General features: G+C 40.1%; 7 protein-coding genes, 1 pseudogene and 1 gene segment (V, D, J or C); 7 read left to right on the top strand and 2 right to left on the bottom strand.

Moving 5' to 3' along the window:
• The window catches only part of LOC139324734 (olfactory receptor 6X1-like), a 966-nt gene extending 761 nt beyond the window's left edge, over nt 1–205 (top strand). Inside the window, exon 1 of the mRNA XM_070954475.1 lies at nt 1–205. This exon is cut by the window's left edge and continues 761 nt beyond it. Coding sequence (XP_070810576.1) covers nt 1–205 — 205 coding nt within the window.
• Nucleotides 206–5,695: 5,490 nt separating this feature from the next.
• Nucleotides 5,696–6,637, top strand: LOC139324364 (olfactory receptor 6X1-like). Its single transcript, XM_070954077.1, has one exon. It carries the CDS (start codon nt 5,696–5,698, stop codon nt 6,635–6,637), a length of 942 nt encoding a protein of 313 aa, XP_070810178.1.
• Nucleotides 6,638–12,546: 5,909 nt separating this feature from the next.
• On the top strand, nt 12,547–13,488 carry LOC139324363 (olfactory receptor 6X1-like). Its single transcript, XM_070954076.1, has one exon. The coding sequence runs from the start codon at nt 12,547–12,549 to the stop codon at nt 13,486–13,488; it is 942 nt and encodes a 313-aa protein (XP_070810177.1).
• Nucleotides 13,489–20,772: 7,284 nt separating this feature from the next.
• Nucleotides 20,773–21,723, top strand: LOC139324362 (olfactory receptor 6X1-like; annotated as a pseudogene).
• Nucleotides 21,724–27,010: 5,287 nt separating this feature from the next.
• On the top strand, nt 27,011–27,961 carry LOC139324361 (olfactory receptor 6X1-like). Its single transcript, XM_070954075.1, has one exon. It carries the CDS (start codon nt 27,011–27,013, stop codon nt 27,959–27,961), a length of 951 nt encoding a protein of 316 aa, XP_070810176.1.
• Nucleotides 27,962–39,611: 11,650 nt separating this feature from the next.
• Nucleotides 39,612–42,701, top strand: LOC139324676 (olfactory receptor 6X1-like). 2 transcript variants are annotated; one of them, XM_070954409.1, is made up of 2 exons: nt 39,612–40,543; nt 42,635–42,701. In XM_070954409.1, the coding sequence occupies exons 1-2, from the start codon at nt 39,630–39,632 to the stop codon at nt 42,699–42,701; spliced, it is 981 nt and encodes a 326-aa protein (XP_070810510.1). In that variant the 5' UTR covers nt 39,612–39,629. The 2 variants fall into 2 exon arrangements, with proteins under 2 accessions (XP_070810510.1, XP_070810509.1); XM_070954408.1 differs by lacking the exon at nt 42,635–42,701 and having other exon boundaries at nt 39,630–40,568.
• An 11,846-nt stretch (nt 42,702–54,547) lies between these two features.
• Nucleotides 54,548–55,597, top strand: LOC139324360 (igW heavy chain V region W26-like). The segment is given in 2 exon segments: nt 54,548–54,596; nt 55,287–55,597. Coding segments are annotated over 2 exon segments (360 nt in total).
• A 1,828-nt stretch (nt 55,598–57,425) lies between these two features.
• Nucleotides 57,426–58,358, bottom strand: LOC139324752 (olfactory receptor 6X1-like). Its single transcript, XM_070954493.1, has one exon. It carries the CDS (start codon nt 58,356–58,358, stop codon nt 57,426–57,428), a length of 933 nt encoding a protein of 310 aa, XP_070810594.1.
• Nucleotides 58,359–63,139: 4,781 nt separating this feature from the next.
• Nucleotides 63,140–64,090, bottom strand: LOC139324359 (olfactory receptor 6M1-like). The gene has a single exon (XM_070954074.1). It carries the CDS (start codon nt 64,088–64,090, stop codon nt 63,140–63,142), a length of 951 nt encoding a protein of 316 aa, XP_070810175.1.
• Nucleotides 64,091–71,713: the final 7,623 nt, after the last annotated feature.

Below are 71,713 nucleotides of genomic sequence, written 5' to 3'. Positions count from 1 at the left end.
CGTCTTTTTTGTCTACCTAAGGCCAACAGTCAAGAACTCTTCCTTCAGGGTAATGAAGGTTGTCTCTGTTGTCTACACGATGATCACTCCAGTGCTCAATCCTTTCATTTACACCATTAGGAACAAGGAAGTGAAAGAGGCTGTTCAGAAAATGATAGGAAGAAAGATTCCAGCTCTCCTCTGTGTTAGAAGGAACGAGAATTGATTCCATTTTTAAAATACATATATTTTTATTTTTTTTAGAAACATATCAATCAATGCATGGACAGTGTGGCACCTGAGTGTCATACATTCTAATATGAATAAAGCTTTTAATAAAGGGTGATTTGATTAAAAGTTAGAACAAGTGATAGAAATAAGAGAAGGGGGAATATTAGAGTACACACTTTTATATAAGTCGATGCAGATAGAGATAAAGATCCAAGAGAAGAATATGGGAGGCAAGGCAAAAAAATAAAAAAGCATAGCAATTTTTTTTGGGGGGGGAGGGCTTTAATTTATATGCCACCCTTTTCCAGAGACTCAGGGTGGCTTACAATGCATTAAGCAATAACCCTCATACTTTTGTATTTATACAAAGTCAGTTTATTGCCCCCACAATCTGGGTCCTCATTTCAATTAAAATATTGAAGCGCGCAAGAGACGATGGATAGATGATTTCTTCTTTTTGTTATTCTGATTTACTTTTCTTTTTCTCTTGCTTTCTTTTCTTTCTTTAGGTAGGTGACATGACTAGATGTTAAGTAGGATAGAAAGAAAACGTTTTTTTTTAATAAAGATTGACATGATTAAAAATTAGAATAAGAGATAGAAATAAGAGATGGGGCAATATTAGTGTATACACTTTTATATAATAAAATAAAAGCAATAATGAAAAAAACAAGGAATAATTGGACAATGACAGACTGCAATTTAATATAAATTGGTATTTCTAATAGAAATATATAAGTTGACTGAATGTAACAACTATGATTAATTCTTCTAGCTTTATTCGTATTAGAATGTAGGAATTGAATCCATTTTCAAGGGGATTTCCTGAAGATGAAACAAAATCTAAACTCTGAACTCTAAGTTCTAACCTTACGTTTCTTTTGAAAGATTCCTCTATTTGTAGGCATTCCTTCCAGTTGGGGGGAAATGTCGGAAATATGAATCAATATTGTTGAAATATTTTACCATGCCTGTCATAATAAAGGAAGTGACGAGTAATATCCAAGTGGAAGGAAACAAGTTATTTTCAACTTGATGGAAGCTTTGTACAGTGTAAACACTATAGAACAGGGATGTCAAACTCAAGGCCTGGGCCAGAGCCAGCTCATGAGGTGCTGAGATCTGGCATGTGGGGCTGCCCTGGAAACAGAGAAAGATTGGCCCGCGGTGCCTCTGCAGCAAAAACGGGCTTCCGAGCTCCATTTTCAGCTGTGATTGCCTCCGGAAACCTTCTGCAGGTGGCCCTTCTGAGCTCTGTTTTCCCTGGCAGAGGGTTACAGGAGGCTGTCACAGCCAAAAATGGAGCTTGGGAGCTCGTTTTTGCTGGCAGAGCACTTGGGCCACCACACGGTGCCCCCAACATGAGTGATGTTGAGCTGGTCATACCCACCCTGGCCATGCCCACCCCGGTCCCCAGAGGTCAAATACAACCCTGATGCAACCCTCAATGAAATCGAGTTTGACACCGCTAATGTAGAAGATAAAGTTAGGTACCTTCAATCAGTTGGGTTTCAAACCAATTCATATCTATCAGTGATCTTTGAGTCTGGAGTCAAACATTTTTTTTCCTTTTACTGTGAGGCTAATAGAAGATGAAATGCCAAGATTTTAACATGCTGGTTCATTGAGTGGAAGAGACAACCCCACCCCCATCTTCAGTGCAGATTAATTAAGGGAAGGTGGGATTGGGATATAAGACTGAATGTTTCTTGACAATGAATGACAAAATTATATACTACACACATCATTGGATGATAGCATCCCAATGCAAAATGTCTATGGAGATTCTCAATCTCCAGGTCATGTTTGTCCCAAAGGTGCTTTTTCAAGAGGCAACTGGACTTTCTGTTTTTTCTTGGAAGACATTTCACTTCTTATCCAAGAAGCTTCTTCAGCTCTGGCTGGATGGTGGGGAATGGAAATTAAACAGTCCTATCTCAACAGAGGAGGAGGGATATGACATCATCTATCTCCAATCCATAACACAGTCCTTTCAATATCTCCAAGAAGGCTGCACCCCCATTTGCACCACTACAGTGATCCAGATGACACAGATAAACATCCAGATGGCCTGAATGACTCTCTAAAAGAATGCAAATGATCAGCTGTCTGCAAGGGGTATAAATCCTTCCATTCCCCACCATCCAGTCAGAGCTGAAGAATCTTCTTGGATGAGAAGTGAAACATCTTCAAAGAAAAATCAGAAAGTTCAGTTGCCCCTTGAAAAAGTCCCTTTGGGATTCCAATGCAAAGGTAATAATTTTAGTGCCCTCGTAATTACAAGCAGATATGCTTTCAGGTGAATTAATTAAAGCCCACAAATCTTAAAGTTGCTAAGTCTAAAAAACACCTCACAAGAGTGTACAATGTCTAACTCCCTACATGATCTTGCCACTACACCATCCCACCTGAAAAGGATTTCAAATCTGCAGATCCTAAAACACTATGATAAATATCTTCACCTTGAATTCCATGGAAAAATGAATGGGGGATGAAATGGAAAGTTGAAGAAAATCATTATTGGATGTCATCTTCAGTTTGTTCCTTTCCTCTTTTATTGAGTCTTTGAAGAGCCTTAGAAGTTTTGACAATCTATCTATATAAAAAAGGCTGCATGTATGTATGTTCCAGCATAACTCTGGAATGCCTTGAGCAATTTCAACCAGACTTGGTATGCAGATGACTTACCATCTGGAAACAAATACTGTGGGGGTGAGACACTCCTGGGGTGTATGTCTGTGTCTGTGTGGAACGCCTGGGCCATTAAGAAGAGCAAGTGCGGCATCCTAAAGCAGCAATTGTTTGTGATGTCATGGGAGGGGGAAGGGAGATCCTCAGCTGTTAAGGACTGTGAATGTGGTGTCCTAGAGTGGCAATTGTTTGTGATGTCAATTCCTTTGCAGCTTCTTCTGGAAAGGCAGCTGTGATTTTCACCCTCCAGTGGAGCAATGGGGAAGTGCCTGAAGGATTGTAGACAGGGTGGGAAAGAGGAGCACATGGGAGGAGGAAGGGAGAGGGTAGGGATAATGGGCATGGAAGTAGGTGGAAGAAAGGCCCCTCTCAATGGCTCCCTGTCAGACAAAGGCTTCATCTATAAATACCCGGGCAATGGTGGGTTACCATCTAGTACTGTATATACAAAACTCAGTTTCTGAGAATGGCCCTTGGAAGTTGGTCCAAATAAAACTGGGCATGAATCATGCTGATTCCAAATAACCTATTTGGGTCATAATCTATGGATAACTATGGGAAACGAGAGACAAATTCTTCTAGAAATTGTATCTCAACCTTCTGTACACAATAAAGCATCTGAGAAGGTTTTACACTTTCATCTTTTTGCAGTTGAACAAGAATGGGAATTAGACCAACCATAAAAGAGTTGCAGAGTTCATCCTTGTTTGAGTGCCTCCAGAGGGCCTCCTATATTGCATTGGCACTTGACTTCGATCCAAGGCACATGAGTCTTGAGCATATTCTAGATACGCTGCATGGATCCTCATGGGAAATTAAAGGAAAATATTCATAGACACTGTTTTCCAAGCTTCCGTAGAGGAGAAGTCAATAAACCTTCTATGATGCAATCTGCTAGATGCTCTTTAAATGTTAATGAAAATATTTCTCAAGAAGACTACCATTTTCCCCTGAACACCTGATGCATCATTTTCTATGGTTATTGAAAACATTGTCTTCGTAAGTGGATGGAATGTTGGGATGAAGGGTCTTGTACTTGGAGAAGACAAGGCAGGTAATGAAGTAAGAACAAGTCAAGGTAAGCATGGAAGGATTTTAAGGTCCATGATCTATAAGACCAGGATATGGAACAGAATGTCACCATAAAAATAACTAGCCTTATACACACATCAACACCACACAGACATACACATACATAGAGAAACATCTTGGCTTGTCTTTCTATAGTCCTTTAGTTACTTTCATATTTCTATCACACCCCATGTTTTGTTTTTCAGCATTTTATTCCTCTCTTATTTAGATAATTAACAGTCTCAACAAAGGTCCTGCAATGATGTATGGAACCCTGTTAATCCAGAATTCCCAAGTTCTCAAATTCTAATTTATATCAAAATAGTTCAACTGTAGGCTACTTCTTGCAAGGATGTCATTATATTTTTAAGATTCCCCAAATGACAAATTTTCAGCAGTGACAAATTTCACACATGACACTAATTTCTAACAGTCTTTCTTTGGTTGTGGCCTCAGGTATTTTGGGATTCCAGTTATGGGGTCTTTAGAAATCATAAGCGATAATTAAATATTTATATAGAAATGCTTCTTGGTCGCTCAATAGTGAAACACTGGTGAAGTGGGCACAGCAATACCTGCATTTTCTGTGACATATGAGAACAGTAAATCTTCCTCCCCCTGTCCTTACCACTTTTTATAGAGGGACGATCAAGAGCATCTGGTCATATTGCATTACAGTGTGGTTTGGAAACAGTTACTGCTTCGGACAGGAAGGCGATGCAGGGAGTGGTCTACCCAAATATGGGAAGGAGCATACTGCTTCCTTTCCTCTTTCAGCCTCAATCCAGGGGTCCTCAGGCAGTCTCTTCCATGACAAACTATTTTGTGTTGTGTGTGTGTGTGTATGTGTGTGTGTAGATATGTAGGTACGTATGGGTGTAGGTATATATATGTATGTATATAGCATATACAGTGTAGGATATATCTGTGTTATGTATATGTATGGGTAGATATATACTTCTTTTGAGAGCAGGCAGCAGAATTTCATTTTTAATGAAATTAAAAAAAATCATTTTTAATGAAATTATAATAGTAATGACAATAAAGGTTATCCTATCTTAAATCTCATCTCATCTCATCTTACCCTATGTCTTATCTTGTCCTGTTCTGTCCCATACCACCCCACCCCACCCCACCCCACCCCATCCCATCCCATCCCATCCCATCCCATCCCATCCCATTTTTGTCTTGTCTTGTCTTGTCTTGTCTTGTCTTGTCTTGTCTTGTCTTGTCTTGTCTTGTCTTGTCTTGTCTTGTCTTGTCTTGTCTTGTCTTGTCTTGTCTTGTCCGGTCTCACCCCATCCCATCCCATCCCATTCTATCCCTTTCCATTCTATCTCATCTCACCTCACCTTACCTCACCTCTTCTCTTCTCATCTAATCTTATCCTATCTTATCATCTTGTCTTACCTTGTCCTGTCCCGTCCCGTCCCGTCCCGTCCCGTCCCGTCCCGTCCCATCCCATCCCATCCCATCTCATCTCATCTCATCTCATCTCATCTCATCTCATCTCATCTCATCTCATCTCATCTCACATCATCTCATTTTATCATCTCCTCTCCTATCAGCTACCATAGCTACACATAGCTTTTGATATCTTGATGTTAAAATTAACTCTTGTGTTCCCTCTGTTGAATTCCGAATACTAGTTTCTGAATTAGGAGTTTACAAATTTGGCTAAATCTTGATTCCACATTTTCTCTTTTTGTAACAGAAGAAGACCATGAATTTGACCAATTGCGGAAGAACAACTGAATTTATTCTGGTTGGATTGCCGTGTGTTTTGGGACTGGAAAGTGTGATGTATGCCAGCATCTTTCTACTCTACATCCTGTGTCTGATGGGCAATGGGCTCATCATTATGATGGTAATCACGGACCGCCATCTCCAGAAACCCATGTATTTCTTCCTTAGCAACCTTTCTTTCAAAGACATTGGACACACTACAACCTTCATACCCAAGCTGTTGCTCAATTATCTCTCTGCTAACAATTCCATCTGTTTTTATTGCTGTTTAATACAATTTTTCTTCTACTTCCTTTTCGGAGTCACTGAATTTTTCATCATCACTTTGATATCGTTGGATAGATATTTGGCCATTTGCCATCCTTTGAGACACCCCACTATCATGACTTCAAGGATCTGCCTGAAGCTGTCAATATCAGCCTGGTTTGGAGGATTTTTCTCCATAATTTTCCAGGTAGCGATGATTGCAAACTTGCCCTACTGCACTTCCAACATTATCAATCATTTCTATTGTGATGTTGGACCCGTGTTGAAGATTGCAGGAGGAGATACACGTCTGATTGAAGCCCTCGGCTTCCTTGTTGCTGTGGTTGTGGTTGTGTCCTCCCTGGTTTTCACCCTCATTTCTTACTTCTTCATCCTCTGCACCATTCTTCGAATGCCTTCAACCTCCAGACAGCAGAAGGCCTTTTCCACATGTGCTTCACATCTGGTTGTGGTCAGCCTTTTGTACGGGTCGGTCTTTTTTGTCTACTTAAGACCGACTATCAAGAACTCTTCCTTTAGTATGACAAAGTACGTCTCCATACTCTATACTTTCATCATCCCCGTGCTCAATCCTTTCATCTACACCATTAGGAACAACGAAGTGAAAGATTCTGTACATAAAATGATAGGAAGGAAGTTTCCAGGCCTCTGAAATCCTTAATTACCTCCAACCCGAACCCTTTGTTAAAAGAAATGGGAAGCAATTCCATTTTCCAACAAATTTCTTGTTTATGAAATGTAAACCTTATCTGTCTTTTGAAGGACTCCTGCAAGTGGTGTGTTCCTTCACGTTGGGACGTGCCAGAAATATCAATCAAGATTCTTATATTTTTAGAATAGAATAGAATTCTTTATTGGCCAAGTGTGATTGGACACAGAAGGAACTTGTCTTTGGTGCATAAGCTCTCAGAGTACATAGAAAGACAAGATACATTCATCAAGAATCATAAAGGACAACGCTTAATGATAGTCATAAGGTACAAATAAGCAATCAAATCATACTAGGAAACAATCAATGTACATCGTAAAGATACAGCAACAAGTTATAGCCATGCTATATTTTGAAGTTGGGGAACTTTAGAAACCGAACAAGTAAACATGTAAGTAAATAAATATTGAGTCCCTTTTTCTCCATAATATGCTTTGTGTCAACTCTGAAGCGAACCTGACTGGGCCCATTTTGAAGGCTGCAGGGTGGCCATAGTACAAAGAAGGGATAGGCAGCGGGGACATAGTTAGATGGGGGTTTTGTAGCCAAAACAAAATAGTTTCGTGTGGGAACCAAGGACATTCCAACAGGTGGCTGGGGAGAGGAGGAGTCCAGTTACCAAGCAACCAGCCAGCACCTTGATTGGACAACATGACTGATTGTTTGAGGAAAGGGGGAACTCTCACTTTTAAATCAGGTGAAAACCGCAGGAACTTTCAGAGTCGCCTTTCACCAGTTTGTGCCAATATGATATCTTCAATAAAATTGTTCTTTGAGGAACTTGTTTGTCTCAGAGTTCTGCTTTCTATGGAGTAATTACTTGGAACCCGGAACGCTTTGCTCATGTTGCACAATTATGCTCTTTTTCTAAATTATTTGTCTAAAGTTATGTATTCTTAGCAGAAATGGAATCCAGAAACTTGTGGGATAGTAATAGCTAATAATGAAGAGGATTCCCCGATTCCCCCCCCCCCAGTTTCTCTTATTTTCTCCTTTGGTGCATATTTGATATCTTGTTTTCTGGATTGGAGAACAGTGTTTCAAATAATGAACACCACCAAGAATGATATCATAAAATCCCAAAGTTGGAAGGGAAGATTTGGGTCATTGTATTCCACCCCCTCTCCATTGACTTTGGTACAAGAATCCAAACTTCAATATCCCAAAGAGATATTTAAATTCTGTAGTTCTGAGATAAATACAAGCACTCATGAAGAGACCCAGCCTTCAATGCAGATGAATTAAGGAAAGGTGTGAATGGAAAGTTAACACTAAACACTTTACAATCACCTACATTATAGGAGATAATAATAATAATAATAATAATAATAATAATAATAATAATAATAATAATAATAATAATAATAATAATAATAATTTTATTTCTATACCGCCCTTCTCCCGAAGGACTCAGGGCAGTGTACAGCCTATTTAAAAACACAGACAAAACAACAATATAAAATTTAAAATAATTAAATAAAGTGGCTCAGATTTAAAACCCCAATAAATTTAAATACCCCAATTTAAAACTATTATGTTGATAGTCCGGCCTGGCGGAACAACAGGGTCTTCAATGCGCAGCGAAACACCCGGAGGTCAGAGATCTTACGAATTTCTGGGGGCAGTTCGTTCCACAGGGCTGGGGCTCCCACAGAGAAGGCCCTCCCCCTGGGCGTCACCAGCCGACATAACTTGGCTGATGGCACCCTGAGGAGACCCTCTCTGTGGGAACGGACTGGTCGGTGGGAAACTATTGGTGGCAGAAGATGGTCTTATTTACTAAACATCACTGGATGATAATATCCCTATACAAAGGGCATGATTTTAGCAGCCTTATAATTACAACCATTTAGGAGTGGTGTGGCGGCCTAGAGGTGGAGCTCTTGCCTCACAATCAGGAGGCCTGTGAGTTCGATCCTAGGTAGAGGCAGATATTTCTCTCTCTGGGCACTATGGGAATATATCTGCTGAACAAAACTCTGCATTGACAAAAGGAAGGCATCCGGCCAGTAAACACTCTGTTAGCTCCATTCAGCTGCCCCGCAAGGGATTATGGGGTCATTAAATGATGATAATGATAGTTACAACCAGATATGCTGTCAGGTGAATTCTGGGACTTAAAGCCCACACATATTATAATGGCCAAGTCTGAAAAACACATCACAAAAGTATAAAATGTCTAATTCCCTAAATGATCTTGCCACCACACCTGAAGAGGATTTGAAATCTGCAAAACATCAGGATACTACGATTAAAATCTTAACCTTGAATTCCATGGAGAAGTGAATGGGGAAAAAGGAGAAAGTGGAAGGAAATCATTATTGGACATCATCTCCAGTTTGTTCCTTCCCTCTTTTATTTTATTATTTTTTTTGTAAATATTTTTTATTATTTTTCAAACATAAAATATAAATTTTATATCTAAGTATTAATCCTGCTTATATCTGGTTCTTCTCCACATTGTCTTTATCATCTCTTTTACCATCAATTGCAAAATACTTTTTAACAATATTCCAGTCTCTTATTCTAATTATTAACCACAATTTTATCACCTCAAATCTTAATTTCAAACTCAATACATCTCCATTTTTCTTACCATTTATACAACAAAATTTTAACTATATTTCTTGGATTCTTGACCCATTCCATCAAATCTTGATATCTTAGATTTTATCATTGCTTTTACACATTTCAAATTACACAGATTCATCCCAAAAATTTTATTTAAACTAATTACTAGCATGTTCTCCTCCATACATCCTTCTATTGTTTGGCTGATTTCCAGCCTTGGCTGATTTCCAGCATATTCTCCTCTGATCCTCCCACCATTATTGGCTGATTTCCAGCATTTTATGTTGGCTGATTTCCAGCATATCTCCTCCAACTCTCCTCCTATTGCTTGGCTGATTTCCCTCTTTTATTGAATCTTCAAAGAATCTAAGAAGACTTAGTAATATAATAAACTCTATTCTTGGAAGTTAGTCCCAAGAGAACTGGATATCAGTCATGCTGATCTAAATAATCTAGTCTGGCCATAATCTATGGATACTCATGGAAATTGAGAGACTGTTTCATTCTTCTGTACAAGATAAAGCATTGCCTCAATGAAGGTTTTATGCTTTTTCTTTTTGCAGTTGAACAAGAGGATTAGACCATTCATTTAAAAAATGCTTAAAAGTTTATCCTTGATGGTATGCCTCCAGAGAACCTCCTATTTTGGGGGTGCCACTTGTCATTTAAACAGATGACAGATTAACAGAGTTGGAAGGGACTGTCAGGCATGCCTCCTTTCAGATTTCAGGAAAGAATGACCCCGACACCATTTTCATGGAGTAAAGGTACTTTTACTAAAATCGAACTGAATGCAGCCAAAGGAAAGCAAGATCTGAAGGAATAGGCATGAAAATCACATATAGAAACCCTCCCCTCCCACTGTCCAGCATAAATCATCCAATCCAAAGGTCCTCCAGAGGTCAGGTAGAATCAAACGTCTGGCAGTGTCATCAATCTGGAATGTCAGGACTGTTGTTTAGGTAGCCGCTTTAAAGGCACAGGACTGCAGCTAAGTTTCACTTTCGTTTTCCCTTCCTCTCATCCTCCAGCATGCTTCCCCATCTAGCAACTCACAAGCTTCCCCTCCCCCCGTTACCATGGCAGCCAGCAAGCAAGCATTGAAAGAGTGGAGGCTGACAAGGACCTTGTAGGTCATCTAGTTCAACCCCCTGCCCAATCAGGAGATTCTACACCAGGGGTGGGCTGCTGGGGGTTCACAGGGGTTTGGGAGAAGATTCTGTGCAGTTTGGAGAACCCAAAAATTCCACCTATCCCACCCCTCCCAGGAGTCCCCACCTTGCCTGTTTTGGAAGCAGGTAAGTGCAGGGTGTGCATGGAAGTCAGGGAGGGTGAAAAATGGGCCTACCAGAAGTCCAGGAAGTACAGAAATGGGCCCATTTCTGGCCTCCAGAGGGCATCCGGAGCCTGGTGAGGCCATTTTCGCCCTCTCAGTTGTTTGAGGAAAGCCTCCGGAGCCCAGGGAGGGTAAAAATCCCACCCCCATGGTGCAGGAGGCCGACTAGGCCATGGCCGCCACACCCACACCCACCCAGAAACTGGGGAGAGAACCCCTTGCTAAAAATTTTGAAGCCCACCCTGCCTTAACCATTTCTGACAGATGGCAGTCCAGTCTCTTCTTGAAAGCTTCCAGTGCTGAAAGCCCCACAACTTCTGAAGGCAACTTCTGTTCCATTGGTTGATTTGACAGTTCTCATTGTCAAAAAATTTCACCTTATTTCCAGGTTGAATCTCTTCTTGTTCAGTTTCCACCCATTATTCCTTGTCTGGCCTTCAGGTCCTTTGGAAAATAGCTTGCCCCCCTCCCCCATGGCAGCCCACAGATTAGATTTGATCTAAAGCATATCAGCCCTGAATATATTCTAGATACACTGCATGGATACTCATGGGAAATTAAAGGCAAATATCCATAGAGATTGTTTTCCAAGCTTCTGTAGAGGAGAAGCCAATAAACCTTCTATGATGCAATCTGCTAGATGCTCTTTAAATGTTAATGAAAATATTTCTCAAGAAGGCTACCATTTTCCCCTGAACACCTGATGCATCATTTTCTATGGTTCTTGAAAACATTGTCTTCGTAAGTGGATGGAATGATGGGGTGAAGGGTCTTGTGCTTGGAGAAGAGAAGGCAGGTAATGAAGTAAGAACAAGTCAAGGTAAGCATGGAGAGATTTTAAGGTTCATGATCTATAAAACCAGGACATGGGACAGAATGTACTGTAAAAATAATGAGGACTTCCTAGCATCTACACATCTACTCCCACGCACAAAGAGAAACATCTTAGCTTTTATATTTCTATAGCCTTTTATTTACTTTCATATTTCGATCACATCCCATGTTTTGTTTTGCAGTATTTTACTCAGTGGTGGGATTCAGCCAGTTTGCACCACTTCGGGAGAACCGGTTGTTAACTTTCTGAGCAGTTTGGTGAACAGGTTGTTGAAAGAAATCATTAGGGCAGAGAACCGGTTGTTAAATTGCTTGAATCCCACCACTGATTTTACTCCTCTTTCCTTTAGATAATTAACAATGTAAAGAAGATTCCCGCATGGGTGTATGGAACTCTGTTAATCCAGAATTCTCAAGTTCTAATTTATATCAAAATATTTCAACTGTAGGCTATATCTTGCAAAGATGTCATTATATTTTTAAGATTCCCCAAATGACAAATTTCCAAGAGTGACAAATTTCACACAGGGCACGAATTTCAAATAGTGTTTCTTTGATTGTGGCTTCAGGTGTTTTGGGATTTTAGTTATGGGCCTTCAGTCATCATATCTGATAATGAAATTTTTCTATTTAATTTCAGCTACTATAGCTACACATAGCCTTTGATACTTTGATGTGTAAATTCACTGTTGTCTTCTCCATGTTGGACTTCTCAAGTTCTAATTTACTGTACATCAAAATATTTCAATTGTAGGCCATATCTACCAAAGATGTCATTATATTTTTAAGATTCCCCAAATGACAAATTTCCAACAGTGACAAATTTCACACATGACACTAATTTCAAATATTGTTTTTTTGGTTGTGGCTTCAGGTGTTTTGGGATTTTAGTTATGGGCCTTCAGTCATCGTATCTGATAATGAAATATGTCTATTTAATTTCAGCTACTATAGCTACACATAACCTTTGTTGCTGTGATGTGTATATTCACTGTTGTCTTCTCCATGTCAAACTCGTAATACTAGTTTCTGAAAGAGGATTTTACAAATTTGGCTAAATCTTGAGTCAGTAAAGATTCCATATTTTCTTTTTTTGTAGAAGAAGAAGAAGATGAATTTGACCAATTGCAGAAGAACAACTGAATTTATTCTTGTTGGGTTGCCACGTGTTGTAGGAATGGAGAGGGTGATGTACGCCAGCGTCTTTCTGCTCTATCTCCTGTGTGTGATGGTCAATGGGCTCATCATTATGATGGTAATCAGGGACCGTCATCTCCAGAAACCCATGTATTTCTTCCTTAGCAACCTTTCTTTCAAGGATATCGGACACACCACAACCTTTATGCCCAAGCTGTTGCTCAATTATGTCTCTTTTAACAATTCCATCTGTTTCTATTGCTGTTTAATACAATTTTTCTTCTACTTCCTTTTCGGAGTCACTGAATTTTTCATCATCACTTTGATATCGTTGGATAGATATTTGGCCATTTGCCATCCTTTGAGACACCCCACTATCATGACTTCAAGGATCTGCCTGAAGCTGTCAATATCAGCCTGGTTTGGAGGATTTTTCTCCATAGTTTGCCAGGTGGTCATGATTGCAAACTTGCCCTATTGCACTTCCAACGTTATCAATCATTACTTTTGTGATGTTGGACCCGTGTTGAAGATTGCAGGAGGAGATTCACGTCTTATTGAAGTCCTTGGTTTCCTTCTGGTTGTGGTCTTGATTATGTCCTCTCTGCTTTTCACCCTCATTTCTTACCTCTTCATCCTCTGCACCATTCTTCGAATGCCTTCAACCTCCAGACAGCAGAAGGCCTTTTCGACATGTGCTTCCCATCTGGTTGTGGTCATCATTCTGTATGGCTCGGTCTTTTTTGTCTACTTAAGGCCTACTGTCAAAAACTCTCCTTTCAGTACGATGAAGTCTGTCTCCATATTGTACACTATGATCACCCCGGTACTAAATCCTTTCATCTACACTATCAGGAACAACGACGTGAAGGATTCTGTACGCAGAATGCTAGGAAGGAAAATTCCAGTTCCCTGAAGCCTTTAAGTATCTCCAACCCAATCCTATGTTGAAAGAAATGGGAAGTTATCCCATTTTCTATATAAACAATATTTTTTTATTTTTCAATTACAAACATACATTCCATCTTTCCTTATGTAGTGCATCATCCGGGTACAAAATCTCTGTGCAACGTTGTTCACCATTTGCAACATCATTCACATTCACAATAACATTATTTGTCTAAACTTAATGTTATAATATATTAAACAATTAAACATTGTAAAGCTCTCCATTTTCTTCTTAATATCTTCTAGTGATAATACCATATTAATCTTAAACATCATGATTCTCATCATACATATACTAACAATTTTCATCTTATTTATATCTCTATTTGAATGTATTTTCTATTTGTTCTTTAGCCTTCTTCATTTCCAAATGCCTTTTTTATTCTCCAACCATTGATAAAATACTGAATAGAATAGAATAGAATAGAATAGAATAGAATAGAATAGAATAGAATAGAATAGAATAGAATAGAATAGAATAGAATAGAATTCTTTATTGGCCAAGTGTGATTGGACACACAAGGAATTTGTCTTGGTGCATATGCTCTCGGTGTACATAAAAGAAAAGATACATTCGTCAAGAATCTTAAGGTACAACACTTAATGATAGTCATAGGGAACAAATAAGCAATCAAATCATATCAGGAAACAGTCAATATAAATCTTAAGGATACCAGCAACAAGGTTACAGTCATACAGTCATAAGTGGAAGAAGATGGGTGATGGGAACGATGAGAAGATTCATAGTAGTGCAGACTTAGTAACTAGGCTGACAGTGTTGAGGGAATTATTTGTTTAGCAGAGTGATGGCGTTCAGGAAAAAACTGTTCTTGTGTCTAGTTGTTCTGGTGTGCAATGCTCTATAGCATCATTTTGAGGGTAGGAGTTGAAACAGTTTATGTCCAGGATGCGAGGGGTCTGTAAATATTTTTAGTTCTCTTTTTGACTCATGCAGTATACAGGACCTCAATGGAATATAATATTCCATATCATATAATATTCAGTTTGTTCTTTCTCCTTAATCACTAATGTTAATCTGTTCATTTCTGCACATTCTAATATTTTCCTAATCACCTTCTCTTCAATGGGAATCTCTTCACTTTTCCAATATTGTGCAAATACAATTCTAGCTGCGGTTAATACATGAATAATTAAATATACATTCACTTTATTATAAATTTCAGGTAAAATTCCTAGCAGAAATATTACTGGTTTCAACTCAATACGTTGTTGTATCATCTCTTCCAACCATATCTTAATTTTTGTCCAAAACTTCTTTCCTTCTCCACATGTCCACCACATATGAGAGTAAGATCCAGGTAGTTGGTGGCATTTCCAATATTTATCTTTAAACATCTCGCCGGTGCGAGATGCCGTTTGTAAAACATCTTATACAAATTCTCTTTATATGCTATTGACATCATTAATTTATCATTCCTGTCCCACAATTTCTGCCATTTATCTAGTTCTATCGTATAACCAAAGTTTTTCGCCCACACTATCGTTGTCTTTTTTACTTGTTCCCTCTCCAACTTTATACCCAGTAAGTAAGTATACAGTTTCTTTATTAACCTTTCTTCTGTTCCTGTTAAGAATTTATCTAACTCTGTTAATTCTTTATGGAAGTCATTCCATTTTCAAACAGGTTTCTTAAAAATAAAATGTAAGGCTAATTTGTATTTCAAAGATCTCCTCTTTAGATCTGTGTTTCTCCTGAATGAGGTGTGCCAGAAATATCGATCAAGATTGCTGTGATATGTCAGACTTGCCTGCATTAACCCATTAAACCATGGGTGTCAAACTCACGTGATGTGGCTTGATGTTTTTTTCCCTTCGTGGAGCTGTGGTGGGTGTGGCACATCTGGCCCATGGGCCACAAGTTTGGCACCCCTGCATTAAACCCATTGCCTGCGATATTTCACCATATATTGTGTTAGTCCTAAATGGGATTGTATTTCCATGTTTGGGCCTGGTGAACAATTAAACTATTTTGTTTAAAGAGTTTTCAATGTTAAATACCACCTAGAGTTATTACTGAGTTGGGCAATTTTAGAAACCAATTAAATAAATAAATACATAAATAGACTCAATTTTGCTCAATGCATAACTTTACTCATTTTCTAAATCATTTCCCCAAATTGACGTATTGTTGAATAGTAGCTTTGAGAATTATGTATTTCTCCAGAATTAGTAAAACAGATAAACAGGAAAAAATAGAAAAAATGCAAAGAGGAGCAACCAAGAGGTTTAAAGGCCTAGAGACTAAAATGAAGAGTGATTGCAGCATTTGGGTTTGGCTAATGTAGAGAAGAGAGACACAGTGGCTCAGTAGCTAAGATGCTGAGCTTGTCGATCGAAAGGTCGGCAGTTCAGCGGTTCAAATCCCTAGTGCTGCATAACGGGGTGAGCTCCCGTTACTTGTCCCAGCTTCTGCAGTTCGAAAGCATGGTGCCACCATCCTGGTTCTCCTTCATCTCCTAGCATCTTTTAATACTATCAATCATGCTCTCCATCTGGACTGCATGAAGACATTAGAGTGTATGGATTCAGCACAATGTTCTGGGTATATTCTCTTCAAGTCCTCGAGAACAGTCAAAATAAAATTCTATCAAACCAAGAAAAAAGTCACTCGTTCTTCAGTATCATTCTTCAATACTTCTAGTAGTACCATCCGTAGTGTAATAATATATGTGTCAGCCTTGGATCCATCCTTGCACGGATTTCACAGGGCTGCCACAACGGGGGATGGGCGAGCTCAGTGGTGGGATTCAAATAATTTAACAACCGGTCCTCTGCCCTAATGACTGGCTGGGTGGGCATGACCATGTTGGGCGTGGCCAGGAGGTGTGACAGGCAGCACTCAGCCTCCTGCACCCCCCTGGGAGAAAAATGGGCCATGGGGGCGCACTCTCTCCCTGTGCACCGTTTTGGGCCTACTAGGCTCCCCGCAGCCTCCTGGGAGCAAAAACAGGCTGCGGGAGGCTGCACCCCATTTTGGGCCTAGTAGGCCTCCCTGCACTTACCTGGGAGCCAAAACAGGGTGCATGGGGACTTCTGGAAGGGGAGGGACAGGGAGGGTGAGGCCAGCAAGCAATTTAACAACCGGTTCAACCAAAGTGGTATGAACCGGTTGAATCCCACCACTGGGTGAGCTATGGGAACAGGAGGGTAGAGAAGGGAGTATAGTTATAACAACATTCTTCCACATGAGCTGAAGACCGAGCTGCTGGCACCTAGAGGGGAGTGACTGAAGGTTGGCGGAAGAGAAGAAAGAGGGTGATTGTGGCATGTGATGTGAATGTTGCTAAATGGGGCAGGGTGTGAGTTTTACTGTGGGAAGGGAAAACTGCAAAGTTTCAGATTCGGGGTTTTCCCCGGATGTGCCAACATGACTTCTCTAATAAATTCTTACTTGGATCAACTTTGTTTTTCCTAACTTGGGATGCACTTGAGGTTTTATCCAAAGGTTATCAGCCTTAAATATACTCTAGCTACAGTGTTTGAATGCTCATGGGAAATTAAAGGCAAATATCCTTAGAGACTGTATTGTAAGATTCTATAAAGAAGAAGAAAATCAACTTTCTATGATGTAATCTTCTGGACATTCTTTAAATGTTAAGGAAATTAATTTTTCATGAAGTCTGCCATTTCCCCTATCCCCAAGATATGATGAATCTTTTTTTTTTATTATGTTTCTGCAGAACATTGTCTTGGTGAATGGATGCTGAGATGTAGCAAAAGGCACTTGACAAAGGGAAGGTGGTAATGAAGGAAGAACGAGGCAAGGTAAGTGTAGAGAGCTCTTTAGAATATAATAGAATAACTTTATTGTCACTTTGATTGCACACTGATCGGCATACATTAAAATGAAATTTCGTTGCATACAGCCCTCAAAGGGTCACCTCCTCCAATATACACTACATAAACATGACAAAATAAATAAATAAATACATACAAACATACATACATACATACATACATACATACATACATACATACATACATAATTATGCATATACCCACATATATTATATGACACAGAGAAAAACACAGACTACTTCGGATGAATAGAATAGAATAGAATAGAATAGAATAGAATAGAATAGAATAGAATAGAATAGAATAGAATAGAATAGAATAGAATAGAATAGAATTTTTTATTGGCCAAGTGTGATTGGACACACAAGGAATTTGTCTTGGTGCATAAGCTCTCAGTGTACATAAAAGAGAAGATACGTTCGTCAAGAATCATTAGGTGCAACACTTAATGATAGTCAGAGGGTACAAATAAGCAATCAAATCATATTAGGAAACAATCAATATAAATTGTAAGGATACAAGCAACAAAGTTACAGTCATACAGCCATAAGTGGAAGGAGATGGGTGGTGGGAACGATGAGAAGATTAATAGTAGTGCAGATTTAGTAAATAGTTTGACAGTGTTGAGGAAATTATTTGTTTAGCAGAGTGATGCGTTCGGGAAAAAAATGTTCTTGTGTGCAGTGCTCTATAGCATCATTTTGAGGGTAGGAGTTGAAACAGTTTATGTCTAGTTTATGTGAGGGGTCTGTAAATATTTTCACAGCTCTCTTTTTGACTTGTGCAGTACACAGGTTCTCCATGGAAGGCAGGTTGGTAGCAATTGTTTTTTTCTGCAGTTCTAATTATCCTCTGAAGTCTGTGTCTGTCTTGTTGGGTTGCAGAACCAAGCCAGACGGTTATAGAGGTGCAGATGAGAGACTCAATAATTCCTCTATACGTGTACATGGCGAGAAAAACAAATCTTGCGAGTTTACCAGACGGATGGCATAAGGAGCAAAGCTGTTACAGAATCTGGTAGTCCTGCTAAAAATACTTTGAAACCTCCCAGAGGTGAGCAACAGAAACAGATCCTAAAGTGGGTGTGTTGGATCTCTAAAAATGCTTTGAGCTCTAAGCACATAGTGCTTATAAGCAGTATCCTGATTAACAGGAAGCGAGCTTCCTAATATCTTCTCAGCTGCCCTCACCACTCTCTGTATGGACTTTCTATCTGAAACCCACAATTGAAATATACCAAAAACTGTTCATTTTACTTCTGTCTAGTACTTAGATTTTAGGAAAAGCCGGAGACTTTTTTTCTTAATGCTTTCCAAACTGCCTCCTTCACTTCATTGTTCCTAATGGTGTAAGTATTAAGTAATACTAATTAAGTAATAATTAAGTAAATAAGTAATAATTAAGTAAGTAAAGATTAAGTATCGGGACAACTATACTATTCACCACAGAAACAATCTTGATTCTATTGAAGGAAGACTCTGTTAGGTCCATCTTTTTTAGAACGAGCGTATGGAATAGAATTTCACTGCAAAAATGACCATGATATGCTAGCCTGTATTCAAATCCACCTCCACAGAGAGAGAAAAACATGATGGCTATTGTGTTTCTAGGGTCCTTTATCTATTTCATATTTCTATCACACCCTATATTTGGTTTTTCAGTGTTTTTCAGTCTTTCCTAGATAATAAATAACGTAGAGAAATTTGTTGCAGAGAAGTATGGGATTTTGGGATCCCATAATTCTAGTTTCCAAGTTCTAATTTGTGGGCTTCTTGATGCTCTCAGAACTTGGAGGTGTTTTTGCAGATGTTTAATTACCAAACTGGGTAACATCATTGATGCACTGATCAATCAATCAGAGTAGAGCTGGAAAAGACCTTCAAGGTCTTCTAATCCTGCTCTCATGATGAATCCACAACTTCTGAAGGCAAACCGTTCCACTGGTTAATTCTTCTCACTGTTGGGAAGTTTCTCCTTAATTCGAGGCTACTTCTCTCCTTGATTAGTTTCCCTCCATTGTTTCTTGTCCTGCCCTCTCTTTCTTGTCCTGCTCTCTGAATTGAAAAATAAGTTGACCTCCTCTTCTTTGTGGCAACCTTTCAAATACTTGAATACTGCTGTCATGTCCACCCAGTTCTTCTTTTCTGTAGACCATCCAAACCCAAATCCTGCAACTGTTCTTCATATGTTTTTGAAGAAAGCTGATGATCTTACCCAGTTCAGTAATGAGGCATCTTTAAGAAAATCTCCAGGCTGTGAAGCAGGGACTTCACAGTTCAACCATGAGGTACTAATAGGTGATACCTTGCTCAATAGTAGTAACTGTGAGAGGGATTTTGGAGTCCTAGTGGACAATCATTTAAATATGAGCCAGCAGTGTGCTGCAGCTGCCAAAAAAGTCAACACAGTTCTAGGCTGCATAAATAGAGTGATAGAATCAAGATCACGAGAAGTGTTAATACCACTTTATAATGCTTTGGTAAGGCCACACTTGGAATACTGCATCCAGTTTTGGTCGCCACGATGTAAAAAAGATGTTGAGACTCTAGAAAAAGTGTAGAGAAGAGCAACAAGGATGATTAGGGGACTGGAGGTTAAAACATATAAAGAACGGTTGCTGGAACTGGGTATGTCTAGTTTAATGAAAAGAAAGACTAAGGGAGATATGATAGCAGTGTTCCAATAGCTCAAGCGTTGCCACAAAGAAGAGGGAGTCAAGCTATTCTCCAAAGCACCTGAGCCTGAGGGTAGGACAAGAAGCAATGGGTGGAAACTAATCAAGGAGAGGAGCAACTTAGAACTAAAGAGAAATTTCCTGACAGTTAGAACAATTAATCAATGGAAGAACTTGCCTCCAGAAGTTGTGAATGCTCCAACACTGGAAGTTTTTAAGAAGATGTTGGATAACCATTTGTCTGAAGTGGTGTAGGGCTTCCTGCCTAAGCAGGGGGTTGGATTAGAAGACCTCCAACTCTGTTATTCTATTCTATTCTATTCTATTCTATTCTATTCTATTCTATTCTATTCTATTCTATTCTATTCTATTCTATTCTATTCTATTCTATTCTATTCTATTCTTCTTCTAAATATTATCTTCTATCACATTCTAATGTATATCAAAATATTTTGCTTGTCATCTATATCTTCCAAAAATGTGATTATATTTTCAAGAAACTCCAAGTAACCTCTGGTTCTCCAAATTTCACACATGGCATCAATGGCCAATTAGTGGTTATTTTATTGTGGATTCATGAGTAATGAAATTCCATAACTGATAACATAGCTGATATTCAAATACGTATCTGGGAATGTCTTATTCAGCTACTATAATTCCACACACCTCTTGCATCACAATAGCAGTCCTTAAGAAACGCAGTTGAAACTCGATTTAGTGAAGATTCCATGTTTTCTCTTTTTGTAACAGAAGAAGAACATGAATTTGACCAACTGCACAAGAATAACTGAATTTATTCTTGTTGGATTGCCACGTGTTTGGGGAATGGAAAGTGTGATGTACACCAGCATCTTTCTCCTCTACATCCTGAGTCTGATGGGAAACGGCCTCATCATTATGATAGTAATCAAGGACCACCATCTCCAGAAGCCCATGTATTTCTTCCTTAGCAATCTTTCTTTCAAAGACATCGGACACACCACAACCTTCATACCCAAGATGTTGGTCAATTATCTCTCGGAAAACAATTCCATCTGTTTCTTTTGCTGTATAATACAACTGTGCTTCTATTTTCTGTTTGGGGTGACGGAATTTTTTATCATCTCTTTGATATCCTTGGATAGATATGTAGCCATCTGCTATCCTTTCAGATATGCCACTATCATGACCTCAGGGGTCTGACTTAAACTGGCAATGGGAGCCTGGTTTGGAGGCCTTTTCTCTGTCCTTTATCAGCAAGTACTGACTGCAAACCTACCCTTTTGCACCTCCAACGTTATCAATCATTTCTATTGCGATGCTGGACCCGTGTTGAAGATTGCAGGAGGAGATACACGTATTATTGAGGCCCTCGGCTTCCTTGTTGCTGTGGTTGTCGTTGTGTCCTCCCTGGTTTTCACCCTCATTTCTTACTTCTTCATCGTCTGCACCATTCTTCGAATGCCTTCAACCTCCAGACAGCAGAAGGCCTTTTCCACCTGTGTTTCACATCTGGTTGTGGTCAGCCTTTTGTACGGGTCGGTCTTTTTTGTCTACTTAAGACCAACTATCAAGAACTCTTCCTTTAGTATGACAAAGTATGTCTCCATACTCTATACTTTCATCACCCCTCTGCTCAATCCTTTCATCTACAGCATTAGGAACAATGAAGTAAAAGATTCTGTACGCAGAATGATCGGAAGAAAAGTTACCGGTCTCAGGAACATCTAATATCTCCAACTCTTTTAACCCTGGTTAAAAGAAATGGGAAGTGATTCTGTTTTCTGGCAGATTTCTTGTACATTAAATGTAAACCTAATCTGTCTTTTGAAGGACTCCTATATCAGGGATGAAATGCTCCTGGTTCGGACCAGTTTAGCCAAACCGGTAGCGATGGCGGAGGGTGGTTCGGAGAACTGGTAGCGATGGCGGCGTGAGGTTCCGCCCACCTGCCCTGTTTTAACCAGGAAGTAACCTGTTTTTTACCCTCTGTGCATGTGCAGAAGAGTTTGCGCATGTGCAGAGGGTCTGTGTGCACATGTGATGCGTGTGCACAAGCGGAGAGTATGTGCACGTGACACATGCACTTCCGAACCAGTAGGGAAGGTAAGTAGATTTCCCCCCTTGTCCTATATGTATCTATTCCTTCAAGTTGGGGTGTGCTCAAAAATATCAACAAAAGTCCATATGATATTTCACACTGCATCCCGCAACAGCGAGGTAATTGTGAGTAACATTCAAGTGGAATGCAACATGTTTTTTTTTCTCTTTGTTGAGAAACATCTGTATGTACCGTATAAAATAAAATTTGGTACTTCCTGATCATTTGGGTTTCAGAGCAGGACATTAAACTGAAATTGCATCAGTCATCCTTTCCAGTGTTAAAGTTGGGAAGGAATGGTGCAAGCATCCTGGTTCTCCTTCCTCTTCTGGTATAGTGATGGTTAACCTTTTTGGTGCTGAGTGCCCAAAATGCACGCAACTAAACCCCCAAATTGCAATGCGAGTGCTCCCCATGCATGCGCCCTGCCCCGGCACATATGCGTCCATCCCCCATGCATAAACATGCATCCCCTGTGCATGTAACCTTCCCCCCCGTACATGTGCCCCCCGTGCCCCATTTTGGCTTCCAGGTTGATTCAGGAGGCTTTCCAGGCCCAAAATGGGGCACAGGGGGGCAGCGCAAGGCCTCCTTGTGCCCCATTTTGGGCCCGGAAAGCTTCCTGCACCAATCTGGAAGCCAAAGAGGGTGTGGGGGGGAGCTGCAAGAGGTCCCCCAGTGCCCCATTTTGGGCCTGGAAAGCCTCCTGCATCAACCTGCCCCCCCATGCATACGCCCCACCCCATGTGCATCCATGCATCCCCCACATCTGCACTACTCTCTGCGCATGCGCGGCAGAGACCCGAAGACCAGCTGGCTGGTGGGAGCCATGCGCACATGCGCAGTGGAGCTGGGCAAGGGCGATGGTGGCTGTGTGTGCCACCTGTGGCATGCGTGCCATAGGTTTGCCATCACGGTTCTAGCATCTTTCAGTACCATCGATTGTGGTATCCATGTGGACTGCCCACAGGCATTAGAGTGTGTAAATTGGACATAATATTCTATAAATATCTCTCTTTTTTCTATGATTAGTTTAAGTTCGTATTTAACAACTACTTGAGGGAATTGACTGTGGTCATCTGTCAGTTTGGAGTAAGGTAATATCCAGCTGGATATTTCCACCTTGGACCAACCTAGTGATACTGTCAAAATCATGCTCCAGTAGAGGCCTGAATAGGGAGGAACAGACTGAAGTTCAATACTAGAAAGACGATTGTCTGGAGATATTTGGACTCTATTGTCCATTGTACTTTGTTAGTCTCAAATAGGGTTACATTTTCACATTTGAGATTGGTAAACAGGTTCTATTTGCTCTTTTCTATTTTGAAATGTTCTGAATATTGTGTGCCACCAAGAGTTATTATGGAGTTGGGCAACTTTAGAAATTGAGTAAGTAATTATAGCAATAGCAATAGCACTTAGACTTATATTCCGCTTCACAGTGCTTTACAGTCCTCTCTAAGTGGTTTACAGAGTCAGCCTATTGCCCCCAACAATCTGGGTCCTCATTTTACTGACCTCAGAAGGATGGAAGGCTGAGTCAACCTTGAGCCTGGTGAGGTTCGATCTGCCAAACTGCGGGCAGCCAGTGAGCAGCAGAAGTAGCCTGCACTCTAACCACTGTGCACCGCGGCTATAAGTAAATAAATATTTACTCACTTTTTCTCCATAATATGTTTTGCTCATTTCCAGAATTTCACTTTAAGAGCTGTGGTGGTGAAGTGGTTAAAATGCAGTACTACAAGCTAACTCTGTCCACAGCCAGGAGTTCAATCCTGACTAGCTGAAAGTTGACAATGTAAACCATTTAGAGAAAGCTGTAAAGTACTATGAAGCGGTATATAAATCTAAATGCTATTGCTATTTTACTACATCATTTGCCTAAAGTAATGTGTTTTGAAACAGTAGTTTTGAGAATTTGAACCTAGAAATTTCTGGGAATTGAATTCGAAAAAAGAGATGGCCATCGTTGATTCTTGCAAGCACAATACGCAAATTTGGGGAGTGCCCTGTTCCAGTTCTCTTCTAATATTTCAATTACTATATCAATTCAATTCCCCAATCTAATGTCCTAAGATTCATATATTACAGAATTTTTCTTACCAGATGACTAAATCCTTAACTGAAAACCTGACCTACCTATAGTGGAGCATTTTTTCCAATTTGGTTTCTCCTTGGTTATAATATCTGATATATTAATTCCTGAATTGGGGTAATAACATTTTTTTCCAATAATGTAGCCTTGTGTATTTGTTTAATATATCATTTGTTCAATGAATTATATATATATATATATATATATATATATATATTTGTTTTCTCAGGTTTTCGCGGGTGTTTGTATGTAGGTCTTTGGTTATTCGGGTCTTCTCCCACGTAAAATTGGAAGTGTCTTGGCGACGTTTCGACGAAGTCTCATTCGTCATCTTCAGGCTGGTGTTCTCGGCTGAAGATGACGAATGAGACTTCGTCGAAACATCGCCAAGACACTTCCAATTTTACGTGGGAGAAGACCCGAATAACCAAAGACCTACATATATATATATATATATATATTATATTCATAAAACAGATATGCACGTTTATAAAACACTTGTTGAAAATTCCTTGCTTTTAATGTGGGCAATGAGGGATGAATAGGTAACTTGTTAAAACTTTTGGTTGAACAATACAACATTGTGTATCGTAAACATTCAAACAGGGACCAAAATTGTTTCTTCTCCATCTCTAGGTAATCATGGGAAAAGATTTGGGATGGATGGGTGATTCCATACCAGTTGGATCAAGAAGACTGCTATAATGAATTGACTTTGTATCATGATCATGTTTCCAATAAAGTTTGTTTTCTAAGCTTTTTCCTTGACATCTAATACTTGGAAGTTCTGTACCGTAAAACAGGGTAGTACATTAGTTGCCATGTTGAACTAGGAATCAAAATCAGAATAACTGGAAAAGACCTTGGAGGTCTTCTAATCCAGCGGTCACCAACAGGTGGTCTGGGGTCCACTGGTGGTCCATGAGAAAATTTTGGTGGTCCGCAGAAAAACTATTTGCATTTTTATATTGCACTAAATCAGGGGTCCTCAAACTATGGTCCCTGGGACATAGCAGGCAAATTGCAGGCAGCCAGCAGGCAGTAGAAGTAGCCTGCAGTACCGCACTCTAACCACTGCACCACTGAGTCTCTTAAAAGAGTTTAATGAGAGTTTATCTTTGTTGGTGTGTCTCCAGAGAACCTCCTGTCTTGGGGTGGCATTTGAAGGTTCATCCAAAGCATATCAACCTTGGGTATCTATTAATTATAGAGCATGGATGCTCATGGGAAATTAAAGTAGATATCCTTAGAGATTGTATTCCAAGCTTCCTTGGAGAACCAGTCATTAAACTTTATATGATGCAATCTGCTAAGATGCTGTTGAAATGTTAAGGAAAATATTTCTTAAGAGGTCTACCATTTTTGCCTCAAAACATGATGTACCATTTTCTATAGTTCTTCAAATCTCTACATTGATGAATAGATAGAGAGATGGTGTAAAGAGCATTAGGAGAAGACAAGGTGGATAATGAAGGAAGAAGTCAAGGTAATGGTAGAGAGATCTTTAGGCCCATGTTTTTTTTTAAAAAAAACAAGCTCATGGAACACAATTTCACTGCTAAAATAACTTTGACTTCCTAGGATTTATGCACATCCATGGAGAAAAACATCTTAATTTTTTTTTATTTCTAAGGAACACACCCTTTTTTACTTACATCAATAGAATAGAATAGAATAGAATAGAATAGAATAGAATAGAATAGAATAGAATAGAATAGAATAGAATAGAATAAGAGCCAAACCAGACAGTTATGGAGGTGCAGATGACAGACTCAATAATTCCTCTGTAGAACTGTATCAGAAGCTCCTTGGGCAGTTTGAGCTTTCTGAGTTGGCGCAGAAAGAACATTCTTTGTTGTGCTTTTTTGATGATGTTTTTGATGTTAGGTGTCACTGAAATTTTAAAAATTTATGTATTACTTTTTTGGATGGCTATAAATTGTATCCCATTCTCTCTATCTGGTGGGTTTTTTTATTCTTCTTCTGTTTTTGAGACTCTCAGATAATATTCTATTTGCTGCACAACACAGTCTTCCATTCTTTATTCTCTCCCTGTAGTTTGGTTTCATTCACAAATTCTCTCTCTTTTTGCTCTCAAACCCCCCCCCCATTCTGTATTCCATGTTATCTATAAAAATTCTTTTACGTTTCCTCGTTTTTCTTTCACACTCCATATTTTGTTTTTCAATAGTTGACTGGTCTCTTCTGTAGATCAAGAACAATATGTAGAACGTTTCTGCACAGTTCTCTATGGAGAACTGCCAGCTTCTAATTTGTATCAAAATATTTCACTTCTAGTCCTACTTTCAAAAATGTCATGTTTTTATGAATTCCCAAGCACCTCTTATTTTCTGACTGTAGGAAATTTCATATTTGACACCAAGCTCTAATAGATCTAATAGTATGGTTTGGTCTCATGAGTTGTGACATTCGATTGATAGTCAATTTGAAATTAACTGTGAGTTTAATCTTAATAGTGGCAGGTATTTCTCTCTCTGGACACAATGAGTTCTTGTCTGCTGTGAACTCCGCATAGGCATCAGGAAGGGCATCTGGCCAGTAAATGCTCAAGGTCTGTTCAATTGCCCTGACTCCACCCCGATGCAAGGGATTAGAGGGTCATTAAAAAGGGAAAAAAATAAAATGTGTATATTGAAATGTCTTATCTAGCTACTATACCTGTAGACAACATTCATTATTTTGATTTTAAAACCAAGCCTTGTGTCTTCTCTCTTGCAATAGTTTGATTCTGAAAAAGGTCTTCAGGAATCTTGATCGAATGAAGATTCCACATTTTCTCTTTTTCTAATAAAAGGGGGAAGATGAACTTGAGCAATTGCGCAAGAGCAACTCAATTTATTCTGGTTGGATTGCCAAGTGTTTTGGGACTGGAAAGTGTGATGTATGCCAGCATCTTTCTACTCTACATTCTGTGTCTGATGGGCAATGGGCTCATCGTTATGATAGTAATCACGGACCACCATCTCCAGAAACCCATGTATTTCTTCCTTAGCAACCTTTCTATCAAAGACATTGGATACACCACAGTTTTTATACCCAAGATGTTGCTTAATTATCTCTCTGCTAACAATTCCATCTGTTTTTATTGCTGTGTGATACAATTGTGCTTCTACTTCCTTTTTGGAGTCACTGAATTTTTCATCATCACTTTGATCTCCTTGGATAGATACGTAGCCATTTGCCATCCTTTGAGACACTCCAGTATCATGACTTCAGGGGTCTGCCTTAAATTGGTAATAGCAGCCTGGTTTGGTGGATTTTTCTCCATAATTTTCCAGGTAGTCATGATTGCAAACTTGCCCTACTGCACTTCCAACGTTATCAATCACTACTTTTGTGATGTTGGACCCGTGTTGAAGATTGCAGGAGGAGATACACGTCTGATTGAAGCCCTTGGCTTCCTTGTTGCTGTGTTTGTGATTGTGTCCTCCCTGGTTTTCACCCTCATTTCTTATCTCTTCATCCTATACACCGTTCTTCAAATGCCTTCAACCTCCAGACAGCAGAAGGCCTTTTCTACATGTGCTTCACATCTGGTTGTGGTCAGTCTTTTGTACGGCTCGGTCTTTTTTGTCTACTTAAGACCGACTGTCAAAAATTCTTCCTTTGGTATGATGAAGTCTGTTGCCATCCTGTATACGTTCATCACCCCTGTGCTCAATCCTTTCATCTACAGCATTAGGAATAATGAAGTGAAAGATTCTATATCAAAAATGGTAGAAAGAATGGTTCCTGGTCTCCAAAATCTTTAATAATTGCCAACTGTAAACCCTCATTTAAAAGAAGTGGGAGGGATCCCATTTGTAATAGATTTATTGTACATGAAATGTGAATCTTCTCTGTCTTTTGAAGGACTCTTCTATGTGTGTGTTCCTTCAAGTTGGGGAGTGCCAAAGATTGTTAAGTTAGGTCTTACACTTGAGGTGAGTCTTACACCTATGCAAGAAAAACCCAAAGTACACATATAGCCTGGGTGAAACCAGGCTTAAAAGCAGTAACTGTGAGAGGGATCTTGGAGTCTTGGTGGACAACCAGTTAAATATGAGCTAACAGTGTGCAGTGGCAGCCAAAAAAGCCAGTGCAATCCTAAATTGCATTAACAGAGGGATACAATCAAGATCAAGTGAGGTACTAATACCACTCTATAAAGCCTTAGTAAGACTACACCTAGAATACTGCATCGAGTTTTGGTCACCACACTATTAAAAAGATGTTGAGACTCTAGAAAAAGTGCAGAGAAGAGCAACCAGGATGATTAGGGGACTGGAGACTAAAACATATGAACTGGGCATGGCTAGTCTAGTGAAGAGAAGGACCAGGGGAGACATGATAGTAGTGTTTCAATATCTGAGGGGCTGCCACAGAGAGGAAGGGGTCAAGCTATTTTCCAAGGCACCTGAAGGCCAGACAAAGAGTAATGGATGGAAACTGAACAAGGAGAGATTCAACCTAGAAATAAGGAGAAATTTTCTGACAGTGAGAACAATCAACCGATGGAACAGCTTGCATTCAGAAGTTGTGGGAAGCTTTCAATAAAAGACTGGACTGCCATCTTTCAAAAATGGTGTATGGTCTGCTTGGGTGGGGAGTTGGACCAGATGACCTACAAGGTCCCTTCCAACTCTGTTAATCTGTATCTGTACATTGCCTACCTTAACAAAGAAGGAAGAGTGAGCAATATTCAAGTGGAAGGCAACATTTTGGGGTTTTTATTCAGTTTGATGAAAGCTTTGTTGAAGAAGCATCTGCAAATGCTCTATACGATAAAATCAGTTAACCATGATCAGTTGAGTTTCAGAGCTGGACATAAAACCGAGGCTACATCAAAGATGCTTGTCAGTGTCAAAGTTGGGAAGGTGTAGTGCAAGCATCCTTGTTCTTTTTAGACAATTTTCAGCATCTTTAATCTTGGTATCCATCTGAACTTCCTAAAGGCATTAGAGTGTGTGGATTGGCCATGATGTTTCTCATTTTTTGTTTCAGTTGGTGCTTAACATCTACATGAGGCACTTGAGTGAGATCATCTATCGGCATATAGTCATGTGCCTTGGTGTATAACTACATGACCACAGAAATATCTTTGGACAATGTTGGCTCCTTTGACTAAGAAACAGAGGTGAACACTGCTGTTCATGAGTTGGACATGACTGGATTGGATAAAACCTTTATGTTTATCTCTCAGTTTGTTTGAAAAATAAATTCCAAAACAACTGCTGTTTTAACAATGAAGTGATTGCAGCCCTACTCCAGAGGTGGTATTCAGCCGGTTCAGATCGGTTCGTGTGAACCGTTTGCAGAAATTGGACCAAGGTTTCTGAACCGGTAGTGATGGCCGGCTGGCCATGCCCCCGAACTGGTCCCCTGGTCACTGCTCACTCACCCCACCCGCCATGTTTGTCGCCATGTTCTTTGTGCATGTGCAAGTCCAATGGGATGCGCATGCACAAAGAACATGGCAGTGACGGCAGCAGCTTTTTCCGCGACCTCCAGTACTTTTTGGCTTTGTGGCTGCAGCGGCTGGCTGGGGGCTGCTGAAAACTCTGGTCAGCTTGCCTTCTGGACTCTGGACCAGCCACTGCGGAAGGTAAGCAGCCTGAATAAAGAGGCGGTGGTGGGGGAGAAAGCAGGACTATGGCCAGGGCTGCTAAAGGAGGGAAAACAGGGGTGGCTGGCAAAGGGAGGGTGGGGATAGATAGGTGGAAATTCCAAAAAATTTCCTACCTTGTCCTGTGGGCGTGGCTAGGTGGGACGTCATGTGACTGAGTGGGCATGGGCGTGAGTGACATCAAGTTGGCCACACCCTCTCAATCACATCCCCCCCACCGAACTGGTAGCGAAAGTTTTTGAAACCCACCACTGCCCTACCCCCCTAGCTAAATGGCTCATAAACTATTCTCAAGCACCAACTCTTTACTTGCAGACTGCTGCTGTATGGAGTGTTTTGTGGGGGTGATTTAGGACTCTCCATGATCCAGGAGAGTCATATAAACTAAAGGAATGCCAGCTTCTTTTGTTATTAAGTGGAAAAAGCCACAACCCAGCAAAAATCCCTTCATGAAACTTCAGGGAGCCTTCTCCGAGTTTGTCATCACTTGGCCATCTTCACCAGAAGTCTGAATAGGGAGGAATAGACTTAGGTTCAGTCCTAGAAACACCCATTGACTGAGATATTTGGACTCTATTGTCCCAGATATTTTGTTAGTCCTGAATAGGATTCTATTTCCATGTTTTGGACTGGCAAACAATTTATACTTGCTATTTTGTTTTAAAATATTTTCAATATTGTGTATCACTAAGAGTTACTATGAAAGTGAGTCATTTTAGCAATGTAATGTAATGCAGTGGTGGGTTTCAAAATTTTTTACTACCAGTTCTGTGGGCGTGGCATGGCTTGGTGGGCATGGCTTGGTGGGTGTGGCAGGGGAAAGATACTGTAAAAACTCCATTCCCACTTCTCTCCAGGGGAAGGTTACTGCAAAATCCCCATTTCCTCCTGATCAGCTGGGATTTGGGAGGCAGAGAATAGATGGGGGCGGGTCCAGTCAGAATTTTTACTACCAATTCTCTGAACTACTCAGAATTTCCTCCTTATCAGCTGGGACTTGGGAGGCAAGTCCCAACTACTCAAAATTTCTGCTACCGGTTCTCCAGAACTGTTCAGAACCTGCTGAAACCCACTTATGATGAAATGTAATGTAATGTAATGTAATGTAATGTAATGTAATGTAATGTAAAAATATTGACTCACAAATAAATAAATATTGACTCAGACTGCCCAAGGAGCTGCTGATTCAGTTCTACAGAGGAATGATTGAGTCTGTCATCTGCACCTCTATAACTGTCTGGTTTGACTCAGCAACCCAACAAGACAGACACAGACTTCAGAGGATAATTTGAACTGCAGAAAAAAACAATTGCTACCAACCTGCCTTCCATTGAGAACCTGTATACTGCATGAGTCAAAAAGAGGGCTGTGAAAATATCTACAGACCTCTCACATCCTGGACATATATTGTTTCAACTTCTATCCTCAAAACAACATTACAGAACATTGCACACGAGACAACTAGACAACTAGACACAGTTTTTTCCTACATGCCATCACTCTGCCAAAAAAGCTAATTCCCACAACACTATCGAACTATTACTAAGACTGTATTACTATTCTTCTTCTCATCCTTCCTATTACCTATCTCCTCTTACTTATGACTATAACCTTGTTGTTTGTATCTTTATGATTTACTAGCTGTACCCGGCCACGCGTTGCTGTGGCCCAGTCTTGTGGGTATACAATATTTTGTGACCGAGTGCCAATAATATCCCTCTGTAGGTCAGATCACACCTACTTTGCCTCGGTCCTAGATTGCTGCGGGCATAAGAGCTGGCTTCCCGGTTGCCAGTATAACCGCCTTCACCTTTGCAGCTCTCCACACCACAGGCACCATTGGGGTCCCTGCCAAAGGTACGGCATACTCCGTTAGTTGGGAGGACGCTTGGTGGCAGTTGACATTTCCTGCCATTTTGTTTGTGGGTTTGGTGGCAGCAGCACTGAGGGGGAAAGACCCGGCTAGCACCTACCATTGTGGTGCTGCAACGTTAAAGTCCAAAAATATAGTATAGTGTGTGTTGCTTTTACGTCCAACAGATGATGCTGTTTTTCAAAAAAGCATGTTTTTTCCTGTCACAGGTGTGACATCTATATAATATAGGTATATAAAAACATGTGTGTATTCAAATGCAACCTTGTGTCAAAATTTCAAAGCAATTGGTGAAGAACTTTCGGAGATTTATGATTTTGAACAAACAAACATTTACATTTTTATTTATATAGATATTGTTTTCTTTAGTTTCCTAGTATAAACTGATTGCTTATGTAGTATCCTATGACTATCACTAAGTAACAACTCCTCCTCCTCCTCCTCCTCCTCCTCCTCCTCCTCCTCCTCCTCCTCCTCTTTCTTTTTACTTATTCATCTATTAAATCTATTTGTCACCCATCTTGTTTCGAAGTAACTCTGGGCAGTTTACAGCATAAAAAACATTAAAATCCCCCCAATATAAGTATACATAACCCAATAAAATGACAACACAGTCAAAATAAAACCATTGTCATACAATGGAGAAGAAGGGAGTCAGATGCAGTGGGAGAGGAGAGAGGAAGGGGTTTATCATCATCATCTTCTTCTTCTTCTTCTTCATCATCATCATCATCATCATCATCATCATCATCATCACACAACAAGGCTTATTTAATTTCAGTACAATTTTTTTTTAATGATCCCCACCACTGAGGGCTCTGTAAAGTGGACAATTGTAGCTTGGGAGATGATGCTGATGGACTGAAGAACCTAAGACCGTGATGGCGAACCTATGGCACACGTGCCACAGGTGGCACACAGAGCCCTCTCTGCGGACACGTGAGCAGTCACTCTAGCTCAGCTCCACTGCACATGTGCATGTACCTCCTGCTAGACAGCTGATTTTTGGGTCTCTGCTGCGCATGCGAGGGTGCGGGGCACATGCGGGAGATGCGCACGCACGCATGCGTGGGTGGGCAGGGTGCACACAGGGGGGTTGCGTGAGCATTGCATTATGGGTTATAAGTGCAGGAAGGCCTACTAGGCCCAAAATGGGGCACGGGGGGTGCAGTGCAGCCCCCCGCAGCCCATTTTTGTTCCCAGGAAGTTGCAGGGAGGCCTACTAGGACCAAAACGGAGTGTGGGGGGAGTGCGGAGGGTCTGTGAACATGCATCAGGGGGTGCAGGGGGTGCATGTGCAGGGGGGCACATTCAGTGGTGGGTTCTGCCCGGTTCCGCCGAGTCGGTAGCGGTGACGATATGACATCACTGACGTCACCGAACCAGTTCTCTTTGTTCGGGAGCTGCCCGCCACCGCATTATTCTTATTCTTACCTTTTATTTGGCCCCGCCCCCAATCTATTTGCTGCCTCCCGAGCCCCAGCTGATCGGCTAGAAGGAAAAAAAAAACTGTTTAAACTCTTGCCATGGGGCTTCAAAGGGCAGCCCTATAGCTGATCAGTGTTAAAAGGCAGTGTGGTGGTAGACCGGTGCCTCCAAAAACAAATGAGTAGACCAGTACAGCTCTGCAAGCAGTTAAAAGCCTGGTAGACCAGTACCTCTGCTAAATCCTAAAGAATTGTTACATGACCATCAAACCACACCCACAAAATAAGCCACACCCACCGAACCTAAGAAATCTGGTTACCTCACTTTTCTTTAATCTTAAGTGTCATATTCTGGCAAAGCCATCTGTTTCTAACTTAATCTGTCAGTTTTCCTTATGGGAAATTATAAGATTTATCTCTGGGGATTGAATCCCAGGAATAATGTCATTAGCCATGTACAGCACCATTTACAAGAAAGATTTTAAATAATGAGAATTGTTTCTCTCATACTCTAAACTCTGCTCTTCATGTCTGTATGATGTTCTCTGTTTCCTTTCCAGGTGTGATGGTCAGAAAATTCTCTCGGCAATTTTGCCTAGGAGAGAGATAGATTTAAAGTTACTCGAAAAAAAAGGAAATAAAAGTGATAGATCAAGAAATGGCAATGCAGAAACTCAGCTAAATCTTCGGGATCAAGAGAGTTTGGGGGGGGGATCTAGGAAATTTAATTAATAGCCTTGAATACTTGGGATTTTTTTTAAAAAAATGATAGTTCTGTACCTTGAATTTACATTCTGCTTGCATTTTTGATGGATTCGTGGACTAGAATGTGAGTATCTGTTTTTACATTATGTTCTCAGATAACTGAGGTAAAACTGAACATGAAATGAATCACAAAGAATGTCTCCCCCATCTATTGTTCTATCTATAGTCAATCTGTCTGTCTGTCTGTCTCTGTCTGTCTGTCTGTCTCTGTCCATCCATCAGTCTGTCTGTCTGTCTATATCTATCTATCTATCTATCTATCTATCTATCTATCTATCTATCTATCTATCTATCTATCTATCATCTGTCTGTGTCTCTGTCTGTCTGTCTCTCTCTCTCTCTCTCTCTCTCTAATCTCATCTATCTGTCTATGTCTGTCTGTGTCTGTCTATCTATCATCTATCTATATCTAATCTCTCATCTGTCTGTGTCTGTCTGTCTGTCTGTCTGTCTGTCTGTCTGTCTATCTATCTATCATCTATCTATCATCTATCTATTTATCTATCTAATCTCTAATCTGTCTGTTTGTGTCAGTCAGTCAGTCTATCTATTTAATCTAATATAATCTAATATAATCTCTAATCTGTCTGTGTCTATCTATCTATCTATCTATCTATCTATCTATCTATCTATTTATCTATCTTCTAATTATCTCTCTTCTATCTGTCTCTGTCTGTCTGACTGACTGACTATCTATCTATCTATCTATCTATCTATCTATCTATCTATCTATCTATCTATTATTTAATTATCTCTCATCTGTCTGCCTGCCTTTCTGTCTGTCTTTCTATTGTTCTATCATTCTATCTATCATTCTATCTATCATCTATCAAATCCAATCTCTGTCTAAATCATCTTATCTAGTTATTTGCACCTCTCTTATTGGTAGATACATCATATATAATGTTGGTTTTTCTCACTTCTTTTCCTCTCACCTGTGATTGTAATGTCACAATTACAATTCACAGCTTTTCTCATCTTTGCAGCATATGAAACAATTTCTGTTTCAGAAGGTATCTGAATATCCAATGTTTATCAGCCAGGTTTTACCGCAATTGAAATGTATTTATTTAATCATATTTGCAGCCCAGCTTTCCTCCAAGACATCAAAACTGTAAAAATCCTTTTCTAGTTTCCCCCATCTGAGGTTAATAGAAATCTGGGTATCCTTAGTCCTATTCTAACACCTTAATTAGGACAACTCTCTCTGTCTCTTAAGTTACTTATACCTTATTGTTTTGAAAAGATGGAATATTTGTTTCGTATTTTGGCATTCAGAATCCTTTCTTCAATAGAGTAGAACTCATAAGAGATAAAAAGAACTATATACCACCAAATCCCATGGTTTAAAATCCTTCATGGTCATCTTCAGAATTTCTTATGGAACTGCATCCATCTGAAGTCGATTTCTAATATACTCAAAGAAGTATAGAAACCTCCATGAAGTCAAAATCAGTGCCCCAATAATTGGTTAATTTGACCAAGTGTTTTTCTCATCTTCAGGTCAAGCAGTTGTAGACCTCCTAGATCAATGCTGAATTCCTTCACACCTTTGAGATCAATACAAGATGTCATGGATGTGAAAGCTAGGCTCAATTTATCTGAGAGATATTTTCAGATTTTCTACTTCAATTAACTAAAGTAAGCATTTTTTTTAAAAAAAATACTTCCAATAAATAGAACAATTAATCAGTGGAACAACTTGCCTCCAGAAATTGTGAATGCTCCAACATTGGAAGTTTTTAAGAAGATGTTGGATAACCATTTGTCTGAAGTGGTGTAGGGTTTCCTGCCTAAGCAGGGGGTTGGACTAGAAGACCTCCAAGGTCCCTTCCAACTCTGTTATTCTATTCTATTCTATTCTATTCTATTCTATTCTATTCTATTCTATTCTATTCTATTCTATTCTATTCTATTCTATTCTATTCTATTCTATTCTAAATGTGCTTTTGGAAATGTGTTTTCTTGCCACTTTCATAAATGATTGCTTCTAATCATTTCCTATGCAGTCTTTCTCCCCTTCTGGATTTCTTTGTCTTCGTGATAAATAGGAGGCGATGGATGTTTACTCCCCTAAGCAAAATGTTTAACAATAAAGATATATGGGTCATAGTGTTTTATGGATCTGAGATGATTTTGAAAAACAGCATAGTCAGCATTCAGCCATGGAGCCAGAAGTTAGGCAAATTTTATCAGCTGAGTTCTTGGAGCTTTCTGAGCTTGCTTATTTGCTTGCAAAACATTTTTTTTTAAAAAATTATTTTAATCAACATAAGTGTTTAATGAACATTGCATTGTCTGAGTCATTTTAATTATACAATATATAATAATGCTAATAAATAATAAAATAATTATATTTTAAATAATAAAATAATAATAAAATAATAAAAACTTGGTTGATACCTAGGACATTGGCAGCAACCTGTATCAACCATTAGCACTCGTCAATGGTATTTGTGACACATTGTTAAATGATCAGTTGACTGAATTTCATGTTTAATGAATAAAAGACACAACAACAACAACAACAACAACAACAACAACAACAACAACAATAATAATAGTAGTAGTAGTAGTAATAGTAATAATAATGCGATGCGACCATCGAAACTACGTGATTATGGATGAAACATGTAACAGTGATACCTATTGCCATCGGGGCACTTGGTACCATGTCCAAGAATTTTATAAAATACATTAAGAAATTGCAGCTTCCTGCAATAACACCAATGGAACTGCAAAAAAAACTTTGCTACTTGAAACATAGTACAGCTTAAGAAGGTACTTAGTTGATCCCTAGGACGCTGGCAGCAACCCGTATCAACCATTAGCACCAGTCAATGGTATTTGTGATGCATTTTTGAATGTTCAGTTGACTGAGTTTCATGTTTAATGAATAAAGTATATAATAATAATAATAATAATAATAATAATAATAATAATAATAATAATAATAATATTCTCATTGGCATCCTTCAGTCTCAAGAGACTATGGTATCGTGCTCTGGAAAGAGGTCCTAAAACAGCATCTAGTGTGACTAAAAAGGCCAATTCGAGAGTGGCAATCCCTTCCACACTGCGGGCAGATACATTCTGTCCCCTGCCCAGCTCCCAGATTTCGCTGGTCCCGGGACTGCCTCTTTGCCTCAGCCTGCCAAACAAGTGTCTCTTCGAATTGGAGAAGGCCATGCTGTGTCTTTAGCCTCCAAGCTGAATGATAGGAGGTCAAGGTTTCCCAGTTGTTAATGTCTATCCCCAGGGCCTTTATATGGTCCCTCTTGCAGATATCCTTATATCACAGCTGTGGTCTCTCTCTGAGGCGCTTTCCCTGCGCTAATTCTCCATACAGGAAATCTTTCAGAATCTGACCATCAGCCATTCTCACGACATGCCCCAGCCAGCGTAGACGTCGCTGTTTCAATAGTATATACATGCTAGAAATCCCAGTGCGTTCCAAGACTTCGCTATTTGAATAATAATAATAATAATAATAATAATAATAATAATAATAATAATAATAACAACAACAACAACAACAACAACATATATAGTAATGATCTTTCATTATTTGCTTATACATAGTAATAATCTTTTATCTTCTAATTTCTACTTCAGTTATCTAACCACAGGTAAAACACATCCAATGTTAAGAAGTATTCTGTTTCTTCCTTGTCCTTTATTTTTAGTGTCAATCTATCTATCTCTGCACAGTCTAATATCTTTCTGATTATATAGATTAATCAATTATATAGGTTAATCAATTATATAGATTAATTTTTTAATATCTTTTAGTATTTTATATATTCAAATTTTAAAATTGGTTTTAAATAGTTTGGGGTTTTAATTTGTCTGGGCCAAAACTATTTAATTTGATTTAAATTCTACTTTTAAATTTTGTATGTATGTGTTTTATTGTTTGGCTGTGCACCGTCCTGAGGCCTTCAGGAGTAGGGCGGTATAGAAATCAAATCAATCAATCAATCAATCAATCAATCAATCAATCAAATAAATCAATCAAATAAATAAATAAATAAATAAATAAATAAATAAATAAATAAATAAATAAATAAATAAATAAATTCTCATCTCAACCAATATTGTGCCAATACAATTCTCTCCGCTGTCAACAGATGTAATATTACAGTATGTATGTATTCCCTTTGTTATAATTTTCTGGTAGTATACTCAACACAAATATTTCTGGTTTTAAATCTATGTGTTGCTTTATCATTTTTCCTAATCATGTGTGTATTTTCACCCAGAATCTTTTTGCCTTTGGGCATGTCCACCACATATGATAATAAGAACCCGGTATCTGATTGCATTTCCAGCATTTAGTAGACAAGTGTTTGAACATCTTTGCTAATCTTGCCAGTGACAAATGCTTGCAAGACATTTCACGTTTACCCAATACTTGCAAACTAGGCAACACCATTAGTGCTAGTGAGAGTGGAATTTCTCCCTGTTTTTGATACAGTAGTTTGATAACGTGAGGTACTAATACCACTCTATAAAGCCTTAGTAAGACCACACCTAGAATACTGCATCCAGTTTGGGTCACCACACTATAAAAAAGATGTTGAGATTCTAGAAAGAGTGCAGAGAAGAGCTACCAAGATGATTAAGGAACTAAAACATATGATAAATGGTTGCAGGAACTGGGCATGGCTAGTCTAGTGAAGAGAAGGACCAGGGGAGACATGATAGCAGTCTTCCAATATTTGAGGGGTTACCACAGAGAGGAAGGGGTCAAGCTATTTTCCAAAGCACCTGAAGGCCAAACAAAGAATAATGGATGGAAACTGAACAAGGAGTAATTCAACCTAGAAATAAGGATGAATTTCCTGACAGTGAGAACAATCAACCAATGGTACAGCTTGCATTCAGAAGTTGTGGGAGCTTCATCACTGGAAGCTTTCAATAAAAGACTGGGCTGCCATCTGTCAAAAATGGTGTAGTGTCTGCTTGGGCGGGGAGCTGGACTAGATGAGCTACAAGGTCCCTTCCAACTCTGTTAATCTGTATCTGTACATTGCCTACCTTAACAAGGAATAATAGATGGAAACTATTTAAGGAGAGATTCAATCTAGAAATAACGAGAAATTTTCTGACAGTGAGAACAACCAACCATTGGAACAGCTTGTCTTCAGAAGTTGTGGGAGCTTCATCACTGGAAACTTTCAAGAAGACTAGACTGCCATCTGTTAGAAATGGTGTAGGATCTCCTCTTGGCTGGAGGGTTGGATTAGATGACCAACAAGGTCCCTTCCAACTTTGTTAATCTGTTAATCTATTTTTATCCTATTCCCTGTTGTTCTGTTCTACTCTACTCTACTCTACTCTACTCTACTCTACTCTACTCTACTCTACCCTACCCTACCCTACCCTACCCTACCCTACCCTACCCTACTCTACCCTACTCTGTTATAAGGATTTTGGTTTCTGGGAGAAAAACCCATAGTCATTAGCACTGATGATGTTATCTAATTGGTATTGAAATGTTTGCAAGAAAAGAACCAAGTTCAGAAAGCACCAAGAACATCCAAGTTCAACCCTGAGCTATAGATAAGTTTGGACTATTGGCCAAATGCAGATCTTCCTCAGTCTAATGAGGAAAATGAAAAATAGAGGATATAGGAAGAAACAACTTTTTTTCTGTTGCAATTTTTTGGAGTTGAATTACTGAAACCTTTGCAAAACACTAACATCTGGGTCATTGTTCTCCTGTACAGCTGCAGAGATCCCAGGGAATGGATCTGAGCAATTGTACCCGAGTGACTGAATTCGTCCTTCTTGGCTTTCCACGCATTTCTGGAATGAACATCACTTTGTTTACAGTCATCCTCCTGCTCTACATTTTGTCCATCTCAGGTAATGGTTTCATCATAATCATCGTAAGAGTCGATCGTCAACTCCAGAAGCCAATGTACTTCTTCCTTAGCAACCTCTCTTTCCTCGAGATATGGTACACCACCGTTTTAGTCCCCAAAATGTTGGCCAATCTGCTGTCATCCAAGACCACCATCTGCTTCTACTGCTGCATGGCGCAATCCTATTTCCACTTTCTCTTGGGCATCACAGAATTTTACATCCTCACGGTCATGTCGTTCGACCGGTATCTGGCCATCTGCCAGCCGTTAAGATACCCCACCATCATGACTACCGGTGTTTGCTTTCAGCTCGCCTTGGCTGTGTGGTTCGGGGGCTTCTGTACCATCCTTCTCCAGACCGTGTTGGTGGTGAGACTGCCTTTCTGCCATTCCAACGTGGTCAACCATTTTTATTGTGACATTGGGCCCTTGTTGAAAATCTCCGGGGGTCATACCGATCTTATCGAAGCCCTGGGCTTTCTGATTTCGGTAGCTGTCATCCTGACGTCCCTGCTCCTGAATGTGATTTCTTACACCTTCATCATTTCCGCTATTCTCCGCATCCCGTCGGCCAGCGGAGGGCGGAAAGCTTTCTCCACTTGCGCCTCCCATCTGACAGTGCTCAGCATCTTGTACGGGGCTGTCCTTTTCATCTACCTGAGACCTTCTGCAGCACGTTCCTCATTCAACCTTAACAAGGCCGTCTCCATGTTGAACACAGTCATCGCCCCTGTGCTCAACCCTTTCATCTACACCATCAGAAACAACGACGTCAAAACGGCATTGAGGAAGGTGTTGCGATTATCGGAGGGCAAATGAACTTCCCCTCCATTGTAAATGCTGGGTTGCGATGCAAAAGATTTGAAAGGGAGGCGCCGACGGCGGGAACAGCCTAATTTTAAATGTATTTTATTTTGAAATAATGCCATTTGAAATCTGTACCTTTTTATAATGTTGGCTGATGGAGTTTGCTGAGAAAACTGTTGGTTGAAGAATCCAGTAAGCAGTATAAACACTACCTGGGTTTAAGATCCTTCCTTCCTTCCTTCCTTCCTTCCTTCCTTCCTTCCTTCCTTCCTTCCTTCCTTCCTTCCTTCCTTCCTTCCTTCTTCCATTCTTCCCTCCCTTCCTTTCCCTTCCCTCCTTCCTTCCTTCCTTCCTTCCTTCCTTCTTTCCCTCTCTCCCTCCCCCCTCCCTTCCTTTCCTTCCTTTCCTTCCTTTCCTTTCCTTTCCTTTCCTTTCCTTTCCTTTCCTTTCCTTTCCTTTCCTTTCCTTTCCTTTCAATTCCCTCCCTCCCTTCCTCCCTTTCTTCCCTCCCTCCTTCCCTCTCTCCATTTTAAGTCAATATTGACTCCTGAAAAGTGCTTGGCAAAAGCTCATTGCTTTCCTCCTAGAGATGAAAGAGAATGACTGGCGAAAGTTCACCCAGCTGATTTTGTGCCTATGACAGAACTAGAACTCACAGTCTCCTGGTCTCTAGCCTGATTCCTTTGCCACTACACCCTTCTGGCTGTCACTTTTTAGATCAGCAAATATTAGCTCGTTTTCATGAGCAAACCAGAGATAGAGAAAAGCTAAATCATCCAGAGGGAAGAGTAAGAGAATCAACATCCAAGCTGAGTAAGTCTTACACTTAGGCAAGAAAAACCCAGAGTACACATAGAGACTGGGTGAAACCAGTCTTAATAGCAGCAACTGTGAGAGGCATCTTGGAGTCTTAATGGACAATCAGTTAAATATGAGCCAGCAGTGTGCAGCGGCAGCCAAAAAAGCCAATGCAATCCTAAATTGCATTAAAAGAGGGATACAATCAAGATCAAGTGATGTACTAATACCACTCTATAAAGCCTTAGTAAGATAATACCTAGGATACTGCATCCAGTTTTGGTCAGCACGCTATAAAAAAGATGTTGAGACTCTAGAAAGAGTGCAGAGAAGAGCAACCAGGATGATTAGGGGCAGTGGTGAAATGTAAAATTTGTTACTACCGGTTCTGTGGGTGTGGCTTGGTGGGGGGGTTATATGACTGGGTGGGCATGGGCAACTTTTTTTTTTTTTACTTTTTTACCTTAAGAAGTTGCAGAAAAAAATGCTTTTAAAAGCCTCTGACGATCCTAGCTGAGTCGCACAATCATCAGAGGCTTTTTTTTAACTTTTAAAAGCATTTTTTCGGCTGAAGAGGTTGTAGAAAAAAATGCTTTTAAAAGTAAAAAAAAAAAAAAAAGCCTCTGAGGATTGTGCAGCTCAGCTGGACCTGGAGGAGGCAGGGATTTTTGCTATTGGTTCTCCGAGCCACCCGCCGCCATCGCTACTGCATCGGGCGATCCGGTCCGAACCGGGAGCATTTCACCCCTGATTATGGGACTGGAGATTAAAACATATGAAGAACGATTGCAGGAACTGGGCATGGCTAGTCTAGTAAAGAGAAGGACCAGGGGAGACATGATAGCAGTCTTCCAATATTTGAGGGGCTGCCACAGAGAGGAAGGATTCCAGCTATTTTTCAAGGCACCCAAAGGCCAGTCAAGGAACAATGGACGGAAACTGATCAAGGAGAGATTCAATCTAGAAATAAGGATAAGTGTTCTGACAGTGAGAACAATTAATGGAACAGAAGTTGCCTTCAGAAGTTGTGGGAGCTTCATCACTGGAAGCTTTCAAGAAGACACTGGACTGCCATCTGTCAAAAGTGGTGTAGGGTCTGCTTGGGCAGGGGGTTGGACTAGATGACCTACAAGGTCCCTTCCAACTCTTTTAATCTGTATCTAAGTGGAGAGGCTATTTCTGGAAGTGAGATGTGTGAGAAATATTTCTCCGAGGGCTTAAGAAGAATTTTTGTGCTCTGAGGGGAGAAAGAAACATTGCATACCTTAACAAGAAATGAGGTTCCGTAAAGTACAGTGTGGACATCTTGTGGTTGAAAGAAGTATAACAAGGCAATGTTATAAATAAATAAATAAATAATAAAATGCCATCTCTGAACTTGGACTTTCTATTGATACTTCTCATGGTCAATGGGTCCAGTGCAATGATGTTTTTTTAATGGAATCATCATCAAATTTGTTGTTGTTTGGACTGAATTAAGGAACTAAAATGTCGCATTATTTAACGCAAATCTGACATACCGCAGCTAAATATAAATGAGGTCACCCTATCCATACTTAATAATAATAATAATCAGAATAGAGCTGGAAGGGACCTTAAAAACCTCCAGTGATGAAGCACCCACAATGTCTGGTGGCAAGCTGTTCCACTGATTAATTGTCTTCACTGTTAGGAAGTTTCTCCTTAATTCCAGGTTGCTTCTCTCCTTGATTAGTTTGAGTAGTTTCCATCCATTACTTCTTGTCCTGTCTCCAGGTGCTTAAGAAAATAAGTTGGCCCCCTCTTCTTTGTGGCGTCCCGTCAAATCCTGGATCTATCATGTTATCCCTGGTCTTTCTTTCTCTAGACTGGCCATACCCTATTTATTTATTTATTTGGAAATTTATATTGCCACCTCTTTGCACATGACGACTCAAGGCAGTTTATAAGAATATTATATATATATATATATATATATATATATATATATATATATATATATATATATAAAGAATTGTCCTAAAGATGTGAGTTCCAGGTATAGTTATAGAAGAGGCGATAAACATCATGATCTCCGGAACGTTTAAAAGTTTAAATTTTTTTATTTTAAAACTTGTGCTAAGCTTTTGTTGGCCCCTACCGACTTCGTCAGAGTATCTTCAATCTTCCTCCTGGAAGCACGAAGCCGAGAACACCAGCCTGAAGATGACGAATGAGACTTCGTCGAAACGTCGCCAAGACACTTCCAATTTTACGTGGGAGAAGACCCGAATAACCAAAGACCTATATATATATATATATATATATATATATATATATATATATATATATATATATATATATATATGTCTTTTTCTTTTACGTAGGCTTTTATGTGCATATTCTTTCTAGCCAGGTTTTACCTACGTAAACTAAGTTGTTTTTGCAGCTCTGGTTGTGTGAAATCTCATTCACAAGCTTCAGGGCTTTTTTTTTCTGTTGACAAACTGCAACTCTGTGTTGCTCTCCCAGAGAAACAGAAAAAAAAAAGCCCTGAAGCTTGTGAATGAGATTTCACACAACCAGAGCTGCAAAAACAACTTAGTTTACGTAGGTAAAACCTGGCTAGAAAGAATATGCATATATATATATATATATATATATATATATATATATATATATATATATATATATATATACAGTAAAACTAATCAAATAGAGAATAATAAATTAATAAAATAACAATATACTGTTCTGCAACTGTTCTTCATATGTTTTTGTCTCCAGGCCCTTAATCGGGGTGGGATTCAGCCGGTTAGGATCAGTTCGGGCGAACTAGATGTTGTTGTGGCCCGTCAGCGGCCTGTGCAGTTAGTAGCTGATTCCGACAGCGAGGAGGCTGGTGTGGTGCTGCGCCAGCAGCCTGTGCAGCTGACGCTCGAGTCAGACAATGAGGAGGCTGGAGAAGACGTGGTGCCAGAGGCGGGGATTCAGCCAGGGCCTTCAGAACCTCCAGAAGCTCCCATGAGTGAAGAGGAAGAAGAGGAGGAGCCTCTTCTCAATGCATGAGTGCATAGAGCTGTTAAAAGGTAGGAGTGACTCCTCAGGAGGAGGTCTCCTTGAGAGCAAGGCTTGGGGCTAATTGGCTACTCCCTAGCCTATTTAAGAAAGGACGATGACTGATGCAATTTGCAGGAAACAACTTCGTTCATATTCCTTCATGTCTTGATTACAGAAACGTTTGATTCGGCTCTTATTTCTCTCTTGTCAGTTTTCCTGCAAATTGCTTCTGGGCATTCTGCCAACCACAGTAAGATTACGGTTATCTGAAATACTGTGACTCAGAATTGAGTTATTATTCTTTGGATTCTTGTCGGCTGTTAATGAAGTTAAATTAATAGCCCTTGTTCAGAAAAGACTGATTTAAACTGTATTTGTGTTCGAACAACTACTAAGAAAGCTCCTTCTGTTGGGACCTGAAGACTTGGCTGTTCAAGCAAATAGGCTGACTCTGATTCTGGGTTTTATTATTTATTATTTATTAGTTAATTTGATTTAAAATGGGATTTTGTTGTACATGTTTTTAACTTGTGTTCGCTGCCCTGAGTCCTTCTGGAGAAGGGTGGCATATAAATACATGAAATAAATAAATAAATAAATAAGTAGTCCTCAATTAGTAAACTAAGGTTTGTACGGACTTTGTGTGTGCTGCGTTCTTTGGGGTCCGTAGCTGGGGCAGAACAGATGTTAACTTTAATCTGGTTCACTGAACTGGTTGTTCCAAGGACTGGCTGACCTGCCCATCTCACCTATTCCCTCCCAGGAGTCTCAACGTGGCTTACCTGTTTTGGATGCCAGGTAAGTGCAGGGTCCACACAGAGGCTCTGGGAGGGTGAAAAGTACCTGAAGTACTGGAAGTCCAGAAATGGGCACATTTCCAGCCTCTGAAGGGCCTCTGGTGCCCGGGGGAGGCTGTTTTCGCATTCCTGGAGGCTCCAGGAAAGCCTCCGGAGCATGGGGAGGGTAAAAATGCACCCCTTGCCATGGTGCAGGAGGCTGAGTAGGCCACACCCCCATAACCACACCCACCCAGCAACCAGGCAGCGAATCGGTTGCTGAAATTTTTCAATCCCACCCCTGTCCTTAGTTGCTCTTATTTGAACTTTTTCCAAAGTCTCCTCATTATAGCAGAATCGGGGGTTCTGTTGTCCTCCAAAAGCTGTTGAACTCTTAGCAGCTCTAGTGCATTAAGAAGTGAATATTTAATCCACCAACATCTGGATGGCTACATGTTCCCTGTCCTGATGCTTGGTGACAAAAATGAGCTCATGTCACAGTACATGTTAACCGCTTGATGGCAGCAAAAGCTTAAGAAGAGAAATTGTGGGGGAGGGGAACAGACTATCCTTTATAATGTATGCAAAACCACAGTAAGTATCAGAATTATACTTGTTGGGCTGCATTTATTATTTTGTCTCTTGCTATCGTTCTCAGTTTCAGTAAGCTGTGGATGGGTTTCGTTTCTTGGGAGGTTGGGCTGCTGTTTCGGTTCATTGCTCTTGGTGGCGCTCTTGCACTATGCAAGACAGAACATTCAAGGTAAAACTAGACTAGAGAAAGTGACTTTTGATCATGGAAGAGGGCCATTTTCTATTGCTAATAGAAAGAGAAGAAGAGGAACGAAAATTACGGGGCTCTAGCTCAACCGTGGTATATGAAACTCTAGTTCCTTTCGTTTCTTCTTGCTTGCAAAGCTTTCAAACCAAAAGACTTAGAAGCCAACTGTATATTATAGGTTCATGGTGGCTATTTGGAAGCATTCAGAGGACACACAAAAAATATTTTTGACTGTTTCTTCTAAGAGTAAGGCCAGGAGCCACTAAACAGGACTCAGATACTAAAATAAGTATCTAATTGAAACCTGACCAGAAGCTGAGTTCTCCAAGAGGTTTGACTGGAATGGAATGGAATGGAATGGAATGGAATGGAATGGAATGGAATGGAATGGAATGGAATGGAATGGAATGGAAGTGAAAAGGGCCACCCGTCCTTTAAATTTATCAACAATAATGATCGAATCTCTAGGTCTAAAGCCACCTATGTAAGCAAGTCCTGTCTCAGTGGGTTGAGTTGTCCAATGTATATGATGTCGGTTAATATTATATCCAGAAGCCAAACATTCTAAGGTTACAGAAGTTCCTGGAACTGCCGTTGCTTCCTTGGGTTGAGTTAAAGTATTGGATTCCAAAGAGCCTGCTAAAAGAAAGATAAGACAAAAACAGGGAAACAAGGCATTTTGTTTTAAAGTTTAAGTTTTAAATATTTTTTAATTTTCCAGTCCAAATGTCTTTTTTTCCTATGCACCCTTGATTTTGTTTGTTTGTTTTATGTTTGTTTGTTTTATTAAATTTATATACCGCCCTACTCCCGAAGGACTCAGGGCGGTGAACAGGCACAGAATAAAATACATAAATACAAAAGTTAGAAACATAATTAAAACCAAATTAAATAATTTAGCCCAAGACAATTAAAAATCCCAATAATTTAAAACAAATTAAAATTTCAATTTAAAAATTTAAAAGAAAGGGGAGAAAATTAGGCCAGGCTGGCTTGCTGGAATAGGAGGGTCTTAAGTGCACAGATCTGGAATCCTCCGTATCTCCGGGGGGAGCTCGTTCCAGATAGTGGGTGCCCCCACAGAGAAGGCCCTCCCCCTGGGGGTCGCCAGTCGACACTGTTTGGCTGACGGCACCCGGAGGAGCCCCTCTCTATGAGAGCGTACCGGCCGGTGGGAGGCTGTTTGTGGTAGTAGGCGGTCCTGTAAATAACCAGGTCCTAAGCCATGGAGCGCTCTAAAGATGGTAACCAAAACCTTGGACTGCACCCGGAAGACCACCGGGAGCCAGTGCAGCTCGCTCAGGAGAGGTGTCACACGGGAGCGCCATGTTGCTCCCATAACCACCCGCGCAGCCGCACTCTGCGCCAGTTGGAGCCTCCGAGTGCTCCTCAAGGGGAGCCCCATGTAGAGAGTGTTACAATAGTCCAGGCGGGAGGTGACGAGGGCATGAGTGACTGTGTGTAGGGAGTCCCGATCCAGAAAGGCGAATCAGAACCTGATGAAAAATCCTCCCAGTCACGGCCCATCATTAAAAATCATATATTAATTCCAAATGAATAGAGTAGAGTAGAGTAGAGTAGAGTAGAGTAGAGTAGAGTAGAATAGAGTAGAATAGAATAGAATAGAATAGAATAGAATAGAATAGAATAGAATAGAATAGAATAGAATAGAATAGAATAGAATAGAATAGAATAGAATAGCAGAGTTGGAAGGGACATTGGAGGTCTTCTAGTCCAACTCCCTGCTTAGGCAGGAAACCCTACAAAACTTTGGACAAATGGTTATCCAACATGGAGTCCTTTAAGAAGAGACTGGACAACTAATTGTCTGAAATGGTATAGAGTCTCCTGCTTGAGCAGTGGGCTAGACTACTAGAAGACTTTCCAAGGTCTATTCTTTTGTCTTAGTGTAGGAATCCAAATAATAATAATAAAAAATCCTATGTATATAATTCTCCAGTGTATTCTTGAATAAGGACTGTCACCTTTCTGGATAAGAGGTTCCATCAACAAAGTATTATTATTGTGATTTTTCCCCAATATTTCACGGGAATCTTTCCTTCTCTGACTTAAATCCATAACTTCATGTCTAGCACTCTGGAATGACAAAGAACACGCCATCTTCTGGATGGCATTCTTCTCCAAAGATGAAACATGACCAGATCTTCTGGTTGATCTCTGTAGGACTTTACTTGTCTCCTCATGGTCCTTCTTAGAATCTATTCCAGTTTCTTGAGTAGGACATTATAAAGTTTGTTGCTGAAAACCATGTGCATGTGCTTGAGAAAATAAACTCTAACCAAAAAGCTGTGGTTTGAAATAAGCAGTGGTTTCAAAATCCTACGTATCAGAAAGGAAACATTCTTCAGCAGTCCTGCACAATTGAAACTGTCTTTGCAGCATCTCTCTGCAGAAACCATCTGTGGAATATGTAACAGAAATCTGTTTGCAGAACAGATTTAAGGTCAACTTCTTATCAGATCAGCTTCCAAATATTGGAAGACTTAAGGGGGAAAAAAGGACTTAAAAAAAAAAAATTCCAACCATTCATTTCCCAGGCTAAATAATGAAACTTTTCCCCCCAAGTTTTTAATTTTTTAAATTTTTTACAAACATATCAATGCGTGAACAGTGTGGCATCTGAGTGTCTTACATTTTTAGTACAAATAAAATAATATTCATCATAGCACAGAAGAGGCTGAACTTCCTGAGAATGCTCAGGAAGATAAATCTATCTCAGCATCTACTTCTGTCCTACTATCGCAGCACCATTGAGAGTGTCCTGACATACGGCATTCTTGCATGGTATGGGGAGCAGCTCTGTAGCAGACAAAAAATCTCTACAGACAATCATTAAAACTGCCCAGAATATTATCGGACTCGAGCTACCAGCCCTGGACAACATCTTCGAATCTCGCTGTTTGAGGAAGTTGCATAACATTCCCAGAGACTCTTCCTATCCTGCTGACAATCTTTTTGGACTGTTGCCTTCTGGCAGAAGATACAGAATAATTAAAACTCGGACCACACGTTTTTTGAATAGTTCTTATCCCAGAGCTATAATCGCACTCAACCATGAACTAAAGGGCCACCATCAGTGAGCTGTTGGACAGCATTACTTGGTCTGTTGTGTGGATGGTTGGGTGGTTTAGGGGTGGGGAATTTGTGGTGGGTGGGAGTGTGTTTGGGGATTATGTGTGTGGGACCTGGTCTTTGAGTGTCAAGTAAATTTCGTTGTATGTGTATACTGTGTATACACATACAATGACAATAAAGTTTATTTATTTATTTATTTATTTATTTATTTATTTATTTATTTATTTATTATTTATTTATTTATTTATTTATTTATTTATTTATTTGTTTATTTATTTATATTTACTACAGTTGACAAGCTTATATAGTTCTGGTTATAGTACACATATTTTCGTTGAATTATAATCTTTCATTATTTAGTTATTCAATATGTCAATAGGTTATTTTAATGCCAATCACCATATTCTGAGTGTCATTCCTTTTACTACAAATAGAATATTAATAATCATATTCATATACATTTAACAGACTTATATGGTTCTTATAGTAATACACATTTTTATGTTAAATTATAATCATCCATTATTTAATTATTCAATATTTCAGCATATTATTTTTATGCCAATCAGCATATTGTTCAAACATTCTTAATACCACCATCGTTCAAATTCTGATTTCCCCTCTTATTATTAAAGATGTGTGTTCCATTAATCCCCCTCTCTCTAGTTTCCATCCCTTTTCTAACTTTTAATTATGCCAATATTATATTTAAAAATATCCATATGATAAGTAATGAAACTTGATGATGACTATTAGTGGCTTATCGTCATAGTATTAGCAAAGTGATATAAATCTGTGAACTACCACTAAACATTGTGTGTGCTTCAAAAAGCTGGAGGTTTCTAAAAAGAGATTGGACAACTATTTGTCTAAAATAGTATAGGGCAGTGATGGCTAACCTTTTTGCCATTGTGTGCCAAAAGCGTGGGGAGCGTGGGGGGGGTCGCATGCACGTGACTCCCCTGCTTTTGGCATGTGATGGCACGGTGGGCCCAGTAGGCCTGTTTTTTTGCTCTCCTCAGGCTCCGGAGCCTTTCTAGGAGCCTGGGGAGGGCAAAAATAACCTTTCCCATCCTCCTGGATAGGCTGTTTCTGGCCTCCGGAGGGCCTCTGGGGGGTTGGGGAAGGCCGTTTTCACCCTCCCCAGGCTCCTAGAAAGGTTCTGGAGCCTGGGGAGAGGGAAAAATGGGCCTTCCCCATTCCCCCGGAGGCCCTCTGGAGGCGGAACCAACCTGCTTCCTGACTTCCGGTGGGCCCAGAAGACCCGAAAGTCAGCTGGCCGGCGTGCACATGTGCATTTGAGCTGAGCTCACGTGCCCACCGATATGATGGCACACGTGCCATGGGTTCGCCATCACAGGTATAGGGTTTCTTGCTTGAAGAGCGGGTTGGACTAGAAAATCTCCAAGGTCCCTTCCAACTCTCTTATTCTATTAGTCTGCTATTCTGTTCTTCTCCTTCTCCTTCTCCTTCTCTTTCTCCTTCTCCTTCTCCTTCTCCTTCTCCTTCTCCTTCTCCTTCTCCTTCTTCTCCTCCTCCTCCTCCTCTTTCTCCTCCTCCTCTCAGAAGGATAGGAGAGGTTGAGGGAGAAGCCTACAAGAACAGTAAGAAGGGAAAGGGAAGTTCTTCCCCTCTGCCCTAGTATTGTTAAAAGGGATTGTGTTTTCTTCTTGGAAAAGCAGTCCAGACCGGAACCATATGGAGATAGGCAGGAACCAAGAAAAGAAGGGAAATTTCTGAAATGCAAAATTATTTGCTCATCCTGGAGTATGTAAGAACATGCAAATGATCAACTGATTTGGTCATTGTAAATATGTCACCCTTACAACTTGAACCCAAGGCAAATACTGATCTGATATTACAGGATGGGCTGGTTTCCTTACATTTACCCACTTCTTCTATGTTTGCCTGGTGAGTAACAACTACAGGTATTGCGCAAAATTATCCAAAACTGGTATGAGATGGAACATTCCTAATTCTGAAGAAGGAGAATCACAGCAACCAAAGATTAACTTTTTTTCATTAAATGTATTTGATGATAAATATTATGTATGAAGATATTTACTGTTGTCCCTCTGAAATACATAATTTTGGCGCAGAATGATAAAATGAACCTCCCTGAGTCCTTCAGATGTTGCTTGGATTTCACCATTTTAATTTTGAACTATTCTAAGCAATCTATCTTTGAACTGTGGTGCTGGAGAAGACTCCTGCAAGTCCCTTGGACTGCAAGGTGATCAAACCGGTCAGTCCTAGAGGAGATCAACCCTTTTGAATGCCAGATCCTGAAGACGAAACTCAAATACTTTGGCCACCTAATGAGAAGGAAGGACTCACTGGAGAAGAACCTAATGCTGGGAAAGATTGAGGGTAAAAGTAGAATGGGACCACAGAGAATGAGGTGGCTGGATGGAGTCACTGAAGCAATTGGTATGAGCTTAAATGGACTCCAGAGGATGGTAGAGGACAGGAAAGCTTGGAGGAATGTTGTCCATAGGATCACGATGGGTTGGACACAACTTCACAACTAACAACAACAACAACAACAACAACAACAACAACAACAAATGAAGATATTTACTGTTGTCCCTCTGAAATACATAATTTCAGAGCAGAATGGCAGATGGCTGTGATAAGATTAACCTCCCTGAGTTCTTCAGAATTTGCTTGAGTTTCACCATTTTAATTTTGAACTATCCTAAACAATCTATACATCTGTAACTCCTGTGAAATCCTGAATTGGGATTCCATAATTCTCAACTGAAATGAGCTTTATCTGCTCATTGAAACTGCTACAGCCTTGTTTCCAATTCTGTGACAACAGTCATAGAAGCCTATGTAGAAATGTGGGAAGATGTCTTTTTTTTTCCATATTCCAAAATCTTTTCCGATATACACTAGTCTTTTTTAATCGGGACAGCATATACCAAAGACAAATTCCTTCTGTGTCCAATCACACTTGGCCAGTAAAGAATTCTATTCTATTCTATTCTATTCTATTCTATTCTATTCTATTCTATTCTATTCTATTCTATTCTATTCTATTCTATTCTATTCTATTCTACTCTACTGTACTCTGCTCTGCTCTGCTCTGCTCTGCTCTGCTCTGCTCTGCTCTGCTCTGCTCTACTCTACTCTACTTTACTCTACTCTACTCTACTCATTTGGAATTAATATATGATTTTTAATGACGGGCCAAAATCAAGGGTGCATAGGAAAAAAAGACATTTGGACTGGAATATTAAAAATATTTAAAACTTAAACTTTAAAACAAAATGCCTTGTTTCCCTGTTTTTGTCTTATCTTTCTTTTAGCAGGCTCTTTGGAATCCAATACTTTAACTCAACCCAAGGAAGCAACGGCAGTTCCAGGCACTTCTGTAACCTTAGAATGTTTGGCTTCTGGATATGATATTAACCGACATCATATACATTGGACAACTCAACCCACTGAGACAGGACTTGCTTACATAGGTGGCTTTAGACCAAGAGATCCGATCATTATTGTTGATAAATTTAAAGGACGGGTGGCCCTTTTCACTACTGGTTCTACAAGCAAACTGAGGATTGATGGTCTAACAGCTGAAGATACGGCTCACTATTATTGTGCGAGAGGAGCTGCCCACAATAACACAGGGCAATCTTTCCTTTGTACCAAATCCATTCTGAGACTGCAAATATTCGGTAGAGCATTTCTCAAGAACAGGTGGTCTCCCACTTCCCCTTCCTATTCAGGGCCTACTTTGAACAGACTTCAGTTTGAAGTCACAGTTTGAGCAATAAATCAGGCAAAAAAAATCTCAACTATTGGTTATGACTGAAGGATGGAGAAATTGTGTCGGTCTGTAGTCCTTTCCCTTCAACAGAACTACTATTATATTAAACACAAAATCCCCTGTTTTATGAAGAAAAGGAATATAGGAGCATCAAGGTTCCCCCAAATGAGAGTGGTGCCAAGAGGTGGAGATTTCGCCTGACGATCAGGAGGCTGTGAGTTCAATCCTAGGTAGAGGTAGGTATTTCTCTCTCTCAGCAAACTGGGAATATGTGTGCTAAACAAAATTGTGTATTGGCGACAGGAAGAGCATCCGTCCATTAAAACACTCTGCTATCTCCATTCAGTAGACCAGACTGCACCCTGCAAGGGATTATGTGGTTGTTAAAAAATGATGATGAAGATTTCCTCAATTAACGATCAACCTATAGTGGAACTACTTCTTCTTCTTCTTCTTCTTCTTCTTCTTCTTCTTCTTCTTCTTCTTCTTCTTCTTCTTCTTCTTCTTCTTCTTCTTCTTCTCCTCCTCCTCCTCCTCCTCCTCCTCCTCCTCCTCCTTCTCCTCCCAATTTTCTACTCTACTCCCCATCCCCTCTTCCCTTACCCCTCCTGCTTTACCCCTCCTCTTTATCCTCCCCCTTTTTCTTCTTTCCGTTCTTCACCACCTTCAATTTGTGAATCAGCAGTATATAACTTGAAATGACCAATGTGTTAAGTGAATCACATGGTTGCTAAGTGAATTTGGATTGCCCTGTTGACTTTGCTTGTTGGAAGCGTGCTGGGAAAATCGCAAATACCGATTCCATGACCTGGGATGCTGCAATCATCATAAATACATGCCTGTTGCCTGAATTTTGATCATACCACGTATCCTCATGAATTCAAGGACTGGTCTTAAGCACAAAGACCAGATTTTTGTCAGAAACATCCTAAATTCACTTAGCAGTCATTTGTGTTTTGATGACAACCTGCATTTTATTCTTTGTTTTTTTAAAAAGCTTTCATTTAGTTTACATCAGTGGTGGGTTGCTCCCGGTTCGGCCGAGCCAGTAGCGGTGACGATATGACGTCACCGAACCGGTTCTTCCCCCCCGCCCTCCCACCCCCCCCACATTATTCTTACTTTTATTTGGTCCCATCCCCAATCTATTGCTGCCTCCTGAGTCCCAGCTGATGACTAGAGGGAAAAAAACTGTTTAAACTCTTGCCGCGGGGCTTCAAAGGGCCGCCCTACAGCTGATTAGTGTTAAAAGCAAACAAATGAGTCAGGTCGTAAGTGCGAGGACTGGTTGTAAGTGCGAGGACCTTCCAGAAATGACTCTGAGCAGCTACCCACGCCCACCTAATCACATGACCTCCAAGCCACACCCACAAAATAAGCCACGCCCACAGAACCGGTAGTAAAAAAAATTAGAACCCACCCCTGGTATACATATATCCACATCTAAGTATATAGATAGAAGGCTGAACCAGATGAGAACTGGGGGAAACATGGAATATTATAAGAGATAGAAGGAAATTATAACAATTAACATCATGAAGTTCTTGTTTCTGCACTAATATGAGAAAAAATTGCCATATAAGTAGAGGGACAGATATAAAATTCAAATGAGAGGAGGAAGAACATTTCTGAAATGCAAACTAATTTGCATGTCATGGATTATATACGAATTAGCTGTCAAACTTTCCAATTGTTCAAATAGAGGACCTTACGTCCCGGAATTCAAAGGAAAGATCCACCTGACATTATGAGATACTTCAATTATATCTGCTTTGCCATTTTGCTGTTTTTGGTTGGTGAGTAACCATGTTTTGTTTCATCAGCTCAATATATTTCCCAATAAATGTTATGATTCTTTTGTAATGAAATACAAATTGGAACTAAAATACAGCAAAGGTCTTATCTCATCTCCAGTGTGTAGTTCTTCAAAAAAAAAAAAATATTAAAAAACCCACCAATTTTTCCCACTTCTTCTTTTTCCATGATTTAAATATCTTCCCCCACATAGATGTAAGTATCTATGCTAAGTAAATTTAACGCAGAAAAGTATGATTAATAGTGTTGTCCAACCTTGGCAACTTCTGTATAGACTTCAACTCCCAGAATTCTCAGCCTTACTTTCCGGTGACTTCTGGGGCTTGAAATCCCCACATCTGGAAGATTTGGAAATAGTTGTCCTTGAGATTTTTCATATTGTATTGAATCTTAGAGCGAGATGGAAAACATGGACAGAATATGAATTCAGAAAGAAAGTGATGGGGTGTAATCTTTCTGCATTTGTAATCTTTTAATGTCCTTATGTGGTATAGGGTTTCCTGCCTAAGCAGGGGGTTGGACTAGAAGACCTCCAAGGTCCCTTCCAACTCTGTTATTCTAAGCCGTTCTAAGCCATTCTAAGCTTGGGTGGGGATTGGATTAGATGGCCTACAAGGTCCCTTCTAACTCTGTAATCTGTTAACCTGTTTTATGTCATTCTTTATTAACAGGTGTTTCTGCCACTATTACTTTGACCCAGCCTCCTGAAGCATTGGTACTTCCAGGAAGATCCATTACTCTGACTTGCACAGTGTCAGGATATGATATCAATAACCACCATCTTAGCTGGGTTCGTCAATCTAACGGCGAAGAGCTTGTCTTTATCACATCCTTCAGGACTGGATATACCACATACACCGCCGATGAATTTAAGGGCCGTGTCACCCCTTCCACCAGAGGTTCGACAGCACAGCTAAAGATAGATGCTCTTAAAGTAGAAGATACTGCCATCTACTACTGCGCAAGATACACAATGACTTAATTTGGAAGTGTTGCTGCTCAATATCTTGTAGGAGGGCCCAACATATCTTCTTGATGGCATTTCCTCCCCCCTTTCCATGGTTACTTTCATTTCCTCATTTGAAGAGAGTTGGAGTCAATCACATGCTTTTTAGATTTCCTTCTTTTCACATCTGGGTACAAAAAGAAATGGATATTGTTGTCACACTTCATCAGCCATGCTGAGCTGAAAACCCAATGGTTGACTTCCTTATATCCTACCAGGTCAAAAATGATTTTGGAGCTTCCATGATACTGATAAGAAAACAGTGGGAACCAGTGGTGGGATTCAATTTTTTTTACTACTGGTTCTGTGGGCGTGGCTTGGTGGGAATGGCAGGGGAAGTGCCTGCAAAATCCCCATTCTCTCCCCACCCCACTAACCTGCTTTCCAGCTCCGTTTTCCTGTGCAGGGCAACAAAAGAAGACCCAGCTGATTCAGCTGGGAGACTGGGAGGCAGAGAATAGATGGGGCCAGCTAGAGGTGGTATTTGCCAGTTCTCTGAACTACTCAAAATTTCTGCTACCGGTTCGCCAGAACCGGTCAGAACCAGTTGAATACCACCTCTAGTGGGAACCCCTTTGATTGCTTTGTTGTGACTGGCAGGAAGGCCAAAGCTTGACTCCTCTTTGATTTGATCATGTGATCTCCCATTGAGTTCCATTACCTCCCGCAAGTTGCAATGGGATGAATATCAAAATGGTACCAATAGAGAAGAATAAATGTAGCTCAGAATATATTGAACTGCAGAGTCCTTGGTGTTGTTTGGGTTTGGGCTTGGGTGTTATCTTGCAGACATTTCATTATCCAACAAGGTAACATTTTTAGGGATAGGATTTTGGAGAACTAAAGATCCTTGGTTAGTTGTGGTATAAACAGGTCCCAGTTCTACATTCCCCTAATAAAAGAATAATGCCTCTTTCCCCCATTGTAAATCCAGGATAAGGAACTGCAACAGTGGTGGGTTCCTCCCAGTTCGGCCCAATTCGGCCGAGCTGGTAGCAATGACAATATGACATTACCGAACCGGTTCTCTTTGTTCAGGAGCTGGGCCCTCCTGCCCCCCCTGCGTTATTCTTACCTTTTATTTGGCACTGCCCCCCAATCTATTTGCTGCCTTCCGAGTCCCAGCTGATTGGCTAGAAGGAAAAAAACTGTTTAAACTCTTGCCATGGGACTTCAAAGGGCCGCACTACAGCTGATCAGTGTTAAAAGGCAGTGTAGGTAGACTGGTGCCTCCAAAAACAAATAGGTAGACCGGAATGCCCCAAGAACAAATGAGTAGACCGGTACAGCTCTGCAAGCAGTTAAAAGCCTGGTAGACCAGTACCTCTGCTAAATCCTAAAGAATTGTCACATGACCATCAAACCATGCCCACAAAATAAACCACGCCCACAGAACCGGTAGTAAAAATAATTTAGAACCCACCCCTGAACTGCAAGGCAGAAAACGTAGGAGATACCTTAGGCAGATAAACATTAAAAAATCCATGAACCTCTGCAAGCATGCATCTATGAAGCAACTCATTGTCATAAGCAAGATATTTGTGTTTGCTATCACCCAGTTTCCTGCAGCATTCATACAGCCATATACATTGATACCAAATAGATGACGGGTCCTTGGCACTCCCCGAGCTTGCTTGTTTTCTTGCAGACATTTCGTTACCCAAACTAGGTAACATCATCAGTTTTAATCCAAATAGATGAGACACCACTGTTCTATATTACAGCAGACAGAGGACAAAAGAATGGAGTTCTACTTAGGACAAAGAGTTGAGGGAATGCAAGAGATGTCAAGAGTCATGCACCATTAGGATCTCCTCTTCATTTTTGTTATTGCTTTCCACAGAGCTGTTTTGAAGTCACTGTTCCGGATTGTGTAAATGAAAGGGTTTAACGTGGGTATGAAACTTGTGTGGAAAAGAGACAATATTTTGTTAAGTTGGCTATAGCCATGAGTTGAAGGCCTCAAGTACATAAACATAAGCACCATATAGAAAATGCTTACAACGGTAAGATGGGAGGCACAGGTGAAAAAGGCTTTGGAGCGCCCAGTGGCAGAAGGGATCTGAATTATAGTGAATATAATGCACACATATGAAATCAGGGAAAATCCAAAGGAACCCCACATGATAGCAGCTCCATATATGAGTCCTACAAATTCAATTACAGTTGTGTCACCACAAGCCAACTGTAAAACTGGACCAACGTCACAAAAGAAATGATCAATGAGATTGCGCCCACAGTAGGGGTATGTCCACACCACGACCGACTGAGGAAATATGAGTCCAAACCCACCAATCCATGCCAGCAAAGAGAGTTTGAGACAGAGTCCACTAGTCATAATGGTTTGATATTGCAAAGGTTTGCAGATGGCCACGTAGCGGTCAAACGACATGATTGTGAGGGTGATGAATTCCACAGCTCCCATTGTGAAGACCATGAAACCTTGAAACATGCAACACTCAAAGCAGATGGTGTTTTTGCCAGAGAAGCTATTAACCAACATCTTTGGGATCTCTGATGTTGTGGAAGAAATCTCAGCCAGGGAGAAGTTGAGGAGGAAGAAATACATTGGAGTATGGAGCTTAGGTTCCATGGAAACCACAATGATGATTAAGGAATGTCCTATAAGTGACAGAAGGTACATCAAAAGTAGGGGAATATAAAGTCCCAGGTCCACTTCATGTAATTCCGAAAATCCCAGAAGAACAAATTCAGTAATAAATGTAGCATTTAACATCTTGTTCTTTCCTAAAACAATGACAGTAATTTATAGAAACATGATTCCTTGATGGTCAGAGAAGGAAGTAGCTATAAAGAACAGAACAGAACAGAACAGAACAGAACAGAACAGAACAGAACGGAACGGAACGGAAGGGAACGGAACGGAACGGAGCGGAACGGAACGGAACGGAACGGAGCGGAGCGGAGCGGAGCGGAGCGGAGAGGAGAGGAGAGGAGAAGAGAAGAGAAGAGAAGAGAAGAGAAGAGAAGAGAAGAGAAGAGAAGAGAAGAGAAGAGAAGAGAAGAGAAGAGAAGAGAAATATTTATTGGCCTTGTGATTGGATACACAAGGAATTTGTCTCCAGTGCATAACCTCCCACTGTACAGACAGTATAAGTAACAAGCGATAAATCATGATCGTAATCTTCATAAAATACATTCCTTGTAAATCATAAGATACAACACTCAGTGATAGGATAGGATACTAAATAAGCAATCAACATAAATCATACTAGGTTACTAAATAAAACAAATAATATAAATCATAAGATACAAACAACAAAGTTATAGTCATAAGAAGTTATGGAAATAGGCAATAGAAAAGATGAGAAGAATAATAGTAATACAGCCCTACTAGGTAGTTTCTCAGTGTTGTGGGAACTAACTTCGTCTAGCAGACTGATGGCATGGGGGAAAAACTGTCCTGGTGTCTTGTTGTTGATGATATTTATAGCATCTTCTTGAGGGTAGAAGTTAAAACAATTTAGGTCCAGGATGTGAGGGTTATGTAGATATTTTCAAAGCCCTCTTTGCGGCTCGTGCAGTATACAGATCCTCAATGGAAGGCGGGCCGGTAGCAATTGTTTTTTTCTACAGTTCTAACTATCCCTTGAAGCCTGTATCTTGTCTTGTTTGGTTGCAGTGCCAAACCAGACAGTTACAGAGGTGCAAATGACAGTAATGATCATTCCTTGTTAGCATTGAGTAATATAGTCACGAGGGATTGAAGCAGAAATTGCACAGATTTGAATGGAATGGTTGGACTGAATTACTTTACATAACATTCTGCATTGTTGAAGTTCCTCTCCCTGTTCCAACTCGTGCATGTTTCATTAACTGGCTGACTTTTGATAATGTCCTTCATTCTGAGATAGCATGTACCCTACTGAATATGAGAACTAGAGAGAACTGAACTGAATTTGAGAACCAGAGAGGAGGAGGAGGAGGAGGAGGAGGAGGAGGAGGAGGAAAACAACAACAACAACTCCCGGCTCAGGTTTTCATATGGACCTATTACCATTCAGTTTATCTCTAAATCCTATGGAAAAGATTTCATCTAAACTGTATGGATAGTGATAAAGGAAATTTTATAGGATATTGATAAGGAATAACTGGTGAAAATCATTGGCAGGTTTCATTGGTCAAAATCATTGCCTCCTCCATCCATAGTAAACAAAGTCGCTAACTCATTAATATTTTCACGTGTCTCTATTTGAGTATGTAGTTTAAGTTGAACATTATTCAGTTTAATGTTTCAAGGTTTATAACCCAGGCCTTTAAACATTAAGGATAGCTAAAATCCAGCAGTACAGAAGAGCACTTTGAAAGAAGGGTTATAGAAAGAAGAAGAAATGCTTTGAGAGAGAGAGACACACACACAGAGAGAGAGAGAGACAAAGAGAGACACACACAGAGAGAGAGAGACACACAGAGAGAGAGACAGAGAGACAGAGAGACAAAGAGAGACAGAGTGAGAGAAACAGAGACAGAGAGATAGAGGAGGAGAGAGAGAAGCAGAGAGAGACAGAGAGAGAGAGAGACAGACAAAGAGAGACAGAGAGAGAGACAGAGCGAGACAGAGAGACAAAGAGAGACAGAGTGAGAGAAACAGAGACAGAGAGATAGAGGAGGAGAGAGAGAGACAGAGATACAGACAGAGACACAGAGGGAGACAGAGACAGAGAGAGAGACAGAGAGACAGAGAGACAAAGAGAGACAGAGTGAGAGAAACAGAGACAGAGAGATAGACAGAGAGATTGACAGAGAGAGAGAGAGAGAGAGACAATGAGAGACACACAGAGAGAGAGAGACAATGAGAGAGAGAGAGAGAGAGAGAGAGAGACAAAGAGAGACACAGAGAGACACACAGACAGAGAGAGAGACAGAGAGACAGAGAGACAAAGAGAGACAGAGTGAGAGAAACAGAGACAGAGAGATAGACAGAGAGATTGACAGAGAGAGAGAGAGACAATGAGAGAGAGAGAGAGAGAGAGAGAGAGAGAGAGAGAGAGAGACAGAGACAGAGACAGAGACAGAGACACACAGAGACACACACAGAGAGAAGGTCTTGGATTTATCTCCTATAATCTGCAGTAGGATTGCCGAAATGGTCTACTCAAATTCTCAAAGCAACTGCTGCTTGTTGTTGCTTGAGGTCTAACAAAACTGAATTGGCCATCCCCTCTTCTACATGATGCAAATGTAGGTAGCTACCAAGAAACCACTGGTACATGGAAGCTCATTCTCCTCCTTTTAGGTGTAACCCTCCCATCCTGTAAAATGAAAATCTGTCTTCTTCTGAACATGGAGATGACAATCTGAGGACCACAGGTCTATAGCTTGAAACCCAGTTTGTTGAAAACAGCTACATTCACTTTCTCAAACTCAAGTCATATAATGATAGTATTATTTAAAAGTAGGGAGAACATAAAGGCATGGATAAAGAACTTAACTAAACTAAACCCCAATTTAATCAGATTGATTTTATTAACGTTCCAACAATTCCATACTATAATATAAAACCCTAAGCAACTCAAAAACATCAGAGTGCTCCTGCATTAAAAATAATCTGTTTCCCCAAAAATAAGACCGGGTCTTATATTAATTTTTGCTCCAAAAGACGCATTAGGGCTTATTTTCTGGTTAGAAAATTTCTTATTTTGGGGAAAATATGGTACTAAAATGCATCCATCTGGCTGACAATCTTAACTGGGGCTTATTTTGGGGGATAGGGCTTATATTACGAGCATCCTAAAAAATCATGGTAGGACTTATTTTCCGGTTGGGTCTTATTTTCGGGGAAACAGGATAGAATACATCATTGGCAAGAGACAAAATTAAAGCATTATTCCCACATCAAATATATAGAAGAAATGTTTTTTTCCCACAAAAATACCTGAACATAAAGGGGATTTCTTTCACTAACCCAGCATTAAAAATATTACCCAGGTTCCATGCCAAACAAATTTCACAACAAAACCAAACAGGATTCCTTCTTACCAGCACCCACACCGATTCTGAGATAGTATTCAGAAAGTCTAATATGGATATAATGGTAGATTTTGTTCATTGAGTTTGGGAAAGATTTTATTTTTCTCCTGACTTTCTTGGACATACCTCAAGGACTTCTTAGAAGGCCTCAAAGGGTTACATGGATCTACCCATGCCAATTAAAGAAAGCTAATTAATCTTGAGAGGAATCATGTCTATGTCTGTCACAGTCGGTATCATTTCTCTTTCTGTGCTTAGATACACTCTCACATACACAAACACAAACACAAACAATACTGTCCGTACTACTTCTACCTATGTCTCTGCCAGTGGTGAAATTCTCTGCGATTTGCCATCAGTTCGCTGCCTGCGCATGTTCAGTGTGTGCCAAATGCTCACTGCAGGCACGCATGCACAGTGCATGCCAAATGCTCGCTGCGTGTGTGCACATGTGCAGTGCGGGCCAAATGCACACTATGTGCGTGCATATCTGCAGTGTGCAACAAATGCAAGTGTGCTCCACAGTGGCACAGTGCATGCCAAATGCTTGCTGCATGTGTGCGCATGCGCATTGCAGGCCAAATGCACACTGTGTGTGTGCACATGTGCAGTATGCTCCACAGTGGCACAGTGCATACCAAATGCTCGCTGAGTGTGTGCGCATGCACACTGCGGGCCAAATGCACACTGTGTGTGTGCACATGCGCAGTATGGTCCACAGTGGCACAGTGCATGCCAAATGCTCTCTGCATGCGTGCGAATGCACATTGCGGGCCAAATTCACACTGTGTGCATACACATGCACAGTGTGCACCAAACACACACTGTGTGCATGCACATGCACAGTGTGCTTCACAGTTGCACAGTGCATGTCAAACGTGTGCTTCACACAGAAAAAGGACACCTAACAAGGTAAGTAGAACAGTGAGTGGGGGAACAGCTGGGCCACACTATTTATATTCACTAGAAAGTAGGATATAAATCGTGCAGCACAGCTGATCATTGGAAATACCGGTTTGGACCAACTGGTAACTTTTTTTTACTACCGGTTCACCGAACCGATAGATTTTATCACTACCGGTACGCCCGAACCGGTATGAACCGGTAGGATTTCACCACTGGTCTCTGCAAGTTCTGTGTTCCGGTTCTACCTATAAAGGTAGATGTAACAAAATGAAATTCAATTCTTACACTTAGGCAAGAAAAATCCTTAAAAATGCCACTTTTCTTGCTATTATTGTTTTCAGCATGAGTCTGACACTTAAACTCCAAAAGCTTTCTGTAGATAAGCACTGACTTTTGTGGGCAGGCTGGGAGTAAGGCGGAGTACCAACTATAATTTGCACTCTTCAGAGTTCCTATTTATCAACAGATCGGCACATACAATTCCTTCATTTGATTGCAGCAAAAATAAAATGTAGCCATATATTTAGACCTGGATTTAGGTTCACAATAACCCGAAGGCATATTACACCGGGATATGTACATTGGTATCAGAATCAACATATTCTTGAATTAAATGAATGGTCAGTCCTTTTTGGGAGCAAGGATGTCCATTCGTTTCAAGGCATCTTTGAAGACTTCCTTCACTTTCTCATTCCGGAGGGTATATATGAATGGATTCAGCAAAGGGGTCACCACAGTGTGAAGCAGGGCCACCCCTTTGTAGAAGCCAGAGGAATGGATTTTCTCTGGTAGAAGGTACATGAAAATGGAACATCCATAAAAAATCAAGGCCAAAGTAATGTGAGCACCGCAGGTTGAAAATGCTTTTTGTCGGCCAGCTGAAGATGGAATGCGTAGGATGGTGGTAATGATATATATGTAAGACAACGAGGTTAGGAAAAGTGAAGACAGGACAACCAGAACCGTTGATACGTAGCTCAACCATTCCAGTGTGGTTGTGTCCTTACAGGCCAGCCTCAGCACAGGGAGGATATCACAGTAGAAGTGGTTAATAACATTGGGGCCACAAAATGGGAGCAGATAAAGGGGGATTGCTGAGAAAAGGACCGAGAAGAAGGCTCCTATCCAAGAGCAAGCAGCAAGCTGGAAGGTGAACCAACCACTCATGATGACGGAATATCTCAAGGGGTTACAGATGGCCACGTAGCGATCAAAGGCCATGATAGCTACCAGAATGTAGTCTGAAGTTCCCAAGAAAAAATAGAAATATATCTGGATCATGCAACCCGTAAAGGAAATAACTTTTCGCTCTGTGATTATATTGAACATCATTTGGGGAATGATAACAGTGGTGAAGCAGAGTCCGGAGAATGAAAGGTTGCCCAGGAGCCAATACATGGGGGTGTGGAGTCGATAGTCTTTCCACACAGAGAAGATAATTAGAACATTCCCACTTATTATTACTATGTAGGTCACTGCTAGGATCAGGAACACAGGAACCTTGCATTTCTGGATGCCAGGAAAACCTATAAAAATGATTTCTTTCACCATGCTGTAATTTTCAGGCCCCATACTTCCTTTTATTATTTGTAGTCTGCTGGAATTAAAAAAAAAAGTTAAATTAATTTGGCGTCGCTTTGTTCAAAATCAAGAATAACAAGGACATTATTTTTCAGAGCAGGAAATTTGTCTTCGCTGGATTCAGTTATATCATGAATCAAAACATTGAAAAAACACATTTTCTCATTAAATGATGTATTTATTTATTTATTTATTTATTTATTTATTTATTTATTTATTTATTTATTTTTAATTTGATTTATATGCCGCCCTTCTCCGGAGACTCAGGGTGGCTTACAATGCGTTAAGCAATAGCCTTCATACTTTTGTATATTTATACAAAGTCAGCTTATTGCCCCCACAAACTGGGTCCTCAATTTACCCACCTTAAAAAGGATGGAAGGCTGAGTCGACCTTGAGCCTGGGAAGAATTGAACTCTCAGTAATTGCAGGCAGCTGGATGTTAAATGCTGCCTTTAGGAGGCATTAGCCTCCTACGCCACTCAGGTTCCTTTGTTTGTTTATTTGTTTGTTTGTTTGTTTGTTTATTTAATTTGTCGCATTTCTATGCTGCCCAACTCCCTGGGGACTCTGGGCGGCTTACAACAAAAAATAATGCGAACAATATACCATAAAAGTTGTTTTTTAAAAAAAACATTAAAAACCCATACACTCCATTCATGGCCGGATCTCGCAAGATTGCAGCAGCGAGATCAACGGCCCCAGGCCTGCTGGAAAAGCCAAGTCGTTACTGCTTTCCGGAAGGCCAATAGGGTGGGGGCAGTGTGGACCTAGGAGATAATTGGTTCCAGAGAGCTGGGGCAGCCACAGAGAAGGCCCTCCCCGCGGGCCCACCAGCCGACATTATTTAGCTGACAGGACCTGGAGGAGACCAACTCTGCGGGATCTTACCGGTCATTGGGAGCAAAGGTACTACACAATGACAAGCAGATGAGCACATGTTCATGATGAGTCTAAGCATGCACTATTTAATATTTTCAATAAAAGAATACCAATGTTGTAATAATTTCAGGAATCAATATATAACAGAATCAATATATAACAGAACAACAGAATTGGAAGTGACCTTGGAGGTCAATCGATTAATCAATCAATCAATCAACAAACCAATCAATCTATCAGTCCATCAGAATACAGCTGGAAGGGACTTGGAGGTCTTCTAATCCAACTCCATGCTCTGGCAGGAAACCCTATATCATTTCAGTCAAATGATTGCCCAGTCTCTTCTTAAAATCCTCGAATATTGGAGCACCCACAACTTCTGGAGGCAAGCAGTTCCACTGATTAATTGTTTTGTCAGGAAATTTCTCCTTATTTCTAGTTTGCTTCTCTCCTTGATTAGTTTCCATCCATTGCTTCTTCTGTTGCCTTCAAATACTTTAGACAATAGCTTGACTCCCTCTTCTTTATGGCAGCCTCTCAAATATTGGAAGATTGCTATCACGTCACCCCTAATCCTCTTTTCATTAAACTAGATATATCCAATTCCAACAACTGTTCTTTATATGTTTTAGCCTCCAGTCCCCTAATCATCTTGGTTGCTCTTCTCTGTCCTCTTTCTAGAGTCTCAACATATTTTTTTTTACATCATCGCGATATAAGTACTTACACTGCACTTTTAGACTTGGGATGAATTTTATATGTCACAAATCAGATTTATCAATTCAGAGGACGATAACAGAGAACAAGGCTGGACTTCCATCCTAATACGTTTTTTTAGTGGTGTGATTTATTTTCCTGATATATGATTTGATTGATAGTTCCTTCCTCTTTTCCTCTCCTCCTTTTCTTGTTTAACCATTTTTTTTGTTATAGAAAGAATATTAATTGAGGGATCCTTGGTGCTCTCTGAGCTTGTTTGTTGTTGTTTTTTTTCAAACATTTCATTACCCAAACTAGGTAACCTCACCAGACTGAATTAAAAACAGGCAAGCGCAGAGAGCATCAAGGACTCCTCATTTCAACTATTTGAGCTACAAATATTCTCCTTTGTTGGTAGAATATTAAATATTCTTCCAAGTATATAAACATTCATCTAATGGTAAGTTTTAGTGAGTTCTCCTTTTCCAGAAATTGGAAGCTACAGATGTACTGGAGCAGAAGTGGGTTTCAGCAGGTCCTGACCAGTTCTGTAGAACCGGTAGTGGAAATTTTGAGTAGTTTGGAGAACCGGTAAATTCCAATTCTGACTGGTCCTGCCCCCATCTATTCTCTGCCTCCCGAGTCCCAGGTGATTGGGAGGAAATCAGGATTTTGCAGTAACCTTCCCCGCCACATCCACCAAGCCACACCCACAGAGCCGGTAGTAAAAAATTTTGAAATCCACCACTGTACTGGAGAATGTGGAAAATAAGAAAAAAGAATAATGTGAAAATCTTTGAATGTAGATGAATTCAACTGAGAGACACTCTAAGTGTCAGACTGCGACGCTATCTCAAAATTAAATGAATTTCCAAACTGCCAATCTTTAAGGAAATCTTTCTTTAATTGAGCACAGCCACCGGATCATGACTCCACGTGGACAAGACTGACCTTTTGCCTCCCAATCCCTCCCTTTCCGATCCCCAAATATCTGCTTCTCATTGGCTGTTTTCCAAGTCATTCTTCAGACTTCTTTTTCTCCTCATTTCCCAGTAATGTGCCCCCTCCCCTCATTTCCACGACAACTGGACTTCAAAGGGATTTAGCAGGCAAAAGTTTCAGAGTTTATCTCTCGCTCTCCTCTGCTCTCTATGCCAGCGGTGAAACGCTGACACTAAGACTTATAAATTTATACAACTTTAATATGAGATATATTCCTATACCTCCATTACCATCTATACATAATAAAACTTGGCACTATTGTTAGGAATAAACCCCCACAAGTGATTAATCTCTTTTCTTTTTCTTTTTGAAAGCTTTACAACGTAGCCTATCATTTGGCCATGACATACCTACAAAACCCTGAAAGATCATCTATGGAATAATTTCCACAATGATTAGTTGCTGACGGTGATGAAGAAACCAAGTAGAGTACAGCAGATTAATCAGACTGATAAAAACAAAGGATTATGACATTCTTTCAGAGTGTGATTCAATAATGAATCTCTGTGATAATGACTTTTTAAAAAAATAATAATACTGGCAACAATGAATTATTACAAGATCCCAAACTGAGCCAAAGATTATCATATGGGAATGGAAGTCAACGAATCGGTTAGGGAACTTTTTGGAGGTGATCTGGGGAACTTGGTTGATGGTGAGCTAAATCTATGGAAGGACTCAAAAGTAATCTTGAAGAAATATAGACCTCACCACCAGTAAGGCTGCCTGAAGTAGATCCTAGATCCTAAGAACAAGAGTGTATCCCTCTCTATTCCACATGGAAAAGCCAATCACCAATGCTTGGACTTTGTTTTGCTACTTACAATGCGTTCAAATCCTTTGCAAAGTCAATGCCTTGGTGGCTCAGTGGTTAGAATGCAGTATTGCAGACTAATTCTGCCCACTGCCAGCAGTTCGATCCAGTTGATTCAGCCTTCCATCCTTCTGAGGTCAGTAAAATGATGACCCAGGTTGTTGGGGGAAACAGGCTGACTGTAAACTGCTTAGAGAGGTCCGTAAAGCACTGTGAAGTGGTATAAATCCAAGAGCTACTGCTATTAATCTACCTCAATACTGTCATCTTAACTCTGGTTGCTCTCATCCAAGTTACGCTAGGAGAAGGAAGGGAGGAAGAAAAAAAATCTCTTCAAAACTCTTTCAGTCACAAGGTTCATGTTATTTTTCAGACACTAAATTAAATTGCACGGAAGGCAGTGATCTGTGAAAAACAATGAGAGCTGTTCAGTCTTCCTTGACACATCTTAATTAAAAATAGATAGAAAAGGAAAATTTTCCTTTTCCTCATTCTTGAAGAAATGTATTCTCTTGAAGTCAGACTGAGAGCAGGATCATTCATTCACCTTCTACTTTACTTAAGTTTCAATGCTCTTGTAATTTTGGACGGTGGTTAAATAAATAGTTGTAAGTTGAGGACTATCTGTAACTTGAAAAGGAATCCCAATATATTCTTGATAAAACCTGAAAAGAAATCTACATTTCTATTAACTATTCATGGAATCATTGCCTGTTCCAGACTTCTATATCCTACATCCAGAAATTTTGAGGGCTACTCCATGCATAATCAAAAGCCAACAGCTGATATCAGACTGCTCAAAATAAGAGGAAGAAAGAAATTTGCTTTGAGCAAGTGGGTGAAGAAGGAGGAGCAGGAGGAGGGGAAGGAAGATATTCCAATTTATCTCTATTCACTGTGTAAAAGGAATAACTCAGTGTTGAGGGTAGAGGTTGTTTGAGGAATTAAGAATATTTATGATTCTGCTGATGCAGATTCTCCCCCATGTTCCTCTAAAGTCCAGTTCTGCAGCTGATGGAACATCAAAAATTTGAATTAGATTGGGTGGAACTTTCCTGGCTCAAAGGTAAAGGTAAAGGTTCCCCTCGCACATATGTGCTAGTTGTTCCTGACTCTAAGAGACAGTGCTCATCTCCATTTCAAAGCCGAAGAGCCATCACTGTCTGAAGACGTCTCCATGGTCACGTGGCTGACATGACTAAATGCCAAAGGCACACGGAATGCTGTTACCTTCCCACCAAAGGTAGTCCCTATTTTTCTACTTGCATTGTTTATGTGCTTTTGAACTGCTAGGTTGGCCGAAGCTGGGACAGGTAACAGGAGCTCACCCCATTACGCAGCACTAGGAGTTCGAACTGCCGAACAGCCCACCTTTTGATCGCCAAGCTTAGTGTCTTAGCCACTGAGCCACTGCATCCCTTCCTAAAATATTAATTACATACAATACATAAGCTGAACTAAGAACAAAGTTTTTTTAAAAACATCAAGCTTCCCAATTTATTTTTACTAAAACATTTTTTTTTTTGCTTTAATTTTTATATTTAGTGCTGGTCCATTCAGGCTTTCTCCCATGGAAAGATCTATACTTGAATAAATCTTTAAACTGCTAGAATCAGAAATCTTCAAGACCAACCCCTACTAAAGTCAGGAGCCTTAAAGCATCCCAGGCAAATGGTTTTCCAGTCTATTTTTGAAAACTTCCAGTGATGGAGCGCCCAAAACTCCAAATGGCACATTATTCCATTGAGCAATTGTTCTCAATGTCTGATCCCTTAAAGAAGGAGAAGATTTGAACCAAATAGAATGGTGAAGTATGCTCATTCCTCACTGAAGCTCTGTTAAGGCTTCTTAGCTTGTCTATACTAAATAGAAAAAGTCATTGAACATACAGTCCTCTTTGATATTCAACTTTGAATTCTTAGGGCATTGTTAATTATTTTAAAAGTTCTCCCGCACTATAAGCTAAACAGAGCTTTGTATATTTCTTTCATTAAATCATAGCACCACTCTCTTCCATAACAATGTGAGCATGGATGTGAAAAATGCTTCAACATACATAAAGTATTTTGAGCCATCTGTCTGTCTGTCTGTCTGTCTGTCTGTCTGTCTGTCTGTCTATCTATCCATCCATCCATTCATCCATCCACCCATCTATCCATCTCTCTCTCTCTCTCTCTTTCTTTACATCCATCCATCCATCCTCGTTTCCCTGAAAAGAAGACATGGTCTTATATCAATTTTTGCTCCAAAAGGATCATTAGGATTGATTTTCCAGTTAGGTCTTACTTTGGGGAAAACAAGGTACTAAATGCATCCATCTGGCTGACAATCTTAACTGGGGCTAATTTTGGGGGGTAGGGCTTATATTATGAGCATCCTGAAAAATCATGCTAGGGCTTATTTTCCAGTTGGATCTTATTTTTGGAGAAACTGTCTCTCTTTCTCCCTCTCTTCATCCCTCCCTCACTCCCTCCCTCCCTCCCTCCCTCTCATCTTTCTCCCTCTCTCCCTCTCTCTCTCTCTCTCTCTCTCTCTCTCTCTTTTATCTATCATCAATCTATCTCTATCATCTAGCAATCTATCATCTATCCATCATCTATCTATCCGTCTATCTATCTATCTATCTATCTATCTATCTATCTATCTATCTGTTATTATCTATCATTTCTCTGCCAGTAATCCAGAAAAAAACCCAATTCCAAGTAAAATCTCTGAAGCAAGCATTTTTCAAAGTTCTGTTTACTAGAATAGGTAAACTGGCACATCTGGGAAAACCCAAATCTGAGAGGTTCAGGTTTTCCCTCAGTAAGTCAAAACCCCCAAAACCATCCCCTCACTCCTCAGTCGATCACATGCTGCAATCAATCGCCGTCCCATCTCGAGACATCACTCCAACCACTCCTTCTCCAGATGCAGAATCGCCATGACCTTGACCAACAGGAAGAATGCTATTATATCTACAGACAACCCCTCTACTAAATCCCCCCTCCTTCTTTCCCACACATGAGAAGGTGGCAACATGGAAGCTTCTGGCTTAATATGGCTTCCAAAGCTGACACTCTCTCTGTTTCATACATTCTCTCGTATTGGCTAGCTATTTAGCTATCTATAATCACAGTTTCTACACGTAAATATTTTCTCCTTTGAGCACAGAAAATGTTGTTTCTTACAAACATCAGTTTTACAGATATTGATAAGCCTTTAACTAGGATTATAGTCCAGATCAAACAAATAATCTCTGTTCTTACCTTCTTAGTCACCATTGAACATGTTCGGGAGACCATATTAACAAGGAAAAGTCTTACATATAACTAGTAAGTGTGAATAGCTGGAAGGTTTTTTTTTTTCCCCTTATGTGATTTCTTAACAGGTCCTCAGGGGTACTGCAAGCGATATAAAAGTTTCCATCCTGGTGTATAGTAAAAGAGTGAGATTAATTCATTTTATTAAGAGTTAGGGTCAAGAATGAATGGGAAATTAAGCCAGGATGACAAACAAAGATAGTATATGTGATGTAATTTATATATTTTCTTTGTTTTTTAAAGAATTTTTACTCTGTTTATTTAACATCCCTTTTGAGAGAGTTTAACAATCTGATAAATGAATGAACAAATGAACAATTGATGGAATGAATGAATGAATGAATGAATGAATGAATGAATACAGAATGATGTGTAAGTGTTCAGGTGTGAATGGGAAAACCAAGAATTTAACAAGATGTTACATCTCTTATTATAAGTTGCTCAAAGCCTATTGGTTGGGGGGCTATAGAAATTGAATAAATAAATAAAAAATATTCACAAATAAACCAGGGCTCAACTATGTTTTTGTCTGAAAAGAGGGTTCAAATTCACTCTTCTGATTTAGCAGTAAACCACAGGGGAATCTGCAGTAATGTGGTGGAAGTCCTGACATTAACTGGAATCAAGCAATAGTCAATTGCATGCCATTCATTGGGAGAAACACAAACCACATACTGTGCTTTGTGTGTGCAGATGATCATTGTGAGGACACCAAAGAGCTTCATTCCATGTCAATATTGCGGCAGAGTCAAACTTGAAATATTTAGTGAAACTGTTCCAATTATATGCATTCCTATGCATACTTACTAGTTATATGTACAGTAAGGCTTTTCTTTGTTAATATGGTCACCAGAACATGCTCAATGGTGACTTAACAAGGTAAAAACAGTGACTGTTATTTGTTTGATCTGGACT

The sequence above is a fragment of the Pituophis catenifer genome, unplaced genomic scaffold, assembly GCF_029215685.1.
Source record: "Pituophis catenifer annectens isolate HBS135680 unplaced genomic scaffold, rPitCat1.0.hap2 SCAF_15, whole genome shotgun sequence".
NCBI classification, from domain to species: Eukaryota; Metazoa; Chordata; class Lepidosauria; order Squamata; family Colubridae; genus Pituophis; species Pituophis catenifer.
This window is presented reverse-complemented; position numbering and strand designations above follow the sequence as displayed.

What these genes read in the sequence shown, in the direction of transcription:
- LOC139324364 (XM_070954077.1), top strand. Translation starts at nt 5,696, where the DNA reads ATGAATTTGACCAATTGCGGAAGAACAACTGAATTTATTCTGGTTGGA.
- LOC139324363 (XM_070954076.1), top strand. Translation starts at nt 12,547, where the DNA reads ATGAATTTGACCAATTGCAGAAGAACAACTGAATTTATTCTTGTTGGG.
- LOC139324361 (XM_070954075.1), top strand. Translation starts at nt 27,011, where the DNA reads ATGAACTTGAGCAATTGCGCAAGAGCAACTCAATTTATTCTGGTTGGA.
- LOC139324676 (XM_070954409.1), top strand. Translation starts at nt 39,630, where the DNA reads ATGGATCTGAGCAATTGTACCCGAGTGACTGAATTCGTCCTTCTTGGC. An exon ending in AAAACGGCATTGAGGAAGGT is followed by an intron (nt 40,544 to 42,634) that starts GTTGCGATTATC and finishes ACAAGAAATGAG; the next exon opens with GTTCCGTAAAGTACAGTGTG.
- LOC139324752 (XM_070954493.1), bottom strand. Translation starts at nt 58,358, where the DNA reads ATGTTAAATGCTACATTTATTACTGAATTTGTTCTTCTGGGATTTTCG.
- LOC139324359 (XM_070954074.1), bottom strand. Translation starts at nt 64,090, where the DNA reads ATGGGGCCTGAAAATTACAGCATGGTGAAAGAAATCATTTTTATAGGT.